We start from the raw sequence: 72,089 nt of genomic DNA, 5'->3' as shown, positions 1-72,089 counted from the left end.
GTTATCCCTCGATTTGTGCAAAATGCGTTGATTGATATCCATGACACGTGTCGCCCTCTCTTGATTCTCGTGACACATATCGTTCTCTCTCGATTTGTGCAAAATGCGTTGCTCGATATCCGTGACACACGTCGCTCTCTCTCGATTTCCACAACACGCGGTCATCCCCTTATAAAAAGGGTACGCCCTCCTCGAACTCTAAGCATCACAGTTTTCTATCATCTTGAACAATCACATTTCGGTTTGTAGTGATTAGCTCTTCCCAACTTGTCTCTTAGTTGTCTCATTACTCGAAAATGTTGCCAAATCACCCAACTCCCGAAGTTGCTGAGAGCAGCACTAGATCGTTGATTCAAAGATGGAAACCCGGTAAGGCACAGCTGGAGATTCTAGAGGAGGTTTTCCACAACAGTCAAGGGGAACTCCCTTCAGTGGAGCAGACTATCTTGCTTGCAGCACAACTCCGACGGTATGGTTCAATCGAGCCGAAAAATATACGCTTTTGGTTTGAGAACCGTAGGCGTAGGCGGGGATCAGTTGGAGAAGCCACTATCTCAACTACTGCCCCAACAATTCTCCATATTACCTCCTCCGCCACTACCGACCCAAGTAGTGCCCCTGCCATTCTTCCAACCCTCTTCCCTATCGAGAATATTCCGGCTGTGAAACTTACAACTAATATCTCACCAATGAGCCATACCCCTTACAATGGCAATATCGCAGTCACCACACTAAGGGTTTCGGATAATGCTGGCCTACTTCACCATTTCAAGCAAACCCGATTCGCAATGAGACTCATATATGGGCCACCAATAACTCGGGAAGAGAGCAGCTCTTCCTCCTTCGCCGAACAAATGGGCGTCCTCTCCCTTTTTCCGACCCAAGCCGGCGACATTATAAGAGGTCAACTCTGCCAAGAAAGGACCCAAGCGGTTAGCAGTGACACCGCTAGTACTGCGATAGATGTTGACGTTGATCTAAGGCTCTAAAGGCCAGATCTCGTATATTTTTATTTATTTATAGGACATGTATAATATATATACATATATATAATTATCCTTTTCCACATCTTCTGAATTTCTTTTCCATTTCAACCACTATTAGACCGACGATTCACACTTCAATTCCCAAAATAAAATACTTCGTCAAATTGACTCTTAATCTATTCTAAGACTTAATTAAATCATTAATCGATTTACTCTTTCTAATAGCGCAAACCAGTTATACAGTACTCATTTTAAATTAGCAAATTTCGAGGACGAAATTTTTATAAGGAGGGGAGATTGTGATGACCCAAATATATATATATATATATATATATATATATATATATATATATATATATATGATTAAAGTACAATAATAATAAAATAATAAAAATAGTCATTAAGTTAATATCAATACAGAAGTGTTTTTCTGTAGGATCCTTGATTCCATGTTTGATGCCTAAGAAAGACCTTGTCTTAGCGAGTGCTCAGAGACCATTGCGGCTCAGTCGCTCCCTAGAGGTCGGCCTGGTCAAAATGGAATTTCATAGGATAAACAGGATAGACACTATTTGTATACGTAAATAAGTATATATACATAAAATAGTGTTTTGACAGACATAATTTGTAGAAATACATAATAAGATGATAATAATATAGGTATCATATGTGGGGCCCACAAGACTATGTGGGGTCCATATGAGTCCCGGAGCCATAAGACACTGTTTATATACGTAAATGAGTACATAAAACAATGTTTTAACTGATATAATTTGAAGAAATATATGATAAAATAATAATAATATAGGTATCCTATGCGGGGCCCACAAGACTGTGTGGGGCCCACATGAGTCCCGAAACCATATGAAGGTTTTCACAAGTCTCAAAACTATGCAGGATGCATAAAATCGTATAAGAGTTATTGGAATTACGTACGATCCATTTGGGTCTCGAAATTGTGTGGGGCCCACAAGACTACATGGGGCCCACAAGACCATGTGGGGCCCACATGAGTTTTTAAAATTTAAATTTAATTCTTGTTCAACAATTAAATAAAATAAATTAAATAATAAATATAGTTTAAAATTAATAACAATGATAATAATAATGATTAAGAAAAATAATAAAATAATAAATAATTAGTTAGGTAATGGATTAATTAATAAGGTAAGTAATTAATTAAAAATTTATTTAGTGAGAATGGTGGCAAGCACTCCCAAATGGCCTCCACTCAAGTTTAAAATTAATAACAATGATAATAATAATGATAATAATGATTAAGAAAAAATAATAAAATAATAAAATAATTAGTTAGGTAATGGATTAATTAATTAGGTAAGTAATTAATTAAAAATTTATTTAGTGGGAATGGTGGCAAGCACTCCCAAATAGCCTCCACACAACCCATACCTTGCCCATCCCTTGCCCATTCTTTAATTTTTAAAAATTTTAATTTCACCCATCTCCCCACACTTTTATAAATTCTATTTCTTCCCCAAAATTTTCCTATAAATAGGGAGCTCTCAACCTTGATTTTTCACAACAATTTTCCAAGGAAGAGAAGGATTAGTGAGTGAAAGAATTTGTGGTGGAGAGAGAATTTTTGAATAAATTCTTAATCACCCACTTTTTCCGATCTCATTTCTTAAAGATAATTATTGTGTTCGTAGCACACAGTAAAAGAAGAAGGTAAGTAAATTTGATTATGTTAGTATTTTTATTCAAAATTTATACCCGAGTTTATTTGTAAGTAAATTTGATTATGTTAGTATTTTTATTCAAAATTTATACCCGAGTTTATTTGTAAGTAAATTTTGATTATGTTAGTTTCTTTTTATTTTAAATTCATACCCGAGCTTATTTTGTACGTAAATTTTAATTATGTCAATTAGTTCCACAAAATTTTCATGAGTTTATTTTCACGCATATTTAATTATACCAGTTCTATCTTTAATATACTTGCATCTATTTTTGGGTTAAGAAATGTTCCAATCCCCTCGGGTAAATTTTCAGCATTTCTTTCTATTCAAAAATAAAATTATATATATATTTTTAACACAAAAATTGTGTGGCATGAGTTTATTTCTACGTTACATTTTTTATGTAAATATGAGTAAAGATAAGATTTTCACGATATTATTTTAAATTGCATAAATGATAATAAGATGATTTTCAAACCCCTTATGGCAACGAAAGTTCAAAGTTACAGATGCTCGGTACCGCAGCTTAAAGTTTATACGGATCAGAGTGCACCCACACTGTTTACAGAGTGGTTATTTATGTTAGTGGATTTCTCCTGAGTGCACACCTGGTTTAAGTCCAGGACTTAATAAGGAAAATCTCACTTAAAGTTTACGTACGTTGATTTAGTTTGGTCGGCCAGCCAGCTAAGTCCAGTCTTCGGACCGCACAACCCAGTCATGGGGGTAAACATGACTTACGGCAAACAGGCCTAAGGGTGGTTTTTACAATATATGTTTATACATATTTAATTACGTGTACAAAGTTACTGATAATTTGAAGGAAAAGTGTAAGTTTACGTGAAAAGGATCATTTTGGTGCTTATATGACGATCTAAGGAAAACGTATAAGGAAAAGTATATGTATGTTTATCATTAAATATTTTTACAGTTTTAAAGTTAAAAGTTTAATTTAGCAGTTATAGTATATGATTTAAAAATTTACTGTTGAAATTGATGACAAAAGTTTTATGCAGAAATTGTTAAATTTATGTTTATTCTAAAAGAAATCTTGAAGTTATAGTATTCATTATTGTTTTACGAAATTCTTTAAAAACTCATTTTGGCCACACACTAATAATAATCTTATTTACTTACTGAGCGTCGTCTCACCCCAATCATATTTTATTTCAGATAACTCTGAAGGACATGTCAGAAATCAGGCTTAACAAGCATGCGGGTGGGGATTAGAAAAATAAAGATTGATTAGAAATATTAGTATGGTTTCAGATATTTATGTTTGTGTAATTTTCCTTCTTTTGAAATAAATGATTGTAATATGGAATATTAGTGCTCTGGTTTAATAAAAATTGAGTTTATTTTGCTTCCGCTGTAAATTAGTAGTAAAAAGTTAATATCCCAGGCCCCTCGGGGTCGGGGTGTTACAGTCGTAGCTATTGCTAGTACTAGCTAGGTACAGGTTTTGGTATCCAGGTCGTCAGGATAGTTTTGTAGACACCTAGGGTATGTTTTGTATTATGGGAATGTATATCCTAGCTTGTTAGTATAGACTCTGGTATGATATTGGTTATGTATAAAAGACCATATTTCGTTGTGTATTTTGATGAGTATGGAGGATTATACGTATGTATATAGGGTTTCCGTTCACCCCACGGGGTCGGACCCTCTTTGTATGTGGTATCATGTATGTTTAAATTGATACAGAGACAGGTTAGGTTACTTAAATTCACACCTGGGACCCACCTACGGGTTTGGGGCGTGACACCATGAGCCGCATGAACCTCTCTAGTATTTAGCAGCGCCCCGGAAGAGTTCAAGTATGAAGTAGCCATCAAGCCCCAAAATTTCAACAAACTCATTGCTGCTGAGATCAATGGTCTCCCCAGCCTTTGCCAAATTTCCATGCCAGAGCCAGAGATATACATTGATGAAATCATTTTTTTTGCTCTATTTTTAGTTGCAGGGTTTAGACGTCGTTGTCTCAGTCACCTTTGTCGGTGCCACCATCTTCTTCGACGTTGGAGATAGATCACCATTTCTAGCTCAGCGAGACATTCAAATCTGCCGCGGATCTGCAAATCTGGGAGCTTATCTTCTATAGAGATAAAGCTGTTTACACTAAAGAAGTAATGAGGTGATGGGGAAAAGCGAGTGAGTGGGAATCAAACAAAGAATAGAGATGAAATGAGATTTCAGAATAGCTGCTAATGGGGGAGGGGGGAAAACACGCGTGCAAAAATCCATGCAAATCTCGCAAGACCATCCTGCGAGATTTAGCCCACGTGTCACCACACAAATGTGCCTACCCTTTTAAATGTCATAGGATAGTCCTGCAAGATTACGTAAGCCTTATAATGGGATTTTTTTTTTTCAAATAAAGTATTTTTAAATATTTTATTATAAAATAATAATAAAATGGAAAAAAAAAAACTTGCAGTATGTGTGCAAGATTCACAAGCAATAAACAAGTATCTCCAAAGATGTATATCAATGAATATATATGAAGAAAATTTTGATTTACTTTAAAAAATAATATTTGAAAGAATAAACAAGATATGAGAGTAAACAATATGATCTGTAAAAACAAATGTCCAAAATAAATATAATGCTCTCTTGAAGATAGATTTTTTAAAGTAATAATAAAGAGAGCATAAAAAATGAGTATAAAAGTTTGAGAGAATTTTTCTTAATGATTTTTCTAATCTCATACTAATTAAGACAAATGAATGGGCATATATAGACTTGGGGAAAAATATGACCGTTGGGGATACGAATGTCATTTTAGAAAAAGATTAATGATGTTTAATTAAACTTAACCTCGTTTACCTGTGGTAAAAAATTGACCAACCCGAGGGGTTTGCTCCACCATATTCAAGATTCGGTCGACCATATTCAAGGTTCAATCTACCATACTACTGAGTTCAGTCGATCGAGGTATTTTTGAACTAAGGTTTTGGTTGACCATATTAAGATGATTTTGAACCCTCTGAAGTTCGGTCGACCAAGGTATGTTCGGTTGACCAAATTTTAAGGTTCGGTCGACCATATCCAATTTGAACTAAGGGTTCGGTCGATCAGACCGTTCAAGTTGATTTTAAAAATGATCGACTGAATAGTCAACCTGTTGACCCTAGGAGGTTCGGTCGACTGAATAGTCTATGTAGGTTTGGGTTTGGTCGACCGAACACACTAAAAATGTGCATTTAAGTCCCAATTGACATTTAAAGCCACCCCTGTTCACATAATTGTAATTTCTAAGTTACAGGGGCCTTGTCACATGACGTTTGGGGACTTAAAGTCAATCTATGGTCTTTGAGTTAACCCTAAAAATCCGACGTCGGTCGACCGAAGAGTACCCTACGGTGATTTGGTTCCCTATGGTCAATCTATGTTCATGTTGAGCTTATTATTCACATTATGCATGTTATGCATTATTACAGACCAAATATAAAACAAAATGCATTACAAATTAAAAATATAAGTCTTTTTCTTCATCTTTACTCTATTGCCTTCTTGGAATATGCTAGATGATGTGAATTTTTAAGTTCAATTATGGCTTCCATTTTCCATTTCCTTATGTGTGCTGAAATTTAAATATGTTCACATATTAAATACGTACATAAGATACTGGTGTTTTGTCAGCATCAAAATAATTGGACTCAAAAAATCAACAAATTCATCCCAAAGTTTTTATTTTAAAAGTAAAGAATATCAAAGCCTTCGGTGTTAACCGTATGCTAATTAAATAAATTTATTTCACTGTTAAGGTGTGCTATTAAATAAATTTATTACCGTAACGGTAGAAATAACATCTTTTATTGAAATAGTTAATGAAAAACATTAATGACACTCACCTATATTAATTACTTTTATTCAAGTTAAGTTTGATTGTATCTTCTAAATAAAAGTTAAGCAGTAAAAAGGGAAAAAAAAACAAAGCAACTCTTATCCTCACATCTTCAAGCAAAATAAATAAATAAATAAATATTTTGAGGTTTAGGACTTAAACAACAATTTTGCATAGATTTATGGCTTGATTTTATTAAAAGTTTATAAAGTAATGTTTTTTTTTTTCACTGAGAGTGGTTGGGTGTTACTTGCATTCAGTTTTTAGTCCCATCTATATTTTGTTCGTCTTTTTTTCTAAAAGTAAACGTTGACTTACGAATTGAATTCATCCGTATTCATTATAATTTTTAAAATAGTACATTTTTTAGTTTCTTGAATTCTATATTAGATGCAATGTTATACCTAATTTGAAAAATAGATAATAGCCATTGAAGTTATAAAAAAAATCATGTAGAGTGAAGAATGTCAAAAATATGTTGACCGAAATGAATAGTTGAAGTGAAGAAAAAATCCTATTATTTAAAAAAAAAAAATCAAAAGACATTAACCTCCCTTAAGGTTTGATGAAAAGATACTGACGTTTTCTTAAATTTCAATTTTTTTTAAGAACCATTCTTAAAATTTTAAGAATTTCAAAAACCTTCCATGAGATTTGTCGAAAAGATATGAATCTCCCATTATATTTTACAAAAAGACAAGTATTTTGAGAGAAAGTTTATATCTTTTTAACAAACCTTAAGAAAGATCTGTGAAAATTTTAAACCTAAGGGGAGGTTAATAAAAATTTTGAAACTTCAAAAGAGGTTTTGTCTTTTTGTTAAATCTCTAAATGCCAAATAAATATAGAAGTATTCAATATATATAGAATAGTAAAAACCTTTTTTGAAATACTTTACGTATAATTTTTTGAATTTCTAAATTATTTTAATTTTACAGAAACAGTTTCTTGAAGCGTGGAGATAATTAGCAAAACTTGAGTAAATGGGGTTCTTACTTCTCTTACAAAATTAATCAAACGACATCGTTTTAGATGCTAGCAATCATCACTCGCCCCAGGTCCTTTATTCCACAGGCAATACTCGAGAACGATGGGGTCGTTCGACGGAGATTGAAGCATTCGCAGAGAGGTGGAAAAGATGAAGAAAGAAGATACCGTGAAGCTGATCAGCGCCGAGGGTTTCGAATTCGTGATCGATAAGAAGGCAGCTATGGTTTCTCAGACCATCCGCAATATGCTCACTTCCCCAGGTAGGTCTCATCGCTCTCTATATTCTGTTGCCCTTTCGTTTCGTTCGTTCTTTTCCGAGTAAAAACTAGGGTTCTTGAGTGAACTTTGTTTGCTAGCGGACAAAATGCGGGAAATGAGAATAAGAGAAGTCTGAATAATGATTTTTGAGTGTTTTTGGGTTCTCCGAGACTCGATTATACGAATAATCTTTCTTCTTAGGAACAGTAATATGGCTTAGATGTGGCGATCCTCGTTTGGCTGCTGAGAAAATGCGGGAAATGTAATCTACGTGTTCTTTTTTTGGGTGTTTTTGGTTTTGTTGCTGATATAATGCAGGAAATGATCAGGAAAGGAATCAGAATATTGAGTTTTAAGTTTTTTCTTTTGTTCATTTCGACCTGTTTATTAAAAATCCCTTCTTCGGCGCAACTTGATGGCTTAGATGTACACTATGCTTGGAATCATAGTTAAAAATAAATTGTTTCAGTTCAGTTCATTTAGAAAATCCAATAAAGATACTCGGAATGGATAAAGTCTAACTTTCTAAGTGAATTTCATTGAATCTTTTTGCTTGGGTTGCAAATGGAAAAATTTGTGGACTTACTTAAATAACAGTTGAAGGAGGACTTATAAATTGGGATAATAACTGTATTTCATTCCCAATTCGCACCACATCAGATTTTTTTTTTTGGTAATATTATATATTTTGAAATGTGATTCTAGTCAGTTCCTTTCCTTTGTATTCCAAGCACCAAATTAACGAAGAACACGAATTACAAATGGCGTGATTTGTAAATCCTTCAATTATTACAAGCAATGCCATGTTAGTATTTGTTTAATTGCTGAGAAAATGCAGGAAAGGAGAAGAAATGAAATCTGAATTTTAAATTTTTGAGTGATTTTGGTTGGTTGCTGAGAAAATGTGGGAAATGAGAAGACAAGAAATCTGAATCTTGATTCTTGGATGCTTTTATTTCATTGTGACTCAATATCAAAAACAACTTTCCTAGGCACAATTATATGGCTTAGATGTGGCGAGTTGTTTTGAGATGCCTCAGGCACAAATACAATTCTTGTATGCAGAGGATAGTTTGAGGCTTCTGATTTAATGAGTTGTTTTGATATGTCGTAGGGGGTTTCGCCGAGACGGAGCATGGAGAAGTCACTTTCCCTGAGATTAGCACCAATATTCTTGAGAAGATTTGCCAGTACTTTCACTGGCACCTTCAATTTGCCAGGTTCTTATCTTCCCCACCTACAATATTTTTAATTTTAATTCATTTGTTTTGTTTGCAGCATGCATGTGAACATGTTAGTTTTTCGTGGGTCTGAGCTTGATTTTCTATCAACCTGAAATGATCAGCCATAAAGATGCTAATGTCTTTGTAGATGGAGATAATATTCAATTTTTTGCTCGGTTTTGCTTTATGTTTTCCCCTTTTTCCCCCCTCCCCCAATTTCTGTAGTATGGTACAAATGATAATGTTTTAGACCTTTAACACTCAGTGTACCTTCTTAACTAACTGATCATACTTAGGAAAACCATTTGGGCATTATTATGCTGTTCTTTCCTTCCATACCGTACTAATTCTTACTCAAAATCTGTTTGGATATGAAGAAATTTGTTGGTTAGTGGCTTTGGCTGCCTGTGTTATGATGCAGTTGGATATGACACAGAAGTTGATTCATTCTACTAGTTGGGTATTTTTTGCTGAAAACAGCCCTAGTAAAATTTCCAAAGGGAATATGTTTTCTAGTTCTGCCGATTTTAAATATCCAAAGCAACATACTGCATATGGGTGATTAGATTTTACACTTTTACCTTTTTATTATTATTTTATTTCCTGCATGTTGTAACCTCGTTGGATATCGCCCCTTTATATTATATGATACACCAAACACTAGGAGATGACAAATTTTTATTATTGCGAGCTCTGTGAACATGCCATAGTTTAGTTGTTTGCTAGAGCATCTTCTCTGTTTTTGATAATACATGTGATTCTCAAGTTACGCAAAAGTGTTTGTACGAACAATTTAAAAACAATGCTTTTTGACAACATGGGTGTGTTTAGTCTTCTGCCACGTGTTCTTATTTCGTTGTTGTTGTGCGCACCAAGTTTGCTGGAAAAGAATCATTGAAATATTGCAGTATTTGTATTTAACAGTTCCTAGCACTAATTTTCAGAAATTTAGCCTACATTTTTAGTTGTTTTCCGAGCTCCTATCATTTTTATTGTTTTCTAAGTTCTCCATACTAAGTTTGGGAAATTAGAAAACAAGGTGGCATTTTTGTAGTTTTTCAGAAAATAAGGCGAGGGAAATAGAAACTGTTTTGCATAATAATACAGGCCCTTAAGTTTTCTATGGTGGCTTCTTTTCTTTTTCTTTATTTTTTATTTTTTAAAAAATATTGAGAATCTGAAGCTCTAAACCATGCAAAACTATACTGTTTCCTGCATTTATTGTTTGCTTGTATGTCTATGCTGTTCCTGGAAACTAGGTTGAAGTAACAATCACTTTATTTTAGCTATCTTAGCTTCATTTTTAGCTATCAACTGGAAGTCTAGAATGATGTATTCTAGGAAAGGGCAAGAAGGGTGGTATTCTCTCCTGATTGCATTTTTGGACCTGTTGCCTCTCTCTCTGCGTCTGCATGCTTCTCTTCCCATCTCTTTGGCCATTGTTTGCAGCACCAAAATTGTAGAAGCCTATTAATATACTAGTTTTTGGTTATAAAGAAGAACATTTTTATTACAGCAGTGGGGTAATATCTATTTACTGAAAGTGGCACAGGTTACTTTTCTTTGACTGGAGTGCACTATTCCAGTTAGACTGACAAAACTGAATCTTAAGCATTTTGGCCCTCATAGACTGTCTTGAATATGCTCGTGTATTATGACTTACGCTTGTGAGTACAAATTTCTTATGTCATCAATACCTTGATTTTCTCTTCTTTTGACTCGGAAATGCTTCTCTTGCCAGTGGAAAGGAGACGGAGTTCCACATTGAACCTGAACTGACTCTGGAGTTGATGATGGCTGCCAATTATCTTCATACTTGAATGAACCACAATTCGTCCTTCTTGGGGGGCTAGTCTCTTTGGAATTGTAAGTTTCCCACTTCAAATCTTGCCTTATGCGACGTAACTAATTTAATTACTTGCTTTGGTTGGGAATTATTAAGGTAGAATGTTTTTTTACACACAATTTTCTTTTTCTCTGCAGGCCCCTGGCTCAAAATTATTCTTCGGAACAATGAAGGATTTTGGTCTTGTTGCCCAAGAAGGCTCAAATATTTTAGGATCTCTGACTTTGTTTGGTTTCATCCATTGCTTGCTGCTCTGCAAAGTGGTATCTTTGCCCCTTTTATGTGTAATAATAACTGCTTCGTTTAGGACAGTGTAAGCTGAGGAGGGGATCGATTTAGCCAAACTGCATGCAGCTACCATTGTTATTGTACATGTAACAAATTCAAATGCTAAGCATTGTGGAGGGAAAAAGAAAATATATGGTCTGTTAAGTTTGTATTGTATTTTAATGTTTGTATTTGTTAACAACTGCTATGGTTTGTTTGGCACATTATTACGTTATTTTCTGTTTTTGTTTCTCCACAATAAAAAAATAAATAAATTATAAAAACACGCTTGTTTATGTTGTTAATTTTCTATTTTTGTTGCTGGTTTTTAATTATTTGTCAAAAAATTGAAAATCAGATTTTATGATTTTTAGTTAGTTTGACAACCTATTGCTAAACATTTTTATATCTAGGAATACTTTTTTTTGGATTAAATTATTTATTTTATACACCTTTAAATTAAAATAAAAATTACAATGATCATATAAATTTAAATATAATTAAAATAAAAATATACATAAATTTTAAAAAACAATAATAAAGTCAATTACAATGTATTTTTATTATTTTTCAATTGCCATGTCTAATATAATTTTTTTTTTTTGTAAAATAAATTTTGAAAGTATAACAACTAAGTAAAATAATTAGAATAAATTTTATTTTTATTATAGTGATACATTTTATGTGTATTATTTGTAATTTTATTATTTTAATCATATTTTTATGATATTTTGATTTAAATATGAAAATGAGAAATTTACTAATTAAGTTTTTAATTTGTATTAATTTTATAAATGTTAATTAAACAGATTGCTAGTTTCTAGTTTTTAGTTTATATTTCTGGCTTTAGTTTTGAGTTCTCTAATTTGTGACAGTGATACAAGACGACCCTAGTTTGTGGAATGCCTATTCCTAGAAAGGGATTAGTTTTAATAAGCTAGTACAATTAGTTATATAAAAAATTATGTTGTTAATGTAAAATAAATAATAATGTAAAATATTTTATGAGTCCATAATAAATAATAAACAAGAAATAGCTATTTCCAAATTTCATCATGCAAATATTTATTCATTTCTCATTATATGTTAAATTAAATAATTAGAAATATGTAAAAATAATTATTTCCTTGATTTCCAAAACTTAAAATGTATTCCATATTATTCCAATGAATAGCTATTCCATCGAATCAAAATGAGCTATAAATTTTTAAATTGAAATTGTAAAAAAAGTTAAAATTTGAACAATTAAAAGATATTAATGTGACAAATATTGTGGTTTTAGAATAGTAAGTGTTATTTTTATGAGATCGTAAAAATACCGTTGCTAGTGGAAGAATAGTTTTCATTCTTATGCTTGGATCGGATTTTATTACTACCACACTTTTATTTTAAAAAAAATAAAAATTAGACTCCACCCAAAGGTCACCCCTTAATTTATTAAGAGTTAATTGTGGGGCGGGTCATGTTTTTTTTTTTTTGGAATACGCAATGGGTATCCACGCGTCCGTTTTACGGTCCACGTGACTAATCTTGCGCCCTTTGAAGTTGACCCCACAACTCCAAAGGGAGGGTAAATTCAAGAGTCCAGAGACGGAAACGAGTTCAGAAGGGTTTAAACACTTGACCTCGTGAAAGGTACTCCTACAACCCGCACTACCACCTGAACCACACCCTGGGGTTATGGGGCGGGTCATGTTTAATTTCATTTGGGAGGGTTTAAAGAGCGCATTTAAGTTGGATTTCGAGTTAGAAAAAAATAATTATTTCAAGCTAACTCTAGTAAAAATTATTCTTCATATTTGTTTAAATAATTGACCATGTTATTTTTTTTACTCTTTTTTATTGCTATTGGAATGTACTTATTCGTATTTATAATTAAGAAAGTATTTTTTTTTTTTAATAGAGTAGATAATTTAGTCAACACTCAATGAAAAAATACAATAAGTACAAACATGTCAAGGGTTTATTTAGCTCAAAGATTTTATGCAAGGAAAGAAAAAATAATAATAATAAGAAGGAAACTCATTTTTCATTATATTTTCTCTTTATATTAAATAATTTTAAAAATATAAAATTTTTAAAAATTATTAAAATAAGAATAAAAAAATTGAATGTTATGACTTGTAAAATTAAAATTTTGTTTGGTTTGGTATACTTTTATTTCATTTTTTTTTTACTTCCGTTGATACTAAATATGAAAAAAGGGATCCATTCAAATTTTTTTCTTAATATTCTTCAAGTTTCAAAGGAAGCCTAAAATATATTCAATATACTTTGGTCCTCCCTAACAATTTTAAAGTCTTAGTGTGGGCTAGTAGGTTTTTTAAAAGTTTAACACCTTTTAAAAGTGTAAATATATTATTTCATCATTTTCTTTTCAACAATGCAACAATTAAACAAAAAATAAAAACTAAATGTCAAACAGTCTCTTGCCCGGACATTCATGATTCTTGAATAGTGTTTTTTAATTGTAATTCAAGTTGTTTGTCGAGTGTAGTTCTATCCACGAATTTCTCCTAATGGAATACTAATCAAATACGAAATCCTTTAATTAAAGTATATAAAAACAACACTTCTTTGAGAGAATCGCTTTCTTAATTAATGTGTATCAAAGACCAGTGCTTATTAAGAGACTATTGTGAGAAATAAAAATCCCATAAATATTGCTTCTAACATTTTAATCGTGAGCTCCTTTTCTTAGTAAAGTCATAAATATATGCTTATCCTTAAATTAGAGTCCATTTGATCTCACAAATATTTTTTTATTATTCTTACACAAAATTTAAGCATAGAATAACAATCTCTCTTTCATCAATTAGGGTTTTTGCTTTTGTCAAAAACACACCAAATCTTTTGAAGAGTTTCTTTCTTTAAATGCAAATAGCATTAAAAGATGTCTAAAATTGAAGATTCCACTAAGAGGGGAATTCTCTTAATAATATTTGGGATTATTCTAATTTAATGTTTTTTTTTAATTTCCTAAAATATTTTCAAATAAATATTGGTTGAGAAATATATATATATATATATATATATATATTTCTTAACTCACTCATAATTACTCATAATTAATAAATCAAAAAATTCATAATTACTTCATGATTGCAACACTTTTCAATTGTCTATAGTAATTAGACACAACCAATATGCGAGTGTAAATGGTGAGCATTCGGTCGGTTCGATGAATTCTGTTTATTAACTGAATTTATCAAAAAATTTCGATTAAAAAATTTCATTATCCGAACCGACTGAAATTTCATATTTAACCGAACTCAAAACCAACCAAACCAAATTTTGGTTAAATCGGTTAACCAATTTTAACCGATTTAATATTTTAATATATAATATATATAATTATTTATTATTAATTTATACTATTTGGTTAATTCGGTTAACCGAATTAACTGAACCCAAAAACCAAATCGAAAATCGAAAACTGAAATTCAAAGAAAATGAAAATCAAACCGAACCGATCGAATTTACTCAGTTAAGTTGGTTAATTTGGTTTTAACCAAATTATGCTCACCCCTAGGCCGTCTATGTTGCATTTTTATTTAATTTTTAATTAGTTAATTATTTATATTTTCATTTGTGCCTGTTTTCATTATCAATTAGTTATCATCAGTTATTTGTAAGATGATTATGTGTTAATTTACATTAGTTAACAGCTGCTTAGTATTTTTTTTATTACATAATTTAGATTATTTTTACTATTCTATAAATATTCATATTAAACATTTTTAAAAATGAAAAGTAAAGAACAAACTTCTCTTTATACATGTACTAAATATGTTAACATAAAAAATATTTCTACTTAAATTCTAAATGTCAATCAATAAATTTTTTTTAAATAAATATCTTTAAACTTAAGAGTAGAGACTTCCATATTTAAAGTCTCAAGTTCGAGTTTTGGGAGCAACGGATAAAGCTCGTTGTGTGGTCTAAGCTTAATTTGAGCTTCCAGTCAATTACTAAAAAAAATATTTTTGATAACCCGGTGACTCCAGCCATTATTGCACTACTTTGGATACTATGGTGTGACACCAAACTCGGGAGGATAAAAGCCGTCCGCTTATTGACGTATCCTTGGTAATTCACCAAGGTAAACTCTCGGGAGGAAATCGAACCAGTGACCTTGGGGTCACCAAGTCACAAATTGCCCTTACCACTTGAGCCAAGAAATTAATTATTACTTGATCATATTTTGTTCAACGATGCACAATAATTTGTAGTGGAATAACCTATGAATATTAGAAATATAGAAAATATAAAAAGTAGTATCAACTCAAAAAAAAACAAAGAAAAAAATGAACTTATATTTGAATTTGTATGTTGAATTGTCTACAGTCGTTTGATAGTATTTCGTTTATTTAACCCCTTGAATAAAAAAAAATTGTTGTAAAACAAAAAATTCAAATTAATTTTTTTCTTCTGATAAAAATTTTGAAAAATGATAAAAATAAATTTTGGAATGCCTTTTTTTTTTTCCTCTAAATTCTATAACATTTATGGATATTTCTTGTTTTACTTATATTTTAAATGTCATGGTATTTTATTTTTAATCAAGAATTTTATGTAGAGTAAATATTTCAATCCGTAAAGTCAATTTAGCCCATTAAAGTACTATAGCAATAGTTTGCCACAATAATTGAAAATCATAAAATAGGATTTCCAAATTTTACAGATAAAAATAAAAAACTAACAACATAAATAAACAAATTGTTACATTTTTTTTTTTCAGCAATACAACAGCTAAACAAAAATATAAAAACTAAATGCCAAACAAACAGGCATTCATGATTCTTGAACTGTATTTTTCAGATTATTTGTTAAGCATAGTTCTATCCATAAATTTCTCCTAATGAAATGCTCATCAAATAAGAGACCCTTTAATAAATTTTTAAGACATACGACAATAAGAGCATTTTAAGATATATTTATATATATATATATAAAATACTTCTTCTTAATTAATAATGTATATCAGAGATCGTGCTCATTAAGAGATTATTGTGAGAAAACAAATATCCCTTAAATATTGCTTGTAATATTTTAATTGTGATCTCATTTTGTTAATATATTAAGGTCATAAATATGCTTATCCTTACATTAGAATTCATTTGATCTCACACAATATTTTCTTTCTTATTCTTACACAAAATTTAAGCACAAATTAACAATCTCTCTTTCATCAATTAGGGGTTTTTTGCTTTCATAAAAACACACCAAATCTTTTGAAGAATTTCTTTCTTCAAATGCAAATGACATTAACTTGTACGTATCAATGGTAAAGATGTTTAAAATTAAAAATGGTATATTCTTAGGGATTATTCTAATTTAATGTTTATTTTTTTTATTTTCTAAATAAATATCGCATTTTTATTCAATTAAAAATAGGATATTCTCGTATGTTGCATTTTTATTTAATTTTTAATTTTTTTGTTTTATTTTTTTCTTAATAACTTAGTTAAATTTATTGTCACTAAAACAAATATAAATTGTTGTAATTTATTTGATTTATAAAATTCTTAATTAAAATTTAAGATTTTATTGGAATAATTCTGCAAACTGAAAAATAGATTCAAAGTAACAAATGATAATTATAAATTAATGACCAATTAATAGTTCAAACTAGTTATTGGTTGCATAATATTTTTCTATTTCGAATTAATGCGAAATTTGTGATTAAGTTTTGAATTTGTTTACTTTGTTCATCTTAACCCTTTTCGGTATAAAATTTGTAATAAATAAAAAAACATAATTATTTTTATTTTAGTAAAAATAATCTTTAATTGTCCTTTTACAGAAAATTAATACAATTTTATTCGCAAGAAAAACATCACAATAAAAAATTACAAATAATAATTTATTAAATGTGAAAAAATTAAGTAATTTCAACCAATTATGGAATGCCACGATCGCTTGTGAGTTCATATTCTTAGGCATGCATTTTGGCGCTAAGTATCACTTAACTCTCTACGACTCTCCATTCCCTCCCTCTTTCTCTCTCGCTCTCTCGCTATATATCTCCTCTTCATCGGTTAGGGTTTTCCTTTCACCATAAACCACCAAATCTTTCAGAGTTCCAATACAATTCGATCTTCAGTATTAATGGCAGCTTATCCGATCTTCATCGGCGCATCACCGTGCATTGGTCATCAAGCGGAAGCGGGGAAGGAGGCTTTCCCCGTGCCGGATTTTGGCTACTGCGAATTCAGTCGCGTGTCCGGATACGGGAAGGGCATCGAGGAAGAGCGCAAAGAATTGGCTTTGAAATCAATGAATGATCGATTGGACGCGATCGAGATAGACCTCGACAACTTGCGAATTGATCTGATCCAGTTGAGTTCGAAGAAGAAGAGAGAGAGCGGAGGGCCGAAACAGAGCCTCAATGAGATGTGTGATTTTGGCGATGAACTGGATCAAGTCAAGGTGGCGTACTTGCTGCGTAACGAGGAGAGAGGCGCCGATGATGATCCGAAGATAATGAAGGAGATCGAGGAGTTGGAGATGAGGATTGAGATAGACAGTTGGGATGTGGTCGATGCAGAGTTGATGAACAAAGAAATGGAGGCGTGTTACGGACGATCGGGAGAGGAATTGAAGGAGATGGAGATGCGGTTGCGGGATGTATGGGGGGCATTTCTGGAATTGAAGATGGAAGTTACGAAGCTGAAGGATGAGACCAGGAAGAAATTGTTGTTGGGGAATGGAGTTGGGAAGTGCGTTCAAGCTACTGGCACAGCCGACGGCGGTGCCCGCTGAACCTACCGCCGCGTCTATCCCGGCGGCAATGGCCGGCACGCAAGAGACCCAGGCTTAAATCTTTTTCTTTTTCCTTGTTTTTTTTTTGGGTCTTTCTGATTTGTAACATTTGGATGCATTCCTAGTTGTAAAAAATAAAAATTACCAGCTATGGATTTTGCGTTTGGAAATATGATATTTGCATATTCAATTTATATTTGTGTGAATTTATATAATTATATTACATTTTTATCAAATTTACATAAATCTAAATTTGAACACGATCAATGATCGTAAATAACAAACCTAAATTATTTTGTAAACATATAGGAGTCTCTTAATGTATACAATAATATTTAATCAATAAAACAAGATGACTCATGAACAATTTATTAGGATTTATCCAATAAAAATGTCATACACATGCAAAATTCAAAAGCACATCTTGATTTTAGCTAACAATATCATTGAATTGGGTAAGAAAATTTTAGTTATATATGTAAAATCTTCTAACGATTGCTCACAATCTTCGATGATCCTCTTAATCTTGATTTGATTTTCTTGAATCTACCTTGATTTGGATTCAAGATTTTGAAACAAAATTAAATTGTTTAAAGATTTATGTATCGATGAGATACAAATTTATAAGAGTGGTAAAAAGCATGTGAATCATGGAAAAAAGAAACATGTAAATAATACAAAATCGTGATTCATGTGTGACCATAATTTTGTATATATAATATATTATAGTGGTATTTTTATAATTTAAAAAAAGTTAAAAGAATAGTTATATCTTGTTTTATTATGTATTGTAACATATTAATTATTAATTAAGTATAATTCATTTTTGGAATAAAAAATATGAACTATCTATTAATTTAAACTAGCATTAAATAAATTTAATATATTAATTTAATAATATTATTATTTTAAATTTATAGTGACAATTTTGCAATTTTAAAAAAATTAAAGAATAGTTACGTATTGTAACATATTAATTATTGATTAAACATAATTCAATTCTGTAAAATATGAATTATATATTAATTTAAACTAATATTAAATAAATTTAAAATATTAATTTAATTAAAAATATTATTTTAAAATAAATTAAGATGACAATTATACGTTATAAATATACATTAAGAAAAGATTATTGTTAGTTAAAAATGATATTATAATTTTTTACTTGCAAAAAATGTTTAAATTTTAATTAAAAATAATTAACATAATTGCCTATTAAATTTTTAGTTAAAAGCAAAATATATTTTTATTTAAATATATTAATATATTAAATTTGATCCTTTCTCTAGCAAGAAAATACATTTCTTCTTTGAGTCGTTCCTGTAGTCCACAGTAAAATCTGATCCAAAGAACACACGGAACGGAAGTGGTTTCACTGTTTCAATGTCGTCAAATATATAAGACTGCCAGGGGTGGGAAAACAAATCGATGAATCCGTTAGTTTAAATCGGATTTGGATTTAATACGTTCCGGCCGCCCAAGTGTGAAGCAGACCTCAGCCAGAAGCTGAAGGTGAAGGATCTATATGAAATAAGAGTGACAGAGCACAATGGGTCATGAGTAAAACAAAATTAAGAATTGTGCCATTTAAGTTTCACATACCAAACGTTATGCAAATTTTTAGGCTTCATGAGCAAAGCTTTTCAGCGGGAACCATTCAACATTGTAAGCTGAAACTTGAAACCCTTCACTTGAAGCCTCTGAGCCTCTCGTTTGAAGTTCTTGCTCAGCAACTCTTCATAGTTTTACGAATCCTTGTACAGCCGCGGCGCACCGACGTTAAGTGGGTAAATTCATAGCAGAGCCTTTGCCCGTTTGCCAATCCTATTTTCTTCGGAAACATCTTAGTTTCAATGATCAGAGCCACCAAAGAGGAAGACTTTCAATTAAATTCAAGCAGTGGTTGCAAAGTGTGGTTCATTCATCTCATCGAACAGTTGGTGGGCATGAGTTTGGGCTTAATATCAAGAACAAAACAAGTATTTTCTGGGGAGGATTTTGAAACTGGGAAATGCATTGTGAAAAGGAATTGGATTTGGATTTTCGGCACAGAAGTCAGAATCACTCCCATGCATATCTCTGCATTTTAAAATCAACATTGGAATTCTTAAGAAGGGGGAAAAAAAAAACTCACAACTTGGTGAAAAAATATTTTAACAAAGTTATGAGCATCGGTGGGCGTGCCGGAGTGGTTATCGGGCATGACTAGAAATCATGTGGGCTCTGCCCGCGCAGGTTCGAATCCTGCCGCCCACGCGATTTTTACTTTTCCCCACCCCCATCTTTTGGATCATTGGCACGAAAGAACAAACTGCATTCGAAAAAACTGGGTTTTCATATTTCATTTTTTGTATTTCCGGTTTTTTGTTCTGCCTGTTTTGGGAAGTTGATCTGGTTTGCAAATCATAAGGGAGAACAAGAAAGGTCGGACTTGAATGTGATGGTGGGATGAAAGAAGCGGAGTTTTCAATTCCCTGTACTACAGTTTCAGCAGCCTCACGCATCTTCTTACGTCAATCTGGGACCCAATCTTAAAATATTTAACGAATAAAACATTGTGCAACTGAAGGCGCATCCGGTGGGCGTGCCGGAGTGGTTATCGGGCATGACTAGAAATCATGTGGGCTCTGCCCGCGCAGGTTCGAATCCTGCCGCTCACGCATTTTAATAATTTTTTTTTCTGAATTAATTATTTTATCGTTAACTAACCATATTATTAATAGTCAATGGATAATAATTTTTTCTGAATTTTTTATTTTTGATTTTATTGTTACCTAACCATATGATTACTAGTTTATAGATAAGATTTTTATTTACTTAATTATTCATTTAGTCCATTACAATTAAATATTATTTTAAGAAAGAAGAAAAAAATAAAAAGAAAATGCTTTTTTATTATATTTTCTCACCATATTATAAAGTATTAAAAATGAAAATTTATTCAAATATGATTAAACATTATGAATCAAATATTATTCATACCTAAATTAGGATGAAAAACTCATATTGAGATCCATGGTGTCCTCTTTCAAATAATAATACAAATTGAGTAATTAAAAAATATAAACTGAAAAAATGCAGAATTAATAAATTTTTGATAAATTGCAATACGATTCATTTATTAAAAATATGGGTAGAGGTGGAAGGAAGAAATAAGCACACACCTATGCAAGAAATAAAGAAAAAATTGCAGAGTTTGGTTTATTCATTATTAACATAATAGCTTGCGTAATATTAATTGAAATATATAAATTTAAGTTTAATTAATTATAAATAGTATCATTACCATAAATTAATGATTATATACTTTTTTATTATGTCATATAATCAACAAATTATATGTTGAAAAACAGTATTATTATACATATAACAACTCGTTTTTTTGTTATATAAAAGTTATTTTAACAGTCAGAGCCTTATCTCGCAACATCAACTTTGGGATATAATGACCCAAGAGAATTTATCAGGTCCTTGTCAACAAACACAGAGGATTCGTCGACGAGGGTACAAGAGAGTCTCGTCGACAAAGACAAGTTTCGTTGACGAGAAGATACCGAGAGGTTATCTTAAGTTCTGAATTTTGGTCGACGAGGAGATGGTGTTCGTTGACAAACCTTCTTTGTGACCTCGTCGACGAGATGACGTGGTTCGTCGACGAAGCTTGCAGTATAAATAGTGCTAAACTCAGTTTTCTTGCGCAGAAAACTCATCAAAACCCTCTCTTCTCTCTCCCCTATGGTCCTTCCCTCTTCTCTCTTCGATTTCGGCCCCGTCATTCTCCGGATCGACGATCTGAGGCCACCACGATGCTCCTGGGGAAGTTCTCTCCAAGTTTGTTGGAGCAGATCGTCCGTGGGATGAAGTTGAATTTCATCCCAGATTCAAGGTATGACCTTTTATTGAAATTTGACTTTCTAACAGTTGTAGGATATGCTGTAGATGTAGAAATAGTAATATTTTGTTCTGGGATATATGATTTTCAGGGTGTTGAGTGGAAAACCCTGCGGGTGTAGGACTCATCATAGTAGGAGTTTTTAACAGGAATCAGGTAAGAGAAATATGCTATGCTAGGCAGTTCTACAATGATTTTTAGTATGAAATGTATATTTTTACCAAGTTATTATTCACAGCAGAATTTTATACAATTTATCAATTATAAATAATATGTTTTAAATTACTGTGTGGCTTGAGAATATAGATATAGTACAAAAACATGTTTTACAGTATTTTTCAGAGTTATGTTTTACAGAATATACAGACAGTGGATATATTTTATAGCAATGACAGAATACCATTATTATACTGTTTACAGTACCATGACATACATATTTACAGTTAATTTCAGAAACACAGTTGTTATAGATACAGTTTACTACAACGTCATGGTTAATACAGTTATTACAGAATCATGGTAAAATAGATAGTTGTATATAGAGATGTATTATATAGTATCAGACCCTGATAGATCATTACAGATACAGTTTACAGAGCACAGTACCGTAGCTATATACAGTATAGAGTGCAACCACCTATTCAAATAATATGTGGTAGGTAGGTCGATCGTATGCCCACGAGTGGACAGGCTCCCCATCGAATATGGGTTGAGGAGGACTGATCAGATTGACAGAGTATAGTGGTTTATCCTGGTCGGTCGGCCAACCAGGATAGATCCCGCCTATAGGCCGTACAACCCTGTCATGAGGGGTTAAATCATGACATACATTTATCCATCCAGGGAAGTTTTCAGTTATTATTATGTATGTACAGTTTCACAAAAACAGGGAATGTACCTATATATATATATAAAGTATTATGTATAGAAACCTAAAATACAGATATGTTAAGCAACATAAGAAGGGTGGTGGTTTATATTATTTGTACTATATTTACAGATTCAGTTATACATGATTATATAGAAACAGATCTTAATAGTATTGTAACTCACTTGCCACACACTAGCAATAACATATTTCGTTTTACTGAGCGTCGTTTCATCCCATTAAATTAATTTTTTTTTCAGGTGATCCAATTAGGCGAGTATATCAGGCTCGCAGATAAAGGAGGTTACAGTTCAGGTATGTCAGTAGAGTGAATATTTTAGAAAGGTTACTCAGTTGAGGGTATTTTGGGAAAAAGTCGTATATGTATATTTTGGGAATATTTTAGCACTTTGGTATTGTATATTTTCTTTATTGTGTTTATATAAGTTCCGCTTCTCGCTGCTTAGGTTTATGATTTGGTTTAATCTAGTAGGTATCAGAGCATTATAAATTTCATAGTATATATATAAAAAAATAAAAAAATAAAAAAAATAAAAAAATAAAAAAATAAAATGGAACTGGAAAATAAATAGCAGGTCGTTACATGTTAGGTTCTCAGATCACACCCTGGAGCCCACTTTTGGCGTTCGGGGCGTGATGGATTGGTATCAGAGCTAACCAGGTTGTTAGGTCTTGAAGACTTGGTTAGGCTTGATTAGGTGAACATACCAGAGTATAGGAATGTAAGGAATGGGTAGATTGAGATATGGGTAGAGTACGTTGAGGGTTGTCTTGTAGCTAGACAAGAATTCATTGACGGTGTTTTGTGTTTTTCTTGGAATGACGATTTTAGTAAAACCACGACAAACCAATGATGGTTTCGTGTCAGTGTGGTGAGGCAGACCTGGAATCGAGAGTTTAGATGTTGACATAATTATTTTACAAGGATTGTATTAATTGTGCTATGACATAGGAATACTAATTTATTCTTATCCAGTTTTTAGAATGAAGCCCAAGGATAACAACTTGGACGGTAGCTCGAAGGGGACTTCAGGTGATGGGTCTCCTACCGTGCCTCGAGGCTTGACTGAGCAGGTCTTGTGGGATATTGGGCGGAGTGTTAGGGGACAGGAACGTCCACCTACTACTGCGGGTTGCACTATCGAGAAATTTACCCTCATGCATCCTCCGATGTTCACTAGAGGATCTGACCCAATAGTGGCTGAGAACTGGGTGCAGAAGACGGAGAAGATATTGAAAGTTCTACATTGCACAGACGAACAGAGGGTTCTCTATGTTACATTTCAGCTAGTAGGTGAAGCTGAGAGATGGTGGATGGTCGTGAGTCTGTTGGAGGAGCAGAGGATCGGGCCATCAAAGATGACGTGGAGCCGTTTCAAGGAGGTATTCTTCGATCGATACTTCTCAGCTTCCACCTGAGACGTGAAGGCAGATGAGTTCTCAAGTCTAACCCAGGGAACCTTGACGATGCAGAGATATGCGGCCAGGTACATCGAGCTATCTCATTTTACTACGTGCTTGATATCGAGTGAGTATAAGAAGACTCGGAGGTTCGCGAAGGGTTTGAGGAAGGATATCCGTAAGTAGGTGGCAGTTCTGAAGATTCGGGAATTTGCTGTGCTGGTGGATAAAGCTACCGTGGCTGAAGCTAGTCTTCAAGAGGAAGTGGTAGTCCAAGATCAGAAGAAAAGGCTAGCGCCTTCTAGTTCTCATACTAGTGCTTGTCTGGGGCAATGGAAGAAGAATAACTACGATGTTGGTAAATGATAGGAGGTGGAACCATGGGGCTCACAGGGGGATTCATCTCGTGCACGATGTTATGGGTGCCATAGGTGGCATGAGGGTCAGTGTAACACCCCAACCCCGAGGGGTCTGGGATATTAACTTTTTACTACTGATTTATAGCGGAAGCAAATAAACTCAATTTTTATTAAACCAGAGCACTAATTATCCATATTACAATTATTTATTTCAAAAGAAGAAAAATTACACAAACATAAATATCTGAAACCATACTAATATTTCTAATCAATCTTTATTTTTTTAATTCCCACCCGCGTGCTTGCTAAGCCTGATTTCCGACATGTCCTTCAGAGTTATCTGAAATAAAATATAATTGGAGTGAGCGACGCTCAGTAAGTAAATAAGATTATTTTTAGTGTGTGGCCAAAATGAGCTTTTAAAGAATTTCGTAAACAATATTTAATACTATAACTTCAAGACTGCTTTTAGAATAAATATAACTTTAAAAATTTCTGCATAAAACTTTTGTCATCAATTTCAACAGTAAATTTTTATAATCATATACTATAACTGCTAAATTAAACTTTTAACTTTAAAACTATAAAAATATTTAATGATAAACATACATATACTTTTCCTTATACGTTTTCCTTAGATCGTCATTTAAGCACCAGAATGATCCTTTTCACTTAAACTTACACTTTTCCTTCAAATCATCAATAACTTTATACACGTAATTGAATATTTATAAACATATATTATAAAAACCACCCTTAGGCCTGTTTGCCGTAAGTCATGTTTACCCCCATGACTGGGTTGTGCGGTCCGAAAACTGGACTTAGCTGGCTGGCCGACCAAACTAAATCAACGTATGTAAACTTTAAGTGAGATTTTCCTTATTAAGTCCTGGTCCGGAACCAGGTGTGCACTCAGGAGAAATCCACTAACATAAATAACCACTCTGTAAACAGTGTGGGTGCACTCTGATCTGTATAAATTTTAAGCTGCGGTATCGAACATCTGTAACTTTGAACTTTCGTTGCCATAAGGGGTTTTAAAAGCATCTTATTATAATTTATGCAATTTAAAATAATATCATGAAAATCTCATCTTTACTCATATTTTCATAAAAAATGTAACGTAGAAATAAACTCATGCCACACAATTTTTGTTTTAAATATATATATAATTTTATTTTTGAATAGAAATAAATGCTGAAAATTTACCCGAGGGGATTAGAACATTTCTTAACCCAAAAATAGATGCAAGTATATTAAAGATAGAACTGGTATAATTAAATACGTGTAAAAATAAACTCATGAAAATTTTGTGGAACTAATTAACATAATTGAAATTTACTTATAAAATAAACTCGGGTATGAATTTTAAATAAAAAAAAAAACTAACATAATCAAAATTTACTTACTTTCTTCCTTACGAACACTGTAACTATCTCTAAGAAATGAGATCGGAAAGAGTGGGTGATTGAAAACTTATTCAAAAATTCTCTCTCCACCACAAATTCTTTCACTCACTAATTCTTCTCTTCCTTGGAAAATTGTTGTGAAAAATGAAGGTTGAGAGCTCCCTATTTATAGGAAAATTTTGGGGAAGAAATGAAATTTATAAAAGTGTGGGGAGATGGGTGAAATTATAATTTTTTAAAAATTAAAGAATGGGCAAGGGATGGGCAAGGTATGAGTTGAGTATGGGATGGGGATGAAGGCCATGTGGGAGTACTTGCCACCATTCCCATTAAATAAATTTTTAATTAACTACTTACCTAATTAATTAATCAATTAGTTAATTAATTATTTTATTATTTTTCTTAATCATTATTATCATTATTATTATCATTGTTATTACTTTTAAACTATTTTTAGTATTTATTTATTTTATTATTTATTTTTGAACAAGAATTAAATTTAAATTTTGAAAACTCATGTGGGCTCCACATGGTCTTGTGGGCCCCACCTGGTCTTGTGGGCCGTACACAATTTCGAGACCCAAATGGATCCTACGAAACTCCAATAATCCTCATACGATTTTATGCGTCCTACATAGCTTTGAGACTCATGTAAGCCTCTACATGGCTTCGGGACTCATGTGGGCCCCACACAGTCTTGTGGGCCCCGCATAGGATACTTATATTATTATTATTTTATCATATATATCTACAAATTATATCAGTCAAAACATTATTTTATGTACTTATTTACGTATATAAACAGTGTCTTGTGGCTCCGGGACTCATGTGGACCCCATATAGTCTTGTGGGCCCCACATATGATACCTATATTATTATCTTATTATGTATTTCTACAAATTATGTCTATCAAAACACTATTTTATGTATATATACTTATTTACGTGTACAAACAGTGTCTATCCTGTTTATCCTATGAAATTCCATTTTGACCAGACCGACCTCTAGGGAGCGACTGAGCCGTAGTGGTCTCTGAGCACTCGCTTAGACAAGGTCTTTCTTAGGCATCAAACATGGAATCAAGGATCTTACAGAAAAACACTTCTGTATTGATATTAACTCAGTGACCATTTTTATTATTTTATTATTATTGTGCTTTAATCATATATATATTTTTGGGTCATCACAGTGAGTGTCAGCCATTCACAGGTAATTGTCACCGTTGCGGTGAACAGGGCTACGTGGCACGAGTGTGTTGTGCGTCGATGAGTGCTACGCCTACACTTAATCAGTACGGGGGAGGTAACTAGGTGCCTCGGGGAAATTTATAAAGAAACACGGTTCACGCGAGAGTTTACTTGCTTACCTTTGCCGATGCAGAGAATGCGGGCGACGTGGTGATAGGTACCATGTTATTGCTTTCGAATAAAGTCATTGTCTTATTTGATTCGAGAGCAACCCACTCCTTTATATCTACAAATTTTGTGAAATTGTGTGGGGTTGAAACCCAAGTCAGGATGCGGAATTGTCCGTGGCGACACCATTGGGGAGTACGGTGATATATAGGAAGAAGTTGAGGGATTATCCTATAAAAATTCAGGGAAGGACGCTACCAGTGAATCTAGTGGTATTCGACATGTACTAGTTGGATGTTATTCTAGGGATGGACTGGTTTTCCTCCAATTATGTTGTCATCGACTGTAACCGGAAAGAGGTAGTGTTCAGACCTCCAGATGGACATGAGTATAAGTTCGTGGGATAGTGTGTGCTCTCGGCCCCACAGATTCTATCAGCAATACAAGAAAAAAAGTTACTCTTGGACGGGTGTCAAGGGTACCTAGCATGTGTAAAGGAGCCACCACAGGATGAGTTAAAGCTCGAGGTTATCCGAGTGGTTAATGAATTCCCGGATGTATTCCCTGAAGACTTACCTGGTTTACGTCTTGATCGTGAGGTGGAGTTCGCTATTGAATTGCTGACAGGAAAGGTACCGATTTCTAAAGCTCCATATCAGATGGCTCTGACAGAACTTAAAGAGTTGAAGGAGCAGTTGCAGAAACTACTGGATAAAGGCTTTATCAAACCCATTGTTTCGCTTTGGGGAGCTCCAGTGTTGTTCGTGAAAAAGAAAGATGGGTCAATGAGGATGTGCATTGACTACCATGAAATTAACAAGGTAACAGTTAAGAACAGATACCTGTTCCCTCGTATAGATGATTTGTTTGACCAACTGCAGAGAACACAGGTCTTCTCTAAGATCGATATACGATCAGGGTATCATAAGGCGAAAGTTAAGTTTGAGGATGTGGTAAAGACTGCTTTCCAAACCAGATATGACCACTACGAGTTTCTAGTTATGCTATTCGGGTTGACTAACGCTCCGACGGTATTTATGGACCTAATGAACAGGTGAAATTAGGAATAACTTCCCAAGAGGGGGGGTGAATTGGCTTTTAAAAATTTCTTTTTAGTTATTTCTAAAGTCCTTAACTTCTTTTAATATTTAACCAATTCTTTTACTTGTTTATCTATTTTGTCAATCAAACAAGAACTAAGTAAACATTCAATCTTCAACCATAACACTTATTGCTTAACCAGACAAGTAATGAACTTTTCAACCAAACCAATCAATTTACTTTGATGATGAAACCAAACAATCATAAGAATTCTCAGCTTGAGTGAAGCCTTGTTGTTAATATGAATTTGAACCAACCCCTGTATATATGAATTTGTTCCTTCAATATAATATTCAATGCATCATCCAATCACTCTTTCCAAATATTCAGAATCCAAATAAACTCTCAGTTAATTTATCTTTGGATGTTTAACCAAGTAACGTACTCCCGTATGGTTTCCGCAAAGAATGGTTCAACCAACGTACTCCCTTTCGGTTTTCGAAACCCATATTAAAATTAAACCTTAAGTTTGTTTGATTTCCAAATATAAGTAATTTATATGATTTTCAAATTTAAACCATCCACGCAATTTAAATATGAACTAAAAATAAAGAATAGGGAAAGAGGGAGTGAGACCGGAATTTTTACGAGGTTCGGCTTATACCTAGCCTATGTCCTCGCCTTTGGAAAACCATGAAAGGATTCACTAAACCTATTCCGTTGACGGGTGGAACAAAACCTTTACAAGCCATACCCCACGCTCAAACACTCCTTCACTAGGCTAGAGCCCGCCTCTCCAAATGATGTCCCCTCGTTCGGTCACTCCTTTAGGATAAAGCCCGACTCTCTAAGCAATATCCCCTTGCTTAGCCAACGATCCAAACAATCCTTGGAACGTCAAAGAACTACAAGAAACAATATATAATATGCGTACAAATATATTCTCACAAAAAGCAAGTTAGTACAATTTCAGCACTATATATTTCAATGTAAAATATCAATATGAAATACAATGAAACTTAAGTGTAGAATTCACCAATATCCTTCTTAGATGAGGATTAGTAGTAGGAATTCAGAGAAGGAAGGATTAGCACTTCATAATATCTTAACAAAAGAGTTTTACAATGAGTGAGCAAGAGAACTTGTAAGAACAAGAGTGCTTTTAGCTTCACAAAGAGATTTTTCAATTCTTAGTGTGTTTTTGATTTGCAAAACCATGTATTTGTAGGCTTGCAAAAGTTTCCTTGTTTCTAAAGTTTCCTTAGATAATTTCCTAAGTTTTTAGAAAGTTTGGAGCATAAGAAACTAATGTTTAAAAAATAAATTTTGAAAAATTTCTACCCGTTAACAGTGTTCAGATGACTGAACTTTCGGGTTCAATTGTCTGAGGTGGTTTTGCCTCAAAAAAAAAAAAAATCAGCAAAAAATATTTAGATGACGAATTTAATCTTCGGTCGTCTGAAGTGGTTATGTGTGTTGTTCAGTCAGCTGAAGTTCCTCCTGTGAATAGTGTTCGGTTAGTTGACAGTTGTGACCCCACTTCAGTGTTTTGGCCATAACTTTTTTTGTATAACTCAAAATTAGGTTTTATTTATTTCAAAATATAGATAAGAGAAAATACTACAACTTTCATGTTGAACACATTTTAAAATAAGGATATTTTGATAGAGAAAAATTTACCTCAATGCGGATGTATAAAAATTGACAGCATTTGGAAAAACTCTTTTTGGTGCTTTTCATTCCAAAAATGATTCTAACCTTTTTAAAATAATTTTTGACCTTATATAAATATTTTTCAAGTATTTTAAAAGGTATCTAGGTCTAAGAAGTTAACCTAAGAGCTTCAAAATATTTCAAACGATATTTTAAATATTAAAGCACTTACATGAGACTTCTAAGACATTAACATTCTAAATGCTCAAGTCTTCATGCTTGCTTTGACCCTTTCTTGGTCTTCAAGCTTTAATATTCTTTGAACTCTCTCAATTTGCTTTTCTTTGGCTCTTTTGACTTTAAACATTCCTTGACTTTCAACAAATCATGCATGATCTCATATTCTTCAAGGTTTAATATATCATCTTTAAATCCATGCTTTGACTCATTTAAGCTTCATTTGATCCTTGTGAGCACTTTAACCTTACTTTCTCATATTTGAGCCCTGAAATAACATTACTCACACAAATATGTTAAATTCCACTTGTTTGTTAGCATCAAAACAAGATAACAAGATTTTAAGCCTTGTAAGGCCAACAATAGGGTTTTCCATGAACACCTGGACCAATTCGTGGTGGTGTTTATCGACAATATTATGGTATAGTCGAGGAGTCTGGAAGAGCATGAAAAATATCTGAGGTCGGTGTTTTAGGTACTGCGGGAAAGGAAGTTGTATGCTCAGCTGAAGAAATGCGAGTTTTGGTTGGAACAGGTTGCATTTCTAGGCCATGTAGTGTTGAGGGGTGGTATCTCAGTTGATCCAGGTAAGATTGAAGCACTGGTTGACTGGGTGAAACCAAAGAGCGTGTAAGAGGTTTAGAGTTTCCTAGGATTGGCAGGGTATTATTGTCGGTTCATGGAGGGATTCTCTAAGTTATCTAGTCCTTTGACACGGTTAACGAGGAAGGATGTGAAATTTGACTAGACCTATGGGTGCGAGCAGAGCTTCTATGAGTTAAAACATCGACTGGTCACTGCTCCAATTTTGACCATTCCATCTAGGGATGGTGGTTTTGTATTATATAGAGATGCATCTCTGAAGGGTTTAGGATGTGTGCTGATGTAACAGGGGAAAGTGATTGCTTATGCCTCTTGGAAACTCAAGGAGTACGAGAAGAATTACCCTACACATGATCTAGAGTTGGCAACAGTGGTGTATGTGTTGAAGATTTGGAGACACTACCTGTACGGCGAAAAGTGTGAGATCTTCGCAGACCGTAAGATCCTCAAATACTTTTTCACGCAGAAGAAGTTGAATATGAGGCAGAGGAGGTGGCTTGAGCTGATCAAGGACTACAATTGCACCATTAGTTATCACCTAGGAAATGCTAACGTGGTAGCTGATGCGTTGAATTGGAAGTCAGAGCATGCGTCAGTATCTGCAGTGGTAAATCAACATCATATCAAAATGGATCTGGAAAGTCTTGGTGTAGAATTGGTGGGTGGTAATCATCAGGCATTCATTGTTAGCTTGGTGATCTAATCGACACTGTTTGAGAGAATTAAAGCTGTGCAGACCAATGATGAGGAATTAGTGGAGGTTGTAGAGAAAATGCAGAAGGGGTTGGCTGCATATTTTAACATCTCTAGTGATGGTGTATTGAGGTTTGACACCTATTCCAAACGACAAGGAGATAAAGAGGACGATTCTAGAGGAGGCACATCGTTCTTTATATACGGTACATCCGAGTAATACGAAAATGTATTGGGATTTGCTCGAATCCTTTTGGTGGAGTGGCATGAAAAAGGAGATTGCTCGATTTGTGGAGAAATGTCTAACGTGTCAGCACGTGAAGGTTGAGCATCAGAGGCCGGCAGGGCCATTGTAGCCATTGAGTATTCCTGAGTGGAAATGGGAGCATATCTCAACACGGGCTGAATGCGATCTGGGTGATTGTCGATAGGTTGACTAAGACTGCTCACTTTGTGCCGATGAAGGTTAACTACTCCTTGAATAGACTGACAGAGCTATACATTCAAGAGATAGTCAAAATGCGCGGAGTACCAGTGTCCATTATTTCAGATCGAGATCTAAGATTCACTTCTCGATTCTGGAAATGTTTGTAGGAAACACTAGGGACTAAGCTTACCTTCAGTACGACATTTCACCCTCAGGCTGATGGACAGTCGGAAAGGATGATTCAGATCTTGGAGGATATGTTACGGGCTTGTGTGTTGGACTTCGATGGTAGTTGGATACGGTTTCTACCGTTGGTGGAGTTTGCCTACAACAATAGCTTCCAAACTAGTATTGAGATGGCACCATTCAAGGCATTGTATGGTCGGAGGTGTCGATCTCCTATGTACTGGGATGAAGTCAGTCAATGACAGATGTTGGGACCCGAACTCATGTAGCAGACTTCTGAAAGGTTAAATTGATCAGGGATAGAATTAAAACAACCCAGAGTCGGCAAAAGAGTTATGTGGATGTTCACCGTCGAGAGTTGGAGTTTGAGGTAGGGGGTAAGATATTCCCGAGGACCGCTTTGATGAAGGGGGTGATGAGGTTTGGTAGGAAGGTCAAGCTGAGCCCTAGATACGTTGGGTCATTCGAGATTCTGGAGAGAGTCGGTCTGGTGGCGTATAGGATAGCATTAGCCCCAGCACTTTCTAGGATTCACGACGTGTTCATGCTTATGAGGTATGTTCCTGATCCTTCGCATGTGATCAACTACGAGTCGTTGGAGCTCGGGGACACTTTAGCATATGATGAAATACCAATTCAGATTCTAGATCGTAAGGAACATGAGCTACGTACTAAGAAGATTCTGCTTGTGAAGGTACTTTGGTGTAATCATGCAATCAAGGAAGTTTCATGGGAGTTAGAGTCAGAGATATGTCAGAAGTATCCTCAGTTATTCAGAGATGCTCATAGTTAGACATGTAAGTAGAGTGGTAAGTAAGTGGTTTGTTTGGTCTCTAGGAGTGCTTGTATTTGTAACCTCCTAAGACATTATGTGTAACCGCGGTATTCCTCCGTTATAAGTGAGGGTAGGTAATAAATTTGGGATGAGGCTACTATGTGAGTGGCCACCAGCTCTTCCTAGAGATAAAGCAGTTAGAGTTCAGACGATGTGATAGAAACAGTTAGCAAATTTCGAGGACGAAATTTAATAAAGAGGGGAGATTGTAGTAACCCGAACTAAAAAAAAAATAATCTTGGAGGAGATATTTTCAGATATTTTATATATAAATATCTTGGAGGAGATATTTTTATATTACTTAAGGGTTAATTTATGTTTATTATATAATCTCTCTCTTTCTCTCTCTCTCTAAGGTCTTGGGTGGCTCGTTGCCCAAATTAACGATCCAACGTTACTACATGGATTAATAGGTGAATCTCTACAAGTCTTATGGAGTAGAATCTCGATTTGAGGATTTTCGGGCTTTTACCCCGAAGTTGAGGTAAGGGTCGAAACGAGCCTAGTGACTTGTAGATCTGTACTACATAGGGTGATATTGACGTATGGTCTTTCGATTTTAGGATTTGGGAATCCGTGTGGCTGTTTCGAGCCGTTTGGAGTCGTGTTTCGGTATTTGGGAACAGGTAAGGGGATTTGTTTATATCAGTTATTTTTAAAATCTGATCCGATAGAACTGTAGGTTATGTTTGTACGGATGTTTTGGTTACTTGTTTGGAAAATTTCACTGGGTGAAATTACAGGTTTTTCGGGTGTATGATTTTCGAGAAAATTAGGGTTTCGGGTATTGTCTCCGTTTCTTTTGGAAAATCATTTATTTGAATAAAACTAAAGTATAAAGATGACCGTACCTTTATTCTATGTTAAACTATATTTTCGGATCAATTATCATATGATTGTTTAATTATCCAAAAAGGTGTGGTAGGAGATGATATTTTGTGATGATTGAGTTGTGATGTGTTTGAAATGGAATATAGGAACTGGAGTTCCAAACTGTTTTCAGGAATGGTGGTTACTGACATGCCGATTTCATTACCGTGGGGTCAATAATGAAATGCCAGTTTGATTCCGTGGGGTCGAGACATTCCGGATTAATACCGTGGGGTTGTAAGACATGCTAGGTTAATACCGATGGTCATAAATTGCTGATTTATGCCGAAGAGTGTGAAAACACTAGATTTGTACCGGTTCAGTACCGTGGGTCAATAATGACATGTCGGATTGCCGGATTATGGTTACTAAAACCTCGGTTCAATATCGTGGGGTCAATAATGACATGCCGGTTTGTCGAATAATATCGAGGGTTGTGGAATACCGATTCAATACCGTGGGTCAATAATGACATGTCGGTTTGCTAGATTATACCGATGATTGTGAAATATACTGGAACTGTTTGTGAAAATACTGTGTTAGCTTTGGTGTATTCCCAAGAAGGGGGGGTAAATTGGAAATTTAAACTTTTTCCTACGTTTACCCTAAACAACAGCAGTATACACACAACCCAGGGTTTGTCTATGCATTTTCCAAATGCGTAGATAAATATAATGTGGAAATTAAATCATACGCATCGGTTTGCTAGATTATACCGATGATTGTGAAATATACTAGAACTATTTATGAAAATACTGTGTTAGCTTTGGTGTATTCCCAAGAGGGGGAGGGGGTGAATTGGAAATTTAAACTTTTTCCTAGGTTTACCCTAAACAACAGCAGTATACACACAACCCAGGGTTTGTCTATGCATTTTCCAAATGCGCAAATAAATATAATGTGGAAATTAAATCATATGCATCATTCACACTATAACATACACGTGCGGTAAATATAAAGTACGTAAATATAAACAGACACACGATATGTTATCGGGGTTCGGCCAACTGTGCCTACATCCCCGCCTCTAGCTCGCAAGCCCGAGGATTCCACTAATGACTCACTTAATGGGTGGAGCGGCACCGATTACAATCAAGTCAATTAACACAGGGTTGACCTCAACCTTTACAAACTCTCCTTGTGAGGCGGAGAAGACCCTAAGTCAAATTCACAGGGTTAACCCCAACCTGATCCTTCCGGGCTAAATCAAATCCCCTCAGGCCACGCTTGGAAATATAACAATATTTTTCTCAATTAAGTTGGTACAGTGATTGTGCTTTCATGTAAAGCAGATATGTACCCAAATACGCGCAGTAAATTTAATCAATCACATACACATAAACAATGTAGGTAAATGTAAGCTCGGTGATGTGTATTTTTGTGCAAGTTACACTCAATAAGATATGATTGCTAATATGTTCAAGAGTGTTCTAATCAAGCTATTTCTTTGAAACAGTAAATATCAAATCTCAATAATAAACCATGGTTTCAAAGATGCTGCAAATATTTAAAATAACTCAAAATATTTTTTTTAATGTAATATGCTTAAGAGTTGCTTGAAAGAATAATATAGTTTGTTAAAAATATTTTGCACAACAAAATCAAGCTATAGGAATCTTTGCAATGGCAATGCAATGATCCTTAAGCTACTAGGTTTTCCTAACACAAGATTTATTAAATGAAATCTGTGGGAAAACCTTGCTTAACTCCCCAAAATCAATATCAATCAACCGAGTAAAGCAATGGGAGTATGAGCAATACTAAGCAATAAATAAACACTCACAAAGTAAGATTTCTCAAGGGAATAAAGGTGTTTGAGTGTTATGGGGTTGGAATGAACAAATAGGGTTTAGGAAATTTGAGAGAGTCTTTGGCTAATCCTATTGCTAATCACACAAATTTTTGCAAATGAACCCTTATTTATAGACAAGGTTAAAAATATAACCGTTTGGGACATGTTGGGAATTATTAGAAAAGATTCAAAAATTTTTAAGCACCATTAACCCCACAAAACCCAATTTTACCGTGATTAAATAATTTTTAACTCGTCGAGGTTCGGATGGCTGAACCGAGGTTCGGTCGCCCGAACAGACACAGTAATAAAATTAATTTAAATGAGTTCGGTTGCACGTGTCTTGGTTCGGCAGCCTAAATCAACATCAGTAGCATTTGTTCGTAGGTTCGGGTGCCCGGTCCTAGGTTCGGTTAACTGAACTAACAAGTTCGGTCGCCCGAGGCCTTTTTGAACATGAAGGTTTAGGTGCCCGGGTTGGTGAAAAGCACTCTGACATGAGTTCGGTCGCCCGAGAGAGATACGTTTATTATAGGTTCGGTCGCCCAAAACCTGGTCAAACTGCTGACCTTCTAGCAGTTCGGGCGCCTGAGGAGTTTTGAACTCCTGGGGTTCGGTCGCCCGACCTCTCACATATTTGCCTATTATGTTCAATTTAATTTCAATTTGATCCCCTGATTAAGCAAGTGATTATGGGGACTTTCTTACGTGCAAGTGCTGGGACCTAGGGTCCTTTTAAGTACGCCCAAAAACCTGGCGTCAGTCGACCGCCCTAAAGTCATTCGGTCTCTATGGTCAATCTATGGCATTTCTGAGCTTACAGAAACCTACATATATGACATGCAGAGATTATTATAGACCATATCCTAATTACTATTACATACCCAAATAATATAAATTACAACAAGAAGATAGTCTTTAGGGTCTTCAGTCTTCAAGCTTTCACGTGCCGTCAAATGATTAAGCTAATATGAACCTGCCCACAAACTTGATAGACATTAAATACCGGAGTATTTGTCATAATCAAAACAGGGTATGACCTATTAGGTCAACATACTGGAAATGCGAAATGCTTTATTTCTTATTGGAATAACACTCATGTGCCCACACACTGATATAACCTAATTCTCCCTTACTGAGAAGTGTCTCACCCCAATCATACAAATTTGTTTCAGGTCTTTCAGGTAGTCGAACCTAGCGTTCTAGAGGGTTCTGGAGTGTAGTATTCTATTAGTTTTTGTAAGTACTGTTGTGAGTACTGAACTATAGCTGGGATGTCATTTTGGATTATGTTGGATACCTTGGGTTGATGTTTTGTATTATGACAAACTTAGTACTCTGGTATGAATGAATGTAATAGGTTGAAATATGTTCCGCTGCATTATTCATGTGAATAGTGGTTGTGAGAGGGGTATCCACGAGCCCTATCATGTTGGACCCTTATATTTATTGGTATAATGGATGTTTGTATGATACAGATACAGGTTAGGTTCTATCATGCCCCGATTCTGGAAATGGGACCTAGGGGTGATTTAGTAACCTAACTTGTCCCTGTATTATACAAATAACCAATGACACAGCACAATGAAAGGGGGTCCAACCCGTGGGGTTTCCAGGCACCTTATACACAATCATTCACACACAGATGCACAGCGGAAAAAAAAAAGGTCTTTCAATATACATACAATACCATACCAGAGTCTATACACAAAAGGAGTTAGGCTCCATACATACAAACGTACACCTGGGTGCCAAACAACCCAAAACGGAAAATCGTGAAACCAAAAGTCCTAACACTTACCCAAGCGCTACCCACAATACACCAGCCACTACGTTCCTAATGCTAGTTCCAGTTACTCAAAGGACCTGTAAAAATATATGTACAGCAGGGGTGAGACACATCTCAGTAAGGCAAACACATGTTATATTGGTGTGTGGCATTCGAGTGTTATCATGACAAAAAATAAACATAGTTTTATGCAATTCCAGTATTTTCACAATGCAGTTCCAGTACAGTGCATACACGCACACACACGCATACGCACGCCTATGATCTACACAGTGTCCTCACACCCCTCGGTCCGTAGCCGGCCCACGATAACTAGCGTTGGCCGGTAGCCAACCCACGAAACATGGTGCCACCAGCACATGGCGAACCCCCGGCCCCCATGGCATCGTACCGGCGCATTTGGTGGATCCACACCCTTCCATGATCAACCGGTATAGGTTCACGCCCTCGGATATAGAGCCGGACACTCTTGCCAAACACGGCTTAGCAATTTCATACGCCCACAGATATAGAGCTAGATACTCTTTCGTACCTGGAACAATTCGAAACCCAGTTCCTATTGCATTTCAACAAACACCACAATGCATGCTCATATAACCAAACAAACCACACCCATTTGGTAATTTGAAAATCACGTTTTCCAATTATATACAGTTTAACACGAAGTCAAGACATAGCCATCCCTATTACACAGTATAAATCATCATATACATACGGTTTTCAACAAAACCAGGGATGCAACCCAATACCTCCTTTTTCCCATAACCGTAACATGAAAAACCCATAATTTTATCCGTCAGATCCCCCCAAAAGACTAACCAAATCACACATAGGACCGCGAACCATAGTTCTACCGAATCTAATTTTAAAAATAACCAACATAAACTGCATTCCCTTACCTTTCCCCTAAAAGACCAATCCCGAACACTACAGCTCCTATACAGCAAACAGAATTCTCAGAACCTATAAAACACAGTACTGAATATACTCACGACTCCATACTCTACCAAACTACTAGATCATAAAAGAAAACCGAGCCTTACCTCAATTTTAAGCCAAAACCCGAAAATCTCCGAAATGAGATTTTGATCCGTAGGTTTTGTAAAGAATCCTTCCACGATCCTCGTGGTAACTTCAGATTATTGAATTTGACGATGATCAACGAAGAAATCTAGAGAGAGAGAGTGTAGGATAAGTTCTAGAGAGAGAGGGAGAGGATATTTAGCTTTTTTAGTTTGGAAGAAATGAAAACAAATATTTATAGCACCCTTGACCCGACCGCCATTGTCAATGAATGGCGACCTCATTGACGAGGCACTGAAGGCACCTCGTCAACGAGATGGCAACCTTGTCGACGAGCCTGAGAATACTATTTTCCCGAGACTCCTTGGCTTTTCCTCGTTGACGAGCCTCTAAATTTCGTCGATGAGAAATACAAAGCCTTCGTCAACAAAGTCTGGCCTCGTTGATGAAGCCTGCTAAGCTTCCAATTTACCCTTCTTTAATTATTCCAATATTATGGTTTGGCTTCTTACAACCTCCCCTCCTTACAAAAATTTCGTCCTCGAAATTTGCAATCTCTCATTCACGAACTCATTCAAACACTTAAAACACAACTCAACTCTAGAAAGGACCAGCGGCTATTACAACGAAGCCCCGTCACAATACATACATATACATACCCTCACTTATGGTGGAGGAATACCGTGGTTACATACATAAACCGTCTTAGGAGTTCACAATACACAACTCCCAACGACTAATTACCTATCCCAACCCAAAGTAGAGTAATGCACACATACACTCAGAACAATTGTGGATACTTTTGGCGTATTTTTGCTTCCAGTTCCCAAGAAGCTTCCTCGACCTCGTGGTTCCGCCACAATACCTTTACTAACGGTATTTTTTTGGTACAAAACTTATGAACTTTATGGTCCAGAATCAGAACAGGTACCTCCTTGTACGCTAAAGTATCCCCAATCTCTAAGTCCTCGTAACTAATGACATGCGAAGGATCCAACACGTACCTTCTCAACATGGATACATGAAACACATTGTGGACCCTCGAGAGTGCTGGGGGTAGTGCAATCCTGTAGGCTACCAAACCCACTTGCTCGAGAATCTCGAATGGTCCGATATATCTCGGGCTCAGCTTGCCCTTCTTCCCAAATCTCATCACTCCTTTCATTAAAGCGATTTTCGTAGAAATACCTTACCCCCATCTCGAACTCCAACTCATGGCATCAAACATCCGCATAACTCTTCTATCGACTCTGAGCTGATTTAATCCTCTCCCGGATCAAACCCACCTTCTCAAACGCCTGCTGCACTAGTTCAGGTCCTAACACCTGACGTTCACCAACCTCATCCCAATACAGAGGAGATCGACACCTTCGACCATACAGAGGCTCAAATGGTGCCATCCCGATACTAGTCTGGAAGCTATTGTTATAGGCGAACTCTACGAGTGGCATAAACTGTAACCAGCTACCACCGAAGTCCAACACACAAGCCCGCAACATATCCTCCAAAATATGTATTTCCCTCTCTGACTGTCCATCTGTCTGTGGGTGGAACGCTATACTAAAAGTAAGCTTCGTCCCCAGTGCTTCCTACAAGCTCTTCCAAAAAAGAGAGGTAAACCTTGGGTCTCAGTCAGATACAATGGACACCGGCACTCCGTGCATTCTAACTATCTCCTGCATGTACAGGTCTGCTAACCTACTCAAAGGGTAGCTAACCTTTATCGGTATGAAATGAGTAGATTTCGTCAATCTATCCATGATCACCCAAATAGCATTTTGCCCGTGAAGTGCTGGCAGCGATTCGGTTACAAAATCCATGGAAATATGCTCCCATTTCCACTCTGGAATAGCCAAGGGCTACAACGGCCCCGCCGGCCTCTGATGCTCAGCTTTCACCTACTGACGTGTCAGACATTGCTCCATGAACTGAGCAATCTGCTTCTTCATACCGCTCCACCAGAAGACCTCGCGCAAATATTGATACATCTTTGTACTACCAGGGTGTACCATATACAAGGAACGATGCGCTTCCTCCAAAATTGTCCTTCTAATCCCATCGTCGTTCAGAACACATAGCCTGGTCCCAAACCTCAACACACCTCTCTTAGAGATGTTAAAATACGTAGCCAGACCCTGCCGTACTTTTCCCACAATCTCCACTAATTCCGCATCACTAGCTTAGGCGGCTTTAATACGCTCAAACAAAGTCGGCTGGACCACCAAGATAGTAATGAAAGCCTGATGATCACCAATCACCAACTCTATACCCGAGCTCTCCAAATCTTGTCTAATGTGATGCTGAGCTATAACCACAGATACAACTGCAGGTTCTGACTTTCGACTCAATGCATCGACTACCACATTCACTTTCCCTGGGTGATAACTAACGGTGCAATCATAGTCCTTAATCAACTCAAGCCACTGCCTCTACCTCATGTTCAACTCCTTATGTGAAAATAAGTACCTAAGGCTTTTATGGTCAATAAAGATCTCGCATTGCACACCATACAAGTAGTGTCACCAGATCTTCAGTGCATATATAAAAGTTGCTAATTCCAGATCATGTGTAGGGTAATTCCTCTCGTATTCCTTCAGTTGCCGAGAAGCATACGCTACTACCTTACCTTGCTGCATAAGCACACATTCCAAACCTTTTAGAGACGCATCGCTGTAGATCACAAAACCACCATCCCCCGAAGGAATGGTCAAAATCGGAGCAGTAACTAGCCAGTGCTTCAACTCCTGAAAACATTGCTCGCAAACATTGGTCCACTCAAATTTCACTCCCTTCCTAGTTAATCGAGTCAGAGGCCCAGACAGTTTAGGGAAACCTTCCATGAACCGATCCATAAGATCCATGAACACTGCCGGAGCATTCGTTAACCCAAAAGGCATAACCAAGAACTCGTAGTGGCCGTATCTGGTTCGGAAAGCAGTCTTCGCAACATCTTCGGATCGTATCCTCACCTGATGATATCCTGATTGTAGGTTGATCTTCGAAAAGACCTGCGTACCCTGCAACTGGTCCAAGAGATCATCTATACGAGGCAAAGGATTTTGATTCTTCACAGTCACCTTGTTAATCTCACGGTAATCAATGCACATACGTATCGACCCGTCCTCCTTTTTCACAAACAGTATTGGAGCTCCCTAGGGCAAAACACTCGGTCAAATGAAACCCTTGTCCAGTAATCCTTGCAACTGCTCCTTCAACTCCTGAAGTTTTGCTGGAGTCATCTGGTACAAAGCTTTAGAGATTGGTGCCTTTCCAGGCAGCAACTTTATCGCAAACTCCACCTCACGATCAGGAGGCAAATCGGGTAACTCTTCTGGAAACACATCCGAGAACTCCCTGACTACCTGAATATCCTCGAGTCTTAATTCATCCTACGGCGGTTCCTTCACACAAGCTAAGTACCCCTGATACCCCTCCAAGAGTAACCTCCTCGCCTGCAATGCCGATAGAACCTGTGGCGTCGAACGCACACACGATCCCATGAACTCGTACTCCTGCTCCCCAGGAGGTCTGAAAACCACTACCTTCCTACGACAGTCGATTATCGCATAACTGGAGAACAACCAATCCATCCCCAGAATGACATCGAACTCCGACATATCGTATACCATAAAATTCGCCGGTAGTAGCCTTCCCTGAATTAACACCGGGCAATTCGCTAACATCCTCCTACAGAATGATATACTCCCAGATGGTGTAGCAACAGATAAAACCTCGTTCATGACTTGGGTATCAACCCCACACAGCTTAAAAAACTCACAGATACAAAGGAATGGGTCGCACCCGAATAAAAAAAATAGAACCTTTATTTGAAAGCAATAATAAGGTACCTGTCACTACGTTTTCTGCATGCTCAGCATCCGCTGTAGTAAGAGAGTATACTCTGGCCGGAGCTGTATTCATCTGGATAGTTCCCCGAGATATCAGATTGTTACCCCGGTTCACACTAGATGCAGACACGTCTCATTTTGATACACAACAATCGCGAGCCATGTGGCCTGACTAGCCATAGTTGTAGCAGTTACCCCCAAATGACCAACACTCGCCCTCATGCCATCTGAGGCACTTGGTACAACGATCCTGCGTCGGACTCACCTGAGTACCCTGGCACTCGATATTCTGATGGTAACCCGAGCCCTTGTTCCTCTTCTTCCATGATCCTTGATGAGATCCCGACTGAGAAACAGAAGGTACTACCCTCTTCTTCGATTCTTGATCCACCTCATCCTCTCGGATACCAGTCTCAATCACAGTGGCTTTATCCACCAAAACTAAGAACTCACGGATCTAAAACATACCCACCAATCTGTGGATGTCCTTTCTCAGATCCTTCTCAAACCTCCGAGTCTTTTTGTATTCGTTCGGGACCAAGAATGGCGCGAAATGGGATGGCTCTATATACCGAGCAAAGTACCCCTGCACCGTCATAATTCCCTGAGTCAAAGTAGAAAACGCATCCGCCTTTGCATCTTGCACAAAAGCCGAGAAGTATCTATCAAAGAACACTTCCTTGAAATGGCTCCAAGACATCCCTGAGACGCCGGCTCTCTGCTTCTCCAATAGACTTACCGTAGTCCACCAACGCCCCGCCTCCCCAGATAGCTGGAAGGTAGTGTATAGAACTCTCTACTCATCTGTACAGTGGAGAACTTCCATAATCCTCTTAGTCTTTTCAACCCAGTCCCCCGCTATAATCAGGTCGAGTCCCCCTGCAAACGTTGGTCGATGCATGTGTGTGAACCTCTCGATGGTACACCTTGCAGTAGTAAAAGAGCGTTCGCTTCTCCTAACACTTTGCTTGATTTCCCGCAACACCTGCCTCGTCAAACCCCGAGGCACTAGCGGAGACTCATCACTAGAAGTCTCCTCGGAGCCACTTCCCAAGTTATTATCCTTGGGCTTCATTCTAAAACAGAATAGAAATCGTTTAGGACTCCTATATCACGTATAGTTAACACAAATATCTACAACAAATCGCGTTAACTATTCCCTGCCAGGTTTAGGTCTGTCCTATCACATCGACATAAAAGTCATCAATGGTTTGCCCTACTTTACTGAAATCGTCATTCCAGGAAAAACACAGAATACCGCCGACAAATCCCTGTCTAGCAACAAAACAACCCTCAACCTACTCTACCTATTTTCAACATCCTATACTCTGCTATGTACTCACAACTAAGCCTAACCAAGTCTACAAGACCTAAGAACCTGGTTAGCTCTGATACCAAGCTGTCACGCCCCGAATCTGGGAATGGGACCCAGAGGTGATTTAGTAACCTAACCTGTCCCTATATCATACAAATAACCAATGACACAGCACAATGAAAGAGGGTCCAACCCGGTGGGGTTTCCAGGAACCTTATACACAATTATTCACATATAGATGCACAGCGGAAAAAGGTCTTTCCATATACATATAGTACCATACCAGAGTCTATACACAAAAGGAGTCAGGCTCCATACATACAAACGTACACCCGGGTGCCAAACAACCCAAAACGGCAACCCGTGAAACCAAAAGTCCTAGCACTTACCCCAAGTGCTACCCGTAGTACATCGATCACTACGCTCCTAACACCAGGACGCTAGTTCCGATTACTCGATGGACTTGTAAAAATGTATGTACAATAGGAGTGAGACACATATTAGTAAGGCAAACACAGGTTATATTGGTGTGTGGCATTCGAGTGTTATCATGATAGCAAATAAACACAGTTTTATGCAATTTTAGTATTTTCACAATGCAGTTCCAGTACAATGCATACACGCACACACATGCATACGCACGCCTATGATCTACACTGTGTCGTCCCCTCGGCCCGTAGCCGGCCCGTGATAACCAGAGTTGGCCCGTAGCCAACTCGTGAAACACGGCGTCACCGGCATATGGCAAACCCCTGGTCCCCATGGCATCGTACCGGCGCATCTGGTGGATCCACAGCCTTCGATGATCAATCGGTATAGGCTCACGCCCTCGGATATGCCGGACACTTTTGCCAAACATGGCCTAGCGATTTCATACACCCACGCATATAGAGCCGGACACTCTTTCGTACCTAGAACAATTCGGAACCCAGTTCCTATTGCATTTCAACAAACACCACCATGCATGCTCATATAACCAAACAAACTACACCCATTTGGTAATATGAAAATCATGTTTTCTAATTATATACAGTTTAACACAAAGTCAAGGCAAGACCATCCCTATTACACAGTATAAATCATCATATACATACGGTTTTCAACAAAACTAGGGATGCAACCCAATACCTCATTTTTCCCAAAACAGTAACATGAAAAACTCATAATTTTACCCGTCATATCCCCCCAAATGAGTAACCAAAACGCACATAGGACTGCGAACCACAGTTCTACCAAGTCCGATTTCAAAAATAACCAAACATAAACTGCATTCCCTTACCTTTCCCCCAAAAGACCAATCCCGAACTCTACAACTCTTATACAGCGAACCGAGTTCTCAAAACCTATAAAACACAGTACAAAATATACTCACGACTCCGTACTCTACCAAACTACCAGATTAGAAAAGAAAACCGAGTCTTACCTCGCTTTTAAGCTGAAACCTGAAAATCTCCAAAACGAGATTCTGATCTGTAGGTTTTGTAGAGAATCCTTCCACAATCCTCATGGTAACGTCAGATTATCGAATCCGACAATGATCAGCGAAGAAATCTAGAGAGAGAGAGAGAGTGTGTAGGATGAGTTCTAGAGAGAGAGGGAGATGATATTTAGCTTTCTTAGCTTGGAAGAAATGAAAATAGATATTTATAACACCTTTGATTCGGCCGCCCTCGTCGACGAATGGCGACCTAGTCGACGAGGCACTGAAGGCACCTCGTCGACGAGCCTGAGAATACCGTTTTATTAAGACTCCTCGGCTTCCTCATCGACGAGCCTCTGAATTTCGTCGATGAGAAATAAAAAGCCTTCGTTGATGAAGTCTGTCCTCGTCGATGAAGCCTACTAAGCTTCCAATTTACCCTTCTTTAATTATTCCAATATTACGGTTCGGGTTCTTACAAGTTCTCAGATCACACCTTGGGGCCCACTTTTGGGGTTCGCGGTGTGACAATTCCACTTGTGAGTTTGTCCTAGTATATTAGAAAAAATTGAGTGAATGATGAGTGCTTATATACATGATTAGGCCTAAGACTCAATAAGCTTAAGTTTTTGGGGCAAGTTGGTGCTTACCCAAGTGTATCAAGCCTATCAATGAATTCCACCTACAAGTGGTATCAGATTCGGCGGTTTATAATTTTGGGTGAGTGATATCATAAAAAAAAGTCAAGACGTGAAGCTAATTCTCCCGACGTGCTAACATTTGGAAGATCAAGTGTGTTACCGAGGCTAATAAGGATCATCTAGGCTTGGAAGATGGATTCGAATAGGGTCAATATGTGGGAGGTAGGATTGGTTTGGAGGCACGAGAAAATGCAATTCTAGGCACGTAAGGCGCAGTGGTAAGACCCACTTGAGCAACTATTGGAGAATTAGATTTATTCCCATTAGGGAGATGGATTCCATTCAAGGTGGAGCAAGTGGAACTTACAAGTGAGAAGGAGATTGTTGAGAATTCCACTTGTGAGTTTGTCCCACATTGGAAAAATTAAGTGGATGATGAGTGCTTATATACATGGTTAGACCCAAGACTTAATAATTTTAAACTTTTAGGTCAAGTTGGTGCTCACTCATGTGTATCAAGCCTACCCATGGATTTCTCCAATGCTAGCATTAGGTTCTCATTTTACAACCCTCTTGATATAATACACCAAGACTTATTCCCTTTATCCTTATGTTTAGCAGCGAATTGGAGTTCATCTAAGAACTATGATTGTAATGACCCGAAAATTTAAAATAATTAGGAAATACAATAAATGAAATGGATTAATGGATAATAAGGGAAAGAAAGGAAGGATTTTTAGAAGGAACAACAGGCCTCGTCGACGAATGTCTTGTCTTTGTCGACGATTGTCCTTCTAAGCTTGTCGACGAATCCAGTTCCTCGTCGACGAAGGAATCTTGAGAGAGTATATTTTGGAACTCTGAATTTCAGCGACGAAGGTATCTTCTCGTCGACAAAGTCTCTACAGTGCCTTGTCGACGAACCCACGTGTCTCGTCGACGAAGTCCTGTCTATAAATAGGCTGTTCTTCATTTTTTAGCGTGAATTTTGCGAACTCTCTCTCCTCTCTCTCTCTCTCTCTCTCTCTCTCTCTCTCTAAAACGGTCTCCTAGCCTTCTCTCTTCGATTTAGGACCGATTTTGACCCGATTTGATGATCCGGAACCGCCATGAGGTTCATAGGATCGTTCTCTGCAAGGTTGTAGGAGCTGATCGTTGGTTTGAGAGGTTTGGGAAACATCCCAAAATCAGAGTAAGTGAATTATTTTGGGATTTCCTTAATGAATAATGTTGTATGGAGCTTAGGAAATAGTAAATAAGTGTTTTCCTTAAAATTTGAGTTAATTGGAATATATTTTAATTAAATTAGAATTTTTGGATTCAGGGTCCAAGTGAATACTGTGGGTATCAGTTTGGGGATCCTACAGGCGTAGTTTGAAGTCAGGTAAGGAGGAAATTTATATATTAAATTAAGTTTTTCATGAATTAAAATGGATTATGTGTTATATATATATATATATATATATATATATATATATATATATTTATATATTAAATTAAGTTTTTCATGAATTAAAATGGATTATGTGTTATTTATATATATATATATATATATATTTATTTATGTGAATTTAAAACACTAACCATGTAAAACCATGTTTTTTGAGCCTAGGAATGTTTATATAGCTATGTATATGTGAAAGTAAACGAATGAAAGTGAAATGTATTTTCTAAGGAGGTAAGTAAAGGATAAAATGTATTTTTAGTAAATAAGTGTTTTCCTTAAGATTTGAGTTAATTGGAATTTATATTAATTAAATTAAGATTTTTGGATTCAGGGTCCAAGTGAACGTTGTGGGTATCGGTTCGGGGATCCTATAGACGTAGTTTGAAGTCAGGTAAAGGAGAAATTTATATATTAAATCAGGTTTTTCATGAATTAAAATGGATTATGTGTTATATATATATGTTTTTATGTGAATTTAAAACGCCAACCATGTAAAACCATGTTTTCTAAACTTAGGAATGTTTATATAGCTATGTATATGTGAAAGTAAACGAATGAAAGTGAGAGGTATTTTCTAAGGAGATAAGTAAGAGATGAAATGTATTTTCAGCATATAAATATAAATGTGGGTTGGCTTATTTTGTAAGGAATGTATATGAATTTTACTGTTAAATTGTGTGGCATGAGATTCTGTGCAAATATATGTTAAATGTATGAGATGCATGCTAAGTAAGTAAAGTAATGAAAATAAAATATGATATGGACCATGTTGCTTATGTATGTTAAATGCAACCATGTAAATGTAAGACAGTTGAAAGACAGTCATGTTAGCAGATTTTAGCACATTTCTATGTGGACTAACTATAGCAGATTCTAGCGCATTTCTATGTGGACTAACTGATGATGGCTAAAGATCAGCTATAGTACGAAAAAATGAAATGAAAATGTTATACAATAAAATGACAATGAAATGACTATGAAATGAAATGACAAATGTGAACGATGCAAATGGGAAAGAGTCACTTAAAGTGAAATGAAATGTAATGTTTAAGCTATGAACATGAACAGATGTGTATGAATGAATAATGACATAAATGAATAAAGTATTATGTTATTAGAAGTATTTATGTATGTAGAATATGTTATGATTAGGCAAGGCGAACTCTATGCCTGAGGGTTTGCTGAGAAAGGCGAGTGCACTAGTAGCTTCAGATGTGGCAATAGCTGCATAACGTACTAGAGCAGAGGTAACCTATTTGTATGGGCAGGTAGATTTCCCTATCCTTAGGGCCTTTGCCAATAAACTATTGTTGAATGCGTGAGTACGAGATCAAGTTAACACTTGAGGGCTTGCTGAGTAAGGTGAGTGCCCTGATATGCTTTAGTTGTGGCCTTAGGATTTCCTAAGTATCAGAGCAGAGGGGTGCTACTTGTATGAGTGGGTAATCACCCCTATCCTTGGGTAATCTCGTGGGTTAAATATTTGCATGTGATTGTTTAGGTTCAAAAAACGATTTCAATGTTAAGAGATGTTTTGCAAATGTAATTAAAATGATATCTATTTACCTTATGTTGGCCACACGCTATTTTAATATGTATGTTTTTTCCCTTACTGAAATGTGTCTCACCCAAATATGAATGTTTCTTTTTCAAGACATCCTCGAGGTTGGGCTTAGGAGCTCGAGGGTATTTTAGCATTTTGAGGACTATATAAGAAAGGGTATATGTTGAGCATATTTTGGGGATGTATATGTTCATGTTTTATGTCTTTATGTTTTATGGCTGTTGAGTAAGGATGATTGTGAATATAATGAAATGTGTTGAAGATGTATGTATCTATGGAAAAATGCAGGTGATGGATAAGTTTTTATGGATTTATAGATAGAAAATAGAAAACTCTGGCATTACGGTATTATGATATGTGTTATATAGAAATTATGTTTATGTTTTCCGCTACGTATGTATATTATGAATTATGGATTATCAGAATTTTATCAGGTATAACGCACCAGATCGAGTTTAAGGGTTCAGGGCGTTACAATGATTCTTATGATGAATTTATTTTTAAACACAATCATTAAACATCAATATTTACTTTAAATTTATGATTGAGAAAAAGTTTGGATTTAGATTTGTGTGGATTTAGATAAAATGTAATATAAAATTCTATTAAGTTTTAACTATTTCAGTTAAATTTAAAACCGAAACTCCACATTTCTAAATGCAACATAAATACTTTCTCAATTTAGTACTAATTATTAAAACTCATCGAAGTGATTTTTTCATATTTCAACAATTTGCCACGAGTGTCAAATGATGGGTGCCTTGCAATGAAAAAGCATTGAGGTTTGCAAATAAATAAAATAAAAAAGATACTTTTAAGAGTTTCTATTTTGAAAAATATATATCTTTCCAACACAATTTTTATTATTAATAAAAAATAATATTAGTTTTAATCCACACATTTTTCTTAATTTTTTACTATTATTCTATAAACAACTCAATTTTAATAGAGTTAAATTCAAGTTTGAGTCAAATAATTTTGACATCAATTGAATTCGAATTGAATTTCAAATTCAGAATTTTTAAGTTAAATTGAGTTTGAGTATTTCACGAATAATATCAACATCACTTGCATATATCTCAAAGGTGTGAATGGATAAAGCATTTGGTTTGATTAGAAACAATCTACAATCAATAAAATAAAGGAGATTTTGTTAATGCTCTAAAGAAATATTATTCACTCTTTATTTTTTTTTTTGCATTAAATGTTCATTTATTCTTTTAAATTTTAGATTTATTGGTTGATTTTTTACTTTATGAGTGAAGAGATAAAAATATTGTTATTTTATTATATGAAAAAAAAAGTAATAACATAGTGGTGGTTAGGGGTGTGCAATCAGTTAGTTCGGCCAATTCGGCCAATTAAATGAATTTTTTTTTATTAACCCCAGCCCATAACCAAGCCAATCAAATTGAGCTCTTTAACCTAAGCGTACTTGACTGAACCGAATTATTGGGTAATTTGGTCAACCGAATTTAACCAAATAAAATTAATAATAGAAAAAAATATGAATGTATAATTTATATGTCGAAAAGGGAATGACCGAATGGGAAGGGAATCTGGGAATAGCTGAATGAAACATTGGAAGTTTGGAACCCTAACCTTTAATGATTTATATTTAGTTATTAATTAATTAAAATTCGAGTAATTCGATTAACCGAATTACATTTTTCCCATAATCGAACAGAAAATCGAATACCCGAATTTACCTCGTTCTAAAATCAAACCGAACCGAACTGACTGAATTCGATCGGTTAATTTGATTAATTCGATTAAAATCGAATTATATTCACCGCAGTGGTGATGATAATTTTTCAAAATATCAATAATATCTTTCTATTTTTAATAATTTAGAATAATTAATTTATAATATAAAATTATAGAAAGTGCCAAGTGGGAGGGAGCCGGCCAACCAATCATCATCACCCTTCTTCACGATGATTGGTTCTTTATATTCTTTTTATTTTCCTTTAAAAAAAAAAAAAAAAAGTTCAATAATTGCAGAAACTGTAGGGTAGGACGAAGATTACAATCGGCAAAGGACCCCACATTTAAAAGATCCCCAACGATGGTTACCGCAGGAATTGTAAAGTAAAGGAATTATATTTCTTTTTAGCTGTGGGATATTTTCTTGGTGGGCCCCTTTGTCATTTTGCAGAATAATTTTTTCGCTTTGCCCATTTCCTCTTAAGAATGGCTGATAATATTAAAAAATTAGAACTTTATAGTAGGTATTAAATGACAATTTTACCCTTTAATTTTATAATAAAATGATAAATTTATTTATTTATTTATAAATGGGTTGATAAGGTTATCTATACATTTATAGTTATTTTTTATGTAAATTTTTTATTTTAGTAGTGAATTTATGAAGAATGATTTTCCCAACTAATGTGAAATACGATTGTAACTGATAGAATTTTATATTACCTTTCTTTTATGACATGTGTAGGTGAAACTGCGCCAGTAAAATTTTCGAATTAGAAATTTTATCTCTTACTTTTCTTCTATGATATTTATTTGATATATTTATTAATATGGTTGCGACAGATTTAAGCAATTGATTTTATTTTTTCGACATTAAGCTACATACATTCATTTATATTAGATGGAACCGACTAACTTATTTTCTTAAATTGACATAGTTATGATAATATACTGAATCTGTTAATGACTAAGACATGTTCTCAAGTGATTTACAATCGTGAGTTTGTAATATGACGGTTGAATATTTTTGTATATTCATGTAGACTCGAAGTTAAGTTGCTTCCAGCCACTCAATTATAGTTTGAGAGTCGTGTATATATATTTTAATTAAAAATTAATTTTGCGAACAATTTTTTGTGAGAGAGCATGGGGTGGCCTTCCCTGATATTCTCTATATGGTTTGAGTGGAGAGACAACCTTATCCACTTCATAGCTCTCTCTCTCTCTCTCTCTCTCTCTCTAAAAGATGTGCAACCTCAGCCTCACATCCAAAAATATCAAAAGGCAAGAAGGGCCATTGTGATTGGGCACTGGAAGGGCCAATGGGCAACCACTGCCCTATCTTTGGAAACATGAGGAAAGTTCATCTTAGAACTCTTACAAATATTACATGCTTATCTAAAACCAAATGGGGTTATGGACATTTTTTCTTAATTTGATTTCTTTTTGTGTTATGAGTAATTATATTTGATCATTTACATACAATGCTTAATTGATTCATGGTGTATCATTTTTTTTTTTTGGTTCTTATGTAAGTTTTTAAAGATCTCCCTTTTAAATTTATATTATTTGTTAACAGCAAAGTGAGTGATTTTTAACGTGTACATATTTTTTCTCGTGCTTCATAAAAATGGCCTAATTTTACAGTCATTTTTAATATCCAGACTTACACATTATAGGTGTATACTGTATACATAATTTAAAATATAACTTAATTTGTAAAATTTTAAAAAATCTTCTCACTTTATGGCTACCTTTCCTCTCTTCAACCTCTCTTTCTTATAAAAGGTAACAAATTTTTAAAAGGTATATGCTTCGTAAAAAGTATATGCTTCGTATGCGTCTATCGTTAGTTCAGAAAGGATCAAAAAGAAAAAGAAAAAGAAAAAAAATGCATAAATTTAATTTTTTCCTTTATTTTTAAAAATTAAAATATACTATAACACATTTGAAACTTGTACAAAATCACTTTTTCATTTTTCGTATGTATCTATCGTTAGTTCAGAAAGGATCAAAAAGAAAAAGAAAATGCATAAATTTAATTTTTTCCTTTATTTTTAAAAATTAAAATATACTATAGCATATTTGAAACTTGTACAAAATCACTTTTTCATTTTTTCATATCTAAGGAGATTTCAGTTGAAAAAACGAAAACAATGTTCCATACTAATACGTTTGGGTCCATAACCATAGATTCCAATGCACGGGATTTGTAACATTTACCATAGAAATAAAAGAAAAATATGAAATAATTTTCTTTTTCACATATAGTTATAAATAATAAAAAAGAAAATTAAGTGTATAAGAAATTAACGAACACAATTTTGATTTTATATATTACTTATATATATTTTTTAAATATAATTTTTATTTTTAATAATATTTAATATAGAGAAAGAATATTATGAAAACTAAATTGTTTTTAAAATTTTTTTCTCAAACAATTTTTTTTAAACAAATAGATCAAAGCATAATAAATAATTTTCTTTTTTATATTCATATTGCAATTAAGGCTTTAGTAAATAGTTTTTTTTTTTTTTTGTAATGTGAGTTTTAAGAGTCTCCTAAAATTTTTTGCCATTATTAAGATTCACACATTATGTTTATATAAATAGTTGAAAATATAATTTAATTTTAGAATTTTAAAGAAACTTCTAACTTTATAGTTATCTTTTCTTCTTGGTCACTCTATCTTTTAAAAGGAAACACATTTAAAAAAGTACACACTCTTATGTGTCTCTGCCACTAGTTCGAAAGGATCCAAAAAGAAAATAAAAATATTAAAAGATTATTTTTTTTATAATTTTCAAAGAAAAATAAACATTTAAAACTCGTGAAAGGTATTGTTTGGGACTTGAAAAATAATATATATATATATATATATATATTGAATGAATGCACTATTTTATATTTGGTTATGTAATAATAAATAAAATTTTATTTTACACGTCATAAGTCTTTGGATTTTTTAAAATTTTAAGAATTATTAGAAAAAAAATTTAAATAGTATGTTATATCGAAAAAAATATGATAAGAAAGAAGTTTCTTTCTTATTTTTATTTTTTTTCCTTTTTCAAATAATATCTTTGATCCAAATAAATCTAAGAATATAAACAAAGTGTATGATGAATTAACAAAATACAAATTTGATTTTATATATTATTAAATATTTACTTTTAATTAACTATAATAAATTTATTTTTAGTTAATACTTGATACAAATAGAAATATTATGAAAAATAATTTAATTTTTTTTCAGAAAAAAAATTTTTGATCCAAATTAAAGACAGTAAATTTGTTTTACTCTGGATATATTTAGCTTTCTTTTTTCCCTTCAAACATGTTTAAAATAAATTAGAATATAATAAAAATAAAATTTTATTTTATTTTATCTTATTTAATTGTTTAAACTAAAATTCTGGTCTCAAAATTCAACGATGATGATTATCCGAAGGGGGACACGTGACGCAATATGATAACCCCACTTGGTAGAAGAGCGGGGCCCACTCCCCGCTAATCCGCGACGCTCGCAGAGAAGAGGAGAGATGCAGAGACCCAAACCGGAAGAGCAAAAAGCAGGGGAAGGGAATTCGATAAGAAAGGAAATAGTGAAATACGAAATTCCCGAGTGTGAAAAACGAGGAAACAAATCTACTTAAAAGCAGTGAAAAAGATAAAAATAAAAAAATGCGTAAAGGGCACATGGGACGGCACGCCCAGTGCCGTCTTCTTTACAGTTGTTGTGTATATATATATATATATATATATCGATGGGTAGGGAGTCAGTCCGTCCCCAATGAGCACATCCAATTCTCAGCTGGGTTTCTAATTTCTTCCTCTGTTTTCCTCTGCTCTGCAAACCTTTTCTGTTTCTTAATTTCGAAGTGGTAGGGGTTTTTCTTCGCTGGGTTTTGGATTTTGGGTGGTTGCTTTTTGAGCGTGTTGTGTTTGTTGAATTGACGACGAGAGGGCTATGGACGGGAAGAAGGAAGTGGGTTCGTCGTCTTCGTTCCCCCCTGAACTTTTCGGCCCCAACCCTAAGGAATCGCCGCCGCCTTCATCTTCGTCTGGGCTTTTCACTTCAATCTTTCCGCCTCCATCTGAGGTATTGTTCTTCGCTGCTTTCTGTTTACGCTTACACACCTTTTTTTGGAAAGTTTGGTTGTTCTGTTGCCGAAGATTTATTTATTTTTTTTTTGGCAAATTTTCTGTAATAGGTTCTGCTTAAATTGATGATCTTATTGTTGTTCTGCTTTAGTTTACCGTGTGGACTTGTTTTGGGGACGTTCGATTGTTTTCTTTTCTAGAATTTATTTCCCCCCGGTTTTTGTGTAATGGGGTCTGCTTAAATTTTTAGTTCTTATTATTGTTCTTCACTGTTATGTTACGATAAGCATTTATTTTTTGGGGCGGTTTGATTGTTCTGGTCTTTAATTTTTTTCCCCCCTGTTTTTATGTAATGGGTTTCTCCTCTCAAGGCTACCATGCTTCTTGTGGGCGGTTTGATTGCACTGCTCCAAAGAATTTTAAATTTTTGTTCCATTTTAATGTAATGGGTTCTGCTTAAATTGATATATCTGCTTAAATTGATGCTTATATTCATATTTTTCTGATTTTGCAGGGTGATCAGTTTTTAATATGGGTTTATATTCATTCAGGGAACAGTGGAAAGTAGGGCAATAGCAACTAACAGCAACAGCAATTAAAAAAAAAAAAAAGAAAAAACAAAACCAAACGAAATGATTTAACTGGGACTATTTTTGGTGGCATTTTTGTGTGAAAATTTATAGCATAATATTAGGGTTCCTTTACTTTTATCACATCTCACAAGGAACATTAATGGATTTCCTTTTGGTTTTTGATAACAAAATGCTTTTGGAAAATTGATGGAGGCTCCACAACTTGATTTATGCTATTCTGTAATTGATTCTTTTACCAAGCAACTTTTGCCCTCCCAATGTGCTAAAATGATACTGTGCATAAAATGGAATAGACTGGATTTCTGCTGCCAAATCCAGTTAATTGGAATTTGGGATGAACAGGGTTGGTTATGTATCTTCTATCGACCAACTATTCCGCCCAGAACTTTTTCTTCTGCATTGTTTCCTGGGACCTTATCTGTGGAATTTTTATGCAAGGATATCTGAAATCTATTTTTCTGACTGCAGATGGTAGGGAGGAAGTCGTCAAGCTCTGAGGTTACGGGATCATGGCAAAAGCAGACCTGGGATTATGAGATGGAGCATGGCAAACAAGCAACTCCAGGTTTGTTATGAGTTTGCTTTTGCTCCTTCTCTTTATTTTTCATTTTTCTTATTTGTTTACTTTCTATTGCTAAATTGCAAGCTACTTTGGCGATCTTGTTCATTGAAGTTTTTCTCCTCTAGGTAAATATAATTATTCTGAGTCATTTCTTTAGTGTGGATTTCTTGAGAATTTTGTGAAGAGTTATATAGGTTAGGAGAATCATAGTGTAGCTGATTTTGATCTTCTCAATTTGGAGAATATGTTGGTGTTTACTTTGTTTATACAAATGATTTGAAATGTCTTGCCATTTCAGACCATTATTCTTTCTAAAGTTTCATGTCATATTGGCTCAAACGTTTAATTCAAGCTTACTTCCTGTGTTGAAAAGCTTACGACTTCAATGCACTACCCCTCAAATAAAATAGAATAAAATAAAATAAAATAAAATGAACCAAAAGAAATAATTAAACAACTGCACAAGAAAATTCAAGGTTTTGTGTTTAGCCGCTTGCTCTGATTGATACATCTTTTTCCAAGATTTGTTTAACTTCACAAGCACTAACATCATCACTGTTTTCAATGGGTAACACCGTGACTCTTTATGTAAACTATTTCTTGAATTTGCTAATTCATCGAAGACAGTTTTTGGTCAAGTTTTAAGTCAGATCTCTTGCATAGATCTCATCTACTTTAATAAAACTTTTAACAATCAGACTATGCATCTGGAGAAGACAACCTTAACATTGTGTTATTCTGAGATAGCTTAGCTAATGGTTGCGATGGTGCAGGGAATGGCTTACCTGACAAGGGCCAGCATTCTATCTTCCAGGAACATAGAGTAGAGCCATGCCATCTCAGTTCCTCTTTGTACTATGGTGGACAAGACATCTACTCCCATTCTCCAAGTACCCATGACTCTGGTTCGCAATCTATAGTGAGTCTTTAATTCTTTGAATGAGTATCCTGCACATTATAACATACATCATATGCATGTTAAAGTGTGGAGTTGATGTTGTGGTGCTAATTGTTCTAATGCCCATCTGAATGAAATAGTACAAGAAAGACGAGGGAGAAGATGACCCGAATGGAAACAACTCTAACTATGCTTGTAGAGGAAACTGGTGGCAAGGTAGCTATAATTTTTTTTCCCTTAATGTGCGTACGAGAGTATTGATATATCAAGGTTTTTGATGTAAATTACTGCATCTCATTTTTTTTTTTTTGCTTCCGTTCTTGCAGGGTCGCTTTACTACTGAGACCTTGGTGTGTTGCTTGCAAGACCATGTGACTAGGTTATAAGGTATGACGGCAACACGATCAATTAAACAAATGGTTGTTGGCTTTTGTTTCCTATATCAGTATGTTCAGTTTAGAACTGCTGACTAAATTCATTTTAGTGTTTTTAAATCGTGGGGTACATTGTAAATGTACTTTAGAGATGTTTTCTTTAAAATTTGCTTCCTTCTCATGCACATTCGACATTCTCCTTTTCTTGGGGTGCATTTGTTTTGCTGGAATGGGTTTCGTGGATAAAACCAAATAGAGAATTGGATTAGGCCGACTATGATAGTTATTGCCAAGCATTATAATCGAATAGAAGTTCTATTGATCTTACAAACAACCATTAATTTGCTTGAGCAGTAAATAGTAAGAAATCTTTCCTCTTTCCATCCCCTCCTTTTCTTTCATCCTCCCAAAAATTAATTCAGCTAAATTTTAGCATTGAAAATATTAAAGCATGTTTCCTTTGATAAAAAAATAAAATAATTTGCCTTTAATGTGAATAAAGTTTCACATCCCGACAAATAAAATCTAAGGTAGCTTTCTTCTCCTTTCATTTTCTTCTGTAGATTTTTTGCTTTGAGGGGTAGTGATAGGGATGTGAAGCATTTAATTTTTGGTGAAAATCTTATGAATAAATCATTAAAAACATTTTTAATTACGCAAGAAACACATAAAATTAAAGCAAAAACATATTTTAAGCATGGCTTCATTCTTGGTATAGTGCATTTACATTTAAATTTATTTAGTTAAATTTTCGGATGGCTTTCCTCAATTCAGATGTGGCAGGATTTCCTTCTTGAAGCCATGGTAGCAGTCTGAATAGCTTTGTCCAATATGGAAGACGACGCAATAATTATCTAGATAATGTGCACATAAGTCATAGAGGATATATATAACGACTCCCGTCACATTTAACTAGTAGAAATCCTCTACATGGTGTAATTTTTCTTTTTCTAAGGAAAAAACAGGTTAAGAGACTGCAGCACATGTTACTGTTCTCTGCTGGGCTAAAGTTTTTTAATATGTAATCGAGTAATATTTCCTTGGTTAGAACAATGTGCATATGTAATCTTGAATAATGTTTCCATGGCTAGAAAGCTTTGTACATAACTGGCTGAAAATAAGTAATGTTATGTGGCTTATGGGCTACTTGTTCTTTTCCAGTGTCAAAACATGGATGCTTGAAGGCTCAATATTTGATTTGTGCACCATCTTTTGCTATGAAAAGCATCAAGGAAGCATTGTGTTTTAGAAAGCAATGTCATAAGAGCAAATTCAACTGCATGGCCTCCAAACATGCTGCTCGAAAATGATATGATACAAATTTCCTTCTCAATTTACAGCTTGAATTTTCATGTACAAAGTTTTATGGCAACAGTGGCATTGTTCGGTGCCCCAAAAATCCTGAAACTCTGAAATAAGCAGTTGTCCATTTTGTTTTTGCAACCAAGGATTTTCAACTTTTTGGTATTCAGCACTTCATTTTCGCCCGTCTTATAACATTATGCTTCTGCACTACTGGCATAAGTTTGGCTCTTCAGATTTTCTCTGCTTATATGCAAACCTAAGTTTAAATCTGTGCAGAACTAATCCTGGATTTCGTATAAGGGGACCCTTTCCTCTTGTTTATTGCTAAATGAAATTCTACTAAATGAAAACCAGAAAAAACAAAACAATACAAGCTGACCAAAATAAGATCATGAACAGCATCAACACAGCAGCCCAATGCCTAGAGCATTCAATTCAGATAAGGAGTACAAGAAACCAAATTTAACACGGTTCTGGTGCTCCTTAAAAATCTCAGATGGTTTGAGGTGCTTCAACATATTATTCTTTTACATTTCTACTCCCAGCATCCCCTCAATCCAACAGCAGAACATACACAAAACATACACCAATGGCTTCTAAAATGAAGTCGCAAGCTATGTTGCAACATCCAGGAATAATCACAGCAATTTCAAGCTTTGCTTTGAAGCTCTTTGGAAGTATGTGCAAGAAAAACTATATATATATATATATATATTCAAAACTCGGGTTCTCTTTTCACTTCCCTGTTTGGACAAAGTAACCTGTTTGTAGAAGTAAATCTATCTCATATTGTGCTGCTAACACAAGAGTAGCCATATTACAAGTCTCTTTTCTTCTTCAGAAGTTTTGTAGTGTCTCCAGCCCTATTAGCCGCTTCAAGCTCTGCAATTTTTACCCTTGACTGTGTTGGGAGAGATCAATAAACAACCATAGCGGAATAATTCTTCTCCCTATATGCAAGCAAATATAGTGTATCTCTACTTTTATACGTGCTGAAAATAATAATAAAAATAATCAATCACACCAAGCCACAAGAACACAAACAATTTTTCACGTGGAAAACTTTTCCAGTGTGAGGAAGAAAAATCACGGGACCTAATCCAGTTAAAATCTCTACTATCAATCAAATAATGGGTACACAAAATCTTCTCTAATCGTAATTAGAGGATACAAATATCTCTCATTAAGATATCAACAATCGTGGCAAATACAAAGAGAAGTGGAGAAAATATACCAAATTCAAGGTTACTGTTCAAGGGCAAACACAACTTTCGTGTTCCAAATCCGATCTCCACCGTTCAGATTGTAACTCCTTGAGTCGTGAACCTCTCATCCAAATTTCAGCTCGATCGGACGACAGACGAAGCAAGATCGGAGTCTTGATGAAATCTGGGCAGCATGAGAAAAATTACGTTTTTCTTTCTTTCTTTTGAGAAGTGACGGCTCCTCTCTTCTCCCCTCTCTTTTTATAACTTCCTTTAGGTTTTCACACTAAAATGGTTGAGCTTTGGGCTTTTAATAGAGCCCACTTGGGCTTTCCTCCACATGGAAGGAAATAACCCAACAAATCTCTCCCTTTCCAACTATGTGGAGGGAATCGCCATCCAGGCGATCGAACAACAAACTTCAAGCTTCTCCCTTAGTAGTGTCTTTGTCAACATATTAGAACCATTATCATCAGTGTGAACCTTCTCAAGTTCCAATAACTTATCGTTCAACGCTTCTCTGATCCAATGGTATCGTACATCAATGTGCTTCAATCTTGCATGGAAACTGGAATTCTTAGCAAGATGAATATCACTCTGACTATCACAAAACAACACATACCTCTGCTGCTCGAAACCAAGTTCTCTCAAGAACTTCTTTGTCCATAACAACTCTTTAGTCGCTTCCGTTGCTGCAATGAACTCTACCTCTGTCGTAGAAAGAGTAATGCACTTTTGAAGTCTCGATTGCCAAGCTATAGCTCCACCTACAAAAGTTATTAAATAGCCTGAAGTAGACTTACGAGTGTCCACATTCCCAGCCATATCTGCATCTTTGTAGCCAACTAACAATGGTTGTCCGTTTCCCAAACCAAGTCTCAAATTGGAAGTGCCTCGAAGATACCTCATGATCCACTTCACTGCATTCCAGTGCTCTTTTCCCGGATTTGACAAGAATCGGCTAACTACACCAACTGCATAGGCTATATCTGGTCTTGTACAAACCATTGCATACATCAAACTTCCTACTGCTGAGGCGTAAGGAACTCTTTCCATGTCTTCCTTTTCCTTTGTACTTAGTTTGAAGTGGGTAGCAAGAGGAGAGCTAACTACTTTAGCTTTGTCCATATTGAACCTCTGAAACACTTTCTCAATGTACTCCTCTTGTGACAAATATAATTTCTTGGCACTCCTGTCACGACTGATTCTTATGCCAAGAATTTTCTTTGTTGGCCCCAAATCCTTCATAGCAAATGACTTACTCAATTGCTTCTTCAACTGGTCAATCCTTGAAGCATTCCTGCCAACAATTAGCATGTTATCCACATAAAGCAGTAAGAAAATAAAATCATCCCGGGTTATCCAAAAAAAAAAAAATCATCATCAGAGAATTTTTGAACAAATATATAGTGATCTAAAGTTGTCTTATTGTAGCCTTGCTCCCCCATAACAGACTCAAACTTCTTATACCACTGTTTCGGTGCTTGTTTCAAACCATATAAGCTTTTCTTCAGCTTGCACACATAATCCTCTTTCCCTTTTCACTCTGAAACCCTCTAGCTGCTTCATATAAATCTCTTCCTCCAAATCACCATGAAGGAAGACAGTTTTCACATCCATATACTCAACTTCCAAGTCAAGACTAGCTGCTAAACCAAGTACTCATCAAAATCAATACCTTTTCTCTGATCGAACCCTTTTACAACTAATCTAGTTTTGAACCATGGTCGTGAAGAGAACTCATTTGGCTTCTTCTTGTAAATTCACTTGTTCTCCAAAGCTCTTTTTCCTTTAAGTAGCTTCATTAACTCAAAGGTGTGATTATCATACAATGACTGCATCTCATCTTGCATGACCTCAACCCACTCTGTCTTGTGTTCATCTTCCATGGCTTCTGCAAAACACTGGGGCTCTCCCCCGTCAGTCAATAACACATATTGTTCTACTAAATACCGAGTGGAAGGATGTCGGTCTCTATCTGACCTCCTGGATGGAATCTCTGGTGGAATCTTTGACACTGTCAACTGCTCATCAGTCTCAACATCTCCTTGAACCTGTAAGGGAACATCCATATCACCTCTACCCTGGTGGTCATCCTGAACATTATTCTCAACTTGAGATGAAAAATTCTTCAAAGGAACTGGATCCACATCAATCAAACTGTCACCCTGTTGAGACATAAATTTCTCTACCTTCTCAATATCTTGAATCGTTTTATCTTCTACAAACACGACATCTCTGCTTCTTACAATTTTCTTCTCAACTGGATCATAAAGCTTGTATCCAAATTTATCTTGACTGTAGCCAAGGAATATACACTATTGTGTTTTCTCATCAAGTTTGGACCTTTCATCGTTTGGAATTAGCACAAATGCTTTGCACCCAAAAACACGCAGATGATTATAGAAAACATCCTTACCTGTCCAAACTCGGTTTGGCACATTAAATTGTAGAGGAACACAGGGTGTAAGATTCAACACATGAACAACAGTGCTCAATACCTCCCCCCAAAAGGATTTTGGCAACCGGGCTTGTGAAAGCAAACATCTCACTTTCTCAAGCAGTGTTCTGTTCATCCTTTCTGCTATGCCATTCAATTGAGGAGTTTTCGGAGGAGTCTTTTGATGCCGAATACCTTGCTGTCTGCAATACTTATCAAATGGACCAGAATACTCTCCACCATTGTCAGCCCGGATGCACCTCAGTTTCTTCCCAGTCTGTCTCTCAACTTGGGTTTGAAATTTCTTGAACTCAGCCAACACTTGGTCTTTTGACTTCAAGATATATACCCACAACTTCCTTGAATGATCATCTATGAAGGTCACAAAGTATCTGGAGCCACCAAGTGTTCTCGTCTTCATAGGGCCACACACATTCGAATGTACTAAATCCAGTATCTCTGACTTTCTCGAATGAGGGGAATTCTTGAAGGAAACTCTGCTCTGCTTCCCTGACAAACAATGAGTACACCTTTTCAGAAGTGTACTTTTCAGTCTACATAGTAGACTTTTCTTCCCTAGTAGAGCTAATCCTTTCTCACTCATGTGAGCCAATCTCTTGTGCCACAACTCTACTATACCATTATCCTCCATCATATTAATAATGTCGTTGGAGATCTTTGCTTGCAGAATGTACAATGCAGAGTGCTTCATGCCTCGAGCCACAACCATAGCACCCCTGGTGAGCTTCCATTGGCCATCACTGAAAGTGCTGCAGTACCCTTCATCATCAAGTTTACTTACAGAAATCAAATTCAAACAAATGTCAGGAATATGCTTCACATCTCTAAGAACTAAACTCGTGCCATTATTTGTCTTCAGATACACATCCCAAATTCCAATGACTTTAACCAAGCCATCATTTCCCATCTTTACTATTCCAAAGTCACCAGATCTATAGGATGTAAAGAAATCCTTTCGAGATGTAGCATGAATGGAGGCACCACTGTCAATCACCCAACTGGTTTCATGATATGCAACATTTATCATCTCATCATCATAAACATGAGGAATTCTGTAGGTGTGGTGGTAGCAACTCTATCATCACCATATTTGTCATCTCCATTCTTCGTTCCCTTCCCTTTCTCATTCTTGTTTTCTTTCTTCAATTAACTGCAATATTTCTTGATGTGTCCCTTTTTCCCGCAATGATGACACTCAACATTTGCAAACTTGTTGGACTTGCTTCTACTATTATCTCTATTCTTCGGACCTTTGCTCTTACTTCTCCCCCTCTTTTCTGTAACCAAGATCTCTGACTGTCAAGAGGATCCCTGTGTTTTTCTTCTCATCTCTTCATTTAGCAAACAACTCTTGGCTATATCCATTGTGATTAGACCTTTTAGAACGGAGTTAGACAATGAAGTTCTAAGTGTCTCCCACGAGTCCGGTAATGAACCAAGCAACCATAACCCTTGTATCTCATCATCAAACTTAATACCCATTCCAACCAATTGATTAATAATTCCTTGGAATGTATTCAGGTGATCAGATAAAGGAGTCCCGTCTTGGTACCTCAAAGCTATCATTTGTTTAATCAGAAACAACTTATTATTTCCAGTCTTTATAACATATAACTGTTCAACCTTATTCCATAAAGAAAGTGCATTTGTTTCTCCACTAATATGGTTCAAAACATTATCATCTACCTATTGCCTGATATACCCACACACTTGTCGATATAACAAAGTCTATTCCACATGAGACTTTTTTTTCTGATTTTTCAGCACTAAATACCGGTAGGTAATAATCTTTAACATAAAGAAGATCCTTCATTTTTCCTTTCCATATGTGATAATTTAAACCATTGAGCTTAATCATTCTACTAGTATTTGCTTCCATAACTCAAACTGTCAACCTGACAATCTATGAATTGGGCTCTGATACCACTTTGTTGGGAGAGATATCAATAAACAACCACAGCGGAATAATTCTTCTCCCTATATGCAAACAAATATAGTGTATCTCTACTTTTATACGTGCTGGAAATAATAAGAAAAATAATCAATCACACAAAACCACAAGAATACAAGCAATTTTTTACGTGAAAAACTTCCCCAGTGTGAGGAAGAAAAACCACGGGACCTAGTCCAATTAAAATCTCCACTATCAATTAAATAATGGGTACACAAAGTCTTCTCTAATCGTAATTAGAGGATACAAATGTCTCTCATCAAGATATCAACAATCTTGGCAAATACAAAGAAAATTGGAGAGAATATATCAAATTCGTGATTACTGTTCAAGGGAAAAAACCCCAACTCCCGAACTCCAAATCTGATCTCCACCGTTCAGATTGTAGCTCCTTGAGTCGTGAACCTTTCCTCCAAATTTCAGCTCAATCGGACCACAGACGAAGCGGCATCGGAGTTTTGATGAAATCTGGATAGCATGAGAAAAATTACATTTTTTTCTTTCTTTTGAAAAGTGATGGCTCCACTCTTCTCTCTTCTCTCTTCTCTTCTTATAACTTCCTTTAGGTTTTCATACTGAAAGGGCTGGGCTTTGGGCTTTTAATAAAGCCCACTTGAGCTTTCCTCCACATGGAAGGAAATAACCCAACGAGCCCATGAAGCAAATAAATTGACTCATAGGCACTTCCATTGCATCGAGATTAAAATGCATCATGTCCTGTGCGTTTTTTTTCCTTCTCTAGGCAAATCCCTTGGACTTCGTATTGCAAATAGAGCTCAAAAGGCGCTTGAATAATGTAGCTACGCTTGAATAGTAGTCCAATAACTTTTCACATAAATGAAATCAGATCTATCTATTTTCATCAAAATGGAGATTGATACGTGCAAGCATCATCCATGTTTCCTCCATTGTTTGACATGCAAAGGAATAGCCTTTCATAAGCAGCTGTCATTTTGGTGGCAGTGAACAATTCCAAACCTCTCTGCCTAGCCATCCCACCTTTCTTCTCGAGGGCTCCTCTTCCATCTCTCCAAACACCATAAAGGGCTTTCTTTAGCGATGCCACCGTTGGCGAAAATGTATAACCCATTTCTGTGTCAACAATCACAGACCTCGTAATGCTAGCAAGCCTAGTAGCCATTACTGGCTTACCAGAAAGCATTGCTTCTAACAAGGTATGGTCTAATCCTTGAGCTCGAAGTGTAGGGTTTACAAAAATATCTATAGCATTGTAAAACCTTGACAACTGAGCTTGTTCTAGTGGCCCCAAAACCAGTAAATTGGCCCGAAGATCTTTGTACTTAGCACCCCATGGACCATCTCCAGCAACAAGAATCAAAATATTTCTCTGAAATGCATTGCTTTCTTCAAACATCTGTTTCAAGGCTTCAAACATTAATGGGTGTCCTTTATCCTTAACTAACCTACCAGCCATCCCAAAAACCAGTGACACAGATTCTGGAATGCCAAATTTCTGCCTAAATTCCATTCTTTTGGCAACATCTGGCTTGAAAATCTCCTCATCTACACCATTGAGTATGACATGAACTCGCTCTTCTGGGATCATGTAAATCCTCTTCAGGACATCTCCGGCATAATCACTAGTAGCCACATGGTGGGCATAACTGGGGAAGAACTTCACTTCTTCAACAACTTTTATAGCTCTTTCAGTCAATGCATATGCCCGAGGCTCTTGAGGAGTTCGCAGAAGCTCTTGAATGATGTTAGAATGTATGGCTTCATATGCAATCCCATGCCAACTAACAGCCATGTTGGTTAGGTTCCTTGATCGTGTGTGCAGGAGAGCCACACTCTCAGTGTGGATCACATCAAATGGCTTTCCAGTAGAGTTTTGGGTTTGAAATTGCTTCCAAATTGACGCTTGGTCAAGGTAACCAGCAGCTGTTGGTTTTGAGAGGTGAAAATATAAGTTGCCAATTGGATATATTGGGAAGGAAGAGTTTGAGGAAGAAGCGGTGAAGACATGGAGCTCATGACCTCTTTTGGCGAGGGCAAGGTGAAGGGTTAAGGCATGCCGTTCAACCCCTCCTGCAAGATTTCTATGTGGCCATTTCTTGACAAAAAGCGCAATTTTAAGGAGTTTGGGAGGTGGGCTGGAAGGAAATGAAAGATAATTCCATGCAGAAGAAAAAGAAAAGAGGCTCTGTGGATTGTTTTTCTTCAGCGCCATCATTTGGTTTTGGGAATGGCAGGGGCCAGAACAGTGAGACCAATAGAGGAAGACGATCGATGAGAGGGCAGAGAGGGCAAATAAAATGGAGCATAAACATCGGAAATTGAAGATAATAACCAGATCTTTAGCCATGAGAGCACAGAAAGTGGTCCAAAAGTAGGTCATAAAATGTTGTTCCTAGAACAAGCCATTCCAATCCAAGAGAAGATAGCACAATAGTTTGCTACGGGAGATTTATATCTCTCAACACGAAAGCACATCATCATTCGGGATGAAAAGGGCTATGCACATGGGCCTCTATCAAGAGACAGATCCCAGAATGGTGGAATATAATTATATAACACTCTTAGTATTCCGAAGGAAATGCTATTGAATGAGCAAAATTTGCTATAACAGCAAGCTTCTCAGCTGACTTCTTGATTAACGGAGCTAGTTAGATGCGAAGTATAGCAGCAACACTGCCAACTTCATGGCAATATTATATTATAAAACAGCAAACGAAACCAGCCGCTCTATACAATAGGAACTAATACTGCACATTCCAAAAAAGCACTGTATTTCAATCAATTTAATAAATCAACTTGGCAACAAACTGCTGAGAAGTAAAAACAAAATGACTTCAACTTCAAGAAAGCATTTGTTCATAATCTAACCATGAGAATTTCCATGCTAAAACAATAGTTTACCAATAACATATAGAATTCATGGCAGTTTAGGAGTATGGATTTCAATACTTCTACGATTCTACAGGAAATCAAAACTGAATTAATTTTTACACAAAGGGAGACAATATTTGATCGTTCACAGTTCTGGCAATACAATTAAAAGAAAATAACATTTCTAATTTATTTACAATATACAAACCCCAACTCCAAGCATCGGGAATTACGGACGACTTGTAGGCGAAGCGAAACCCTAGCGAGTGAAGGCGTAAAGCACAATGCAGACGTATGCGAGAAGCGCCGAAGGAACGAGGATCACCAAAGGACCGGCGGCGGCGAAGCTGTATGGGTTTCGGCAAGCCAAGGTACCGAGCTTGATCTGGACCAGATCCACCAGAGCCAGCGTCAAGAAGGCGCAGCCGGAGACGGATCCGGCCGCAGAGGCTAGGAGTACAGATCGGAGCGCCGTCCTGTTAACGTGCTCTGAGGGTGAATTGCGCCGCTCTCCGTCGCCGGCGCTAGAGACCTTGATGGCCTGTTTGATGCTCGAGGCGAGAAGGCTGGAGAAGAGGAAGGAACTAAAGGAGTAAACGTGGAAAGAGATGAGGCGTTCGGCGATGGAAGTATCAGCGACGCAGGCGGGGTCGGCGGCGTATACAAGGGTGGTTTGGGGGTCGGAGAGGTTGAAGGAGAGGCCGAGAAAGACCGCTATCGTGAACAGAGAGTTCACGGTGACTATGCCGTCGAGAGCCATTATGTGGGTGCTCGTAGTGGAAGTCCGGCGCGAGTTGACTGCGGCCATTGCCGGCTGGACGGAGTAGGAACCGAATAACAGACACACTACCGGTTTTCCAAATTTTAAAATTTTCAGTTCAAGTCGCTTTTCCGGCAAGCAAAGAAAAGAAAAAGAAGAGGAAGGAAGGAATAATCAAAATTTGAGTAGTAGAAGAAAAGAAAAGCGCCGTTGCCGGGGATCGAACCCGGGTCACCCGCGTGACAGGCGGGAATACTCACCACTATACTACAACGACTGGTGGATACGAATGTCCTACAATATATTAGTCTCTTTACGTGCGTCCTCTATGCGGAGGGTTAACCTCTACTTTTTCAATCAAAAAATAAAATTATATTTTAAAATTTATGAAATTAGGTTTTGAAATTTTGATGTTTTTAGGTTAGGACGTAAGAGGTTCTATTTTAATATATTAGTGTGTGTGTGTGTATATACACACCATACAAAACATTAAAGCGAGGAGTTTTTTCTACGTTTATTATTATTTTATAATAAAATATAAAATAATACACTGTTTAGGAAAAATTTTTTCATTTTAACGCTTACGTAATCTCACTGCTTAGTGTAGCGATAGTTGGACCAGCGAGTTTTGCTTAAATTTCCCTGGACCATCCAATGAGATTTGAGAATTTTTTTTGAAAAAAATGCTACACGAAGTAGCAAGTTTTGCATCCACGAACACCATGACGCGAGGCGAGAGGCACCATATATTGGTTAGGAACGCAGATACGCCGTTCACCACGGCTAGGCACACAAGGGTCATCGACGAAATGTGAACGATCATGTAACAGAGAGAAGGCCGCCGATGTGAGGCCTTTTTTGATGGAGTACCTTACTTTGCTTTTGGACAAGGAAGCAGGGTAGCCGATGAGGGAGGTGGTTGACGCTGCTGATGTGAGGCCTCTTCCGCCCCATATTTCGATGACAGGTTTCCACGTTGTGGATAAAGTGGATGCCTTTGAAAACGAAGGGTGGTGGGTTGGAAGGTGTAACAGAGCAGCTGTCGGAAGGTGGATGCCCACGTAGTGTCGCAGCTTTGCCGCTAATATCTTCCCACCGTTGTTGTCGATGTAGTGTAATTTTCTATTTAAGAACAATGAAATGAATCAATTAGTTTTATTGCTGCTAAAAATATCGATTTGACCTCCGGCAAGCTTTTCGATCCCGATCACCTGAAAAGGATGAAAACAAACGTGGCTTGGAGGACCCGGGGTGTACTCTGGGGGATCTCACCACTGCCTAAGTAAGGGAGTGCTTTAAAGAGGTTGTAAGTAACAGTGAAATTGGGTTAGAATGAGATACCTTAACCTCTCCGTAGTACCCCTTTTATACTGGCGAGGTTTGACCCCGGTAGATATGTCATTTATAGTGCTTGGCATGGGTCACTCTGGTTAATATATGGTCGGCGTCAATGGCTCAGTTGTAGAGGCTCGAAGAATTTAATAATTAAAATAAATAAGGAAAAGAAGGAAATTCGGTTTGGGAAGCCCAAACCGTCGACGGTTTGGAGAGGGGCACAGAAAACCGTCGACGATTTTCTTTTTATCGCAGCAGGATAATAGGGTAAATGGTTAAATATGTTTGGATAAAGACCAAACTGTCGACGGTTTTTGTAACACCAAAAAAAAAAAAAAAAAACGATCGACGATTTTTTCTGGAAGTGCTGAGGTTATAAAGAACTCGCGACTTCATTTGTAAATTAAAAACAATTGCTCTCTCTCTCTCTCTCTCTCTCTCCCCCTCATCAAACCCTATGGCCCTACCTCCATTTTACTTCGATTCTCGTTCTGTTAAGCCCCATTTTGACGATTAGGAACCACCACGAGGTTCATGGGAAGATTCTATGCAACTTCACCGGAGCAGATTTTCAACTTGGGGTTCCGAGGCACCACTCCAAAATTAGTGTAAGTAAGGTATTTTAGAGTTTAATGGTTAATTTAGAGTGTATAGAGCCTAGGAAATACTGAATGATAATTATACTAGGGGTTGAGTTGATTAAATTTGGGAAATATGAATTTCAGGGTTTTGAACTTTGAACGGCGTGGGGCGTAGATTTAGAGTTTCAACAAGCTTAATAGGAAAGAGGAAAGGGAATAAATTAAGTTGGGTATTTTTAGAAATTTATTTATGAATTAATATAGTTTTTGGGAATACTAGTGTTGAACAGAGAAAACAGATTTTATAGCATGTTATAGTATAATATAGAGTAGAACTCGAGTATAAGTTTAATGTAGTAACAGTATGTCAGAATATGTTATTATTTCATAAAATAAGTATGATTTTACAGTAGTTTTTAGAAAGATCATAAACAGTACAGAAGATAAGATATTTGTAATATGTTGTGTAATGACAACCGGCGCAAATGTTGTGTAATGATAGCCGGTGTAGATGTCGTGATATGATTGTCGATGCAGATGCCATGATCAGTTTTAATATGACAATTTATTCAAAAATTATGAAATGATAGCTTTTATTCAGAAATATGTAAAAGCTATATTTTATTTTAGAAAGTTATTTACGAACAGAAATATATTATGTGAAATGCATTATATTTAACAGAACCTGGATGGATTAAGTATGTTAAGAGCATGGTACCGTAGCTAGCTAGCTAGACTCCAGTGTGCCGACCCAAGAGGTTGACAAAGAGTAGGATAGGTAGACCAGGTAGTCTAAACAAATAGAATAACCACAGTGTGTCGATCCGAGATGTTGACGGAGAGTAGGATGGGCAGACTAGGTTGGTATATCGCCGACACTCCAACCACACTATTCAGGAAGTGTGGGTAAGAGGCCGATTTGCCGAAATATAGCGGAAAGTAGGATACCCACTGTGTATTGACCCGTGAAGTATTGCAAAGAGTAGGATGGGCAGACTAGGTTAGGTAGGCAATCATGCGTAGTTATGTCATGTTTGACTTAACCTGGTAGGCCAACTAGAGTTAAGTCCAGGCTACGGGCTGCACAACTTGAATCATGCGGGGTTAATTTATGATATACAGTTATATATCTAGGGTATGATTTCAGTAATATACAGATTTAACAGATGATTTAAATGATACAAAATTCATTATGATATAGTAAGATTATGTATAAAAGTACATATTTTCATGTGTTATCAATTATAGCTTAAGATATATTACAATTATATTATTTGCAGTATATGTTTATAACATGATAAAACTCACATTGCCACACACTGATATTAGTCTATTTTCTTTACTGAGAGGTGTCTCACCCCAACATTACAAATATTTTAGGAAACCCCGACAGACGAGTGGAGTGAGCTCTGTGATAGAGGAGTTCATTGATATTACCTTAGTTGTAGGGTAAGTAGTAGAGTCGGAAGCAGGATAGATTTTTGGGGTATATATGTGTATATGTAGGAATTGTGAAACTCTCGTATTGTATAAGTCAAGTATGTTATAGTTCCACTACTTAAATGACATGTATGCATAAACAGGTAAATTCCTAGTACCTATGAGTTCAGGTTGACTTTGACTACTTCTTATGGTATCAGAATATTTTTAGTATGAAAAAAAAAATAATATTGATGAAATTTGAGATCGTTACAGTTTGGTATTAGAGCTTAGGTTTCTAGGCTTTATAGACTTTAGTGTATAGCGAAAACAATACCAGAGTATAGGAATAGTTCGGAAATTTAGTGAGTTAAGGTTAGGAAGTTAAGAAGAGGATTTAGGGTTTTGTTCCGTAATTGGGAAACAGTATTTTCATAGTGGTTTCTTGTCTTTCCTGGGGTGACAATTTCAGGAAAGTCATAATAAACTATTGTTGGGTTGTGTTTCTCAATTGCTGGACTGAAGTTTAAATTGAGAATAAGGACGTTAGGTTAATTGATGATATGAGATTTCAGTTAGATAAATATGTTAGTTATGATATGCAGACAGTGTAATAACCCGAACTCAGAAAAATAAAAAAAAAATAAAAGGAAAAAGGGGAAAATAAAAGAAAAGGAAAAGAAATTTAAAAAGGGTATCAAGTCGACAAATTTGATCTTCTCGTCGACGAACGATCTTTTGGGTTTCATCAACGAGTATATGTGTCTTGTCAACAAAGATTTACAGAGAGAGGTTTTGGGTATTTCAGAGATTCGTCAACAAACTCATCGTTTCGTCGACGAACATTCTTCTTGGGCTCGTCGACGAATCCACGTGTCTCGTCGACGAAGCCTTGCCTATAAATAGGGAAGCTTTCATTTTAAGCGAGAAATTCTCTCTCCTCATGCCACTCTCTCTCTACCTATGGCTCCCTCACCTTCTCCCTTCGATTTCAAACCCAATTCAGCCCGGATTGACGATTAGAAACCACCATGAGGTCCTTGAGAAGATTTTCTACAACATAGGCGGAACAGATTTTCAGTTTGGAGTACTTGAGTACCACTCCAAAACTAGGGTAAGTAGGGTATTTTTAATATTAAATTAAGTATTGGGAGTGTGTGGGCCTAGGAGATGTTAAATGATAAATATCCTAGGGTTAAACTTGTAAGAACCCGAACCGTGAGATGTGAGTTTATTATGTAAAAGAGGGGATAAAAATGGAATTCTGCAAATTTCGTCGACGATGCCAAAATTCGTCGACAAAATTCAGAGGTTTGTCAACGAGGAAAATCCGAGAGGCGGAAGTTGGAAATATCAGGATTCGTCGACAAAATTTCTTTCTCGTTGATGAAATCCCTAAAGACTTCG

At 35.9% G+C, this 72,089-nt stretch overlaps 4 protein-coding genes and 3 non-coding genes across 10 annotated transcripts; 4 read left to right on the top strand and 3 right to left on the bottom strand.

Annotated features, from left to right (window-relative positions):
• The first annotated feature begins 7,562 nt into the window (after positions 1-7,562).
• Positions 7,563-11,294, top strand: LOC131147797 (uncharacterized). Its single transcript, XM_058097372.1, has 4 exons — positions 7,563-7,783; positions 8,896-9,001; positions 10,746-10,870; positions 10,988-11,294. The coding sequence occupies exons 1-3, from the start codon at positions 7,672-7,674 to the stop codon at positions 10,822-10,824; spliced, it is 297 nt and encodes a 98-aa protein (XP_057953355.1). The 5' UTR covers positions 7,563-7,671; the 3' UTR covers positions 10,825-10,870; positions 10,988-11,294.
• An 8,765-nt stretch (positions 11,295-20,059) lies between these two features.
• TRNAS-AGA (transfer RNA serine (anticodon AGA)) lies at positions 20,060-20,141 on the top strand. The gene has a single exon. It is a non-coding gene; the product is annotated as a tRNA-Ser (tRNA).
• Positions 20,142-20,463: 322 nt separating this feature from the next.
• On the top strand, positions 20,464-20,545 carry TRNAS-AGA (transfer RNA serine (anticodon AGA)). Its single transcript has one exon. It is a non-coding gene; the product is annotated as a tRNA-Ser (tRNA).
• A 33,298-nt stretch (positions 20,546-53,843) lies between these two features.
• LOC131147686 (uncharacterized) lies at positions 53,844-58,258 on the top strand. Of its 4 annotated transcripts, none has more exons than XM_058097206.1 (6): positions 53,844-54,386; positions 55,450-55,546; positions 56,317-56,462; positions 56,582-56,657; positions 56,768-56,828; positions 57,977-58,258. In XM_058097206.1, exons 1-5 carry the CDS (start codon positions 54,255-54,257, stop codon positions 56,782-56,784), a joined length of 468 nt encoding a protein of 155 aa, XP_057953189.1. In that variant the 5' UTR covers positions 53,844-54,254; the 3' UTR covers positions 56,785-56,828; positions 57,977-58,258. The 4 variants fall into 4 exon arrangements, with proteins under 4 accessions (XP_057953189.1, XP_057953188.1, XP_057953187.1 ...); XM_058097205.1 differs by lacking the exon at positions 57,977-58,258 and adding an exon at positions 57,590-57,969; XM_058097204.1 differs by lacking the exon at positions 57,977-58,258 and adding an exon at positions 57,599-57,969 and having other exon boundaries at positions 53,974-54,386.
• A 271-nt stretch (positions 58,259-58,529) lies between these two features.
• Positions 58,530-66,561, bottom strand: LOC131147684 (uncharacterized). The gene has a single exon (XM_058097201.1). The coding sequence runs from the start codon at positions 66,094-66,096 to the stop codon at positions 64,600-64,602; it is 1,497 nt and encodes a 498-aa protein (XP_057953184.1). The 5' UTR covers positions 66,097-66,561; the 3' UTR covers positions 58,530-64,599.
• A 40-nt stretch (positions 66,562-66,601) lies between these two features.
• LOC131147685 (uncharacterized) lies at positions 66,602-67,395 on the bottom strand. The gene has a single exon (XM_058097202.1). It carries the CDS (start codon positions 67,393-67,395, stop codon positions 66,847-66,849), a length of 549 nt encoding a protein of 182 aa, XP_057953185.1. The 3' UTR covers positions 66,602-66,846.
• A 157-nt stretch (positions 67,396-67,552) lies between these two features.
• TRNAD-GUC (transfer RNA aspartic acid (anticodon GUC)) lies at positions 67,553-67,624 on the bottom strand. Its single transcript has one exon. It is a non-coding gene; the product is annotated as a tRNA-Asp (tRNA).
• Positions 67,625-72,089: the final 4,465 nt, after the last annotated feature.

The sequence above is a fragment of the Malania oleifera genome, chromosome 2 (genome assembly GCF_029873635.1).
Source record: "Malania oleifera isolate guangnan ecotype guangnan chromosome 2, ASM2987363v1, whole genome shotgun sequence".
Taxonomy (NCBI): Eukaryota; Viridiplantae; Streptophyta; class Magnoliopsida; order Santalales; family Ximeniaceae; genus Malania; species Malania oleifera.
Note: the sequence above shows the minus strand (reverse complement) of the source record. Positions and strands in the feature narration are given on the sequence as shown.

Coding starts and splice junctions, on each gene's coding strand:
- LOC131147797 (XM_058097372.1), top strand. CDS start 7,672: ATGAAGAAAGAAGATACCGTGAAGCTGATCAGCGCCGAGGGTTTCGAA. Junction 7,784..8,895: donor CAATATGCTCACTTCCCCAG/GTAGGTCTCATC, acceptor GATATGTCGTAG/GGGGTTTCGCCGAGACGGAG. Junction 9,002..10,745: donor TGGCACCTTCAATTTGCCAG/GTTCTTATCTTC, acceptor TTCTCTTGCCAG/TGGAAAGGAGACGGAGTTCC.
- LOC131147686 (XM_058097203.1), top strand. CDS start 54,255: ATGGACGGGAAGAAGGAAGTGGGTTCGTCGTCTTCGTTCCCCCCTGAA. Junction 54,387..55,449: donor TCTTTCCGCCTCCATCTGAG/GTATTGTTCTTC, acceptor TTCTGACTGCAG/ATGGTAGGGAGGAAGTCGTC. Junction 56,463..56,581: donor ACTCTGGTTCGCAATCTATA/GTGAGTCTTTAA, acceptor TGAATGAAATAG/TACAAGAAAGACGAGGGAGA.
- LOC131147684 (XM_058097201.1), bottom strand. CDS start 66,096: ATGACCTACTTTTGGACCACTTTCTGTGCTCTCATGGCTAAAGATCTG.
- LOC131147685 (XM_058097202.1), bottom strand. CDS start 67,395: ATGGCCGCAGTCAACTCGCGCCGGACTTCCACTACGAGCACCCACATA.